Genomic DNA, 72,089 nt, shown 5'->3' with positions numbered 1-72,089 from the left:
TCCCTTGAGGGACTCTCCGTCGGTAATGTTTCATCCATCCATCCATCCATCTAAAAATAGTTTTAAAATCGGGATTTTAGATAATCATCGATGAAATAATGGAAAGGGAGTGAGTACGGAATTGTAGTCCAAAAAACGTGATTGCATTCCATATAGGGTTCGGAACTCGCTCCCGGAAATTGAAGTTCCAGGAAGAGCGCAATATAAGACTATCCTTGGTGATATTAAAGGAGAGAGAAGAGGTTTGGCGGCCTACTGCCCGAGATTTTTTAAAAATGAATTTTTAAAATTGTAACTAACTTTGTAAACTAAATTTCGTAATGGGACGAGGTTCAGTGATAATGTTTTGAACAAGTTCTACGAATGTAATTTCGGACGATCTTCGATGTTACTGACTAATAGAGGTTCTCCCCTAGAAATTTTGGAAATTAAAATCTTAATTCTGCAATTGTAGGATCTCTTTGATGGCGTTAGAGGAACGGTTTGGATCCGGAACTGCCTCTCGAAAATTTTTCGAGACTGAAGTTTCAAAAACGCTATTTTAGACAATCGTTGGTGATGCTAAGGCTGCCCTTCATGTCGGTGATGGTAAGGCGATAGGTTCGGCCCTCCCCCCCCCCCCGGATATTTTTTGGAATGAAAGTCAAAAATAAAAGCACAATCGCAGGCTTGCTTCAACTTAATAGAGTAAGGGATGGAACTTCTCTTCTCTCGGGAATTTCTTCGCAACTGAAATTAAAAAAAAAAAAAAAAAAAAAAAATGCAATTTTTGACGACCTTTGATGATGTTATAGGAGAAGCTCAGTTTTTCGATAGCGAAGCGCAAATTTTAAACACGCACATTTTAAAAACGCATTTTTAGATCATTTTCGATACTAGTCGGGGACGGAGGTAGGGTCAGGGTTCTCCTGCTAAAATGTTTCAGAATTGAAGACCGAAGCATTTGCAATCAATAGGCTGAAGCCATTGATTGCCAAATAGGTGTAAACCAGGATATGTATCATTGTAAAAGTAATAAAAGTAAATCCTCCCTTGAAAAATTTTTAGGTCTGCAGGCAGTCATTTCTAATTCAGAGGTACCAACTTCTCTTAACAAAAATATAAAAAAACATTAGTGCATCTTTACATGTATGTTTTCATGATCTTTTTTTCTGGGAATATAATCTGGGCTACACCACATTATTAAGGTTTACCCTTGAATTTAGTTTAACTTTTATTACTAAAATTAACTTTATTATTACTAATATTTTTTTATTGTTTTTGGTAACAATTAAAAAGCGGATTTCGAGTAACGTTTAGTTTTTTCAATGGTTATAATCTATTTTCTTCATTAAAATATACAATCACGTTGTGAATATGCCCAAGTCGGATGCAGGAAGAACAAAAGAGCTTGGCGTGTGAGAAAACGTTCGAGAAACTTCTTTACGAAAACAAAATCAATTGTAAGGATTGTTTTTTCAAGAAGGCTTCTTCCAGGAACTTTTTGACTTTTATTTCTGCCACAGTAATTCCATTATTATTTAGCAAGATAACATACATCAGCCTATTTTTTCCTGGGACTACTTGAAAGAACATGCTTTTTGAATCTTTCTGTAAACTTAGCATGTTGAGAAAAGCGAAGTTGCATTGGTTTACAACTCCATACAAAGTTAGCTTACTAGCTTCTCTGCGTGACCCCCCCCCCCCTCATGAATGTAAGAAGAATCATAGACATTGATATCAAAAAACTTAGGTTTCTTGGCGTTTTTTGTTCAAATAAGTGATACTTAAAGTGAATATACAAAATGTTCATTTTTTAGGGGTGCAGTGTTACATATATATATTTAACTTAATCTTACTTCATATCAACAAGAAGATACATAGATATTGAAATCCAAAAACGCAGGTTTGGTGGTGTTTTTTATCTTAATAAATAGTTCTTGAAGCGAAAATACAAAATGTTCACTTTTTAGGTCAAGTGTTTTATATATGTTATTATTATTATTAATCTTGCTCTATATCAGAAGGAGAGGAAGTCGAATTCAAAACATTATCAGCAATATTTCTTTTATTTTACGAAGTAACAACTCATTGGGATCAAAGATTAATAGTAATTTAGCTATTTGTCAAATAGAAACAATTTTTTAGACCAAAATATTATTTATTATAGTTATTCATTTAAAAAAAAGTCAGGCCTTCTTATTCGCAATATTGAAGTCATTGCATGAATTAAATCAAACCATTAGGCCTAAAGGACAATCTTTTAATCGATTCAAAAATAAAAATTCATTGAAAAACATCCAATTAAACAAAAATATCAAATCAGTCTTTGGGTCAAGTCTTCCTACTTAGCTTGGGTAAAAAGCTCCTTAGTTAGCTTTCTTTTGTTTACCATAAGATTTTAGCAACTTAGATTAAAGTTTTCTAAAACTACTGTACATGAATAGATAGCTAGAAAAGTGACGAAAGCGTGCATACTTTTTAGACTAAAATCTAAAAAAATTCCAAAACCTTCAAACTTTACTTTTAAGGTGCAGTATCATTTAACACTGAATTTCTTGAAAACCACTGACGATTCTGAAATGACTTGTCCCTGCGAAATACTGTTGTTTGACTGGTCAACCAATAGTATGATAAAAATTTTCCCTAAATATCATCATGGGTCAAGTCTCCCTATGGGTCAAACCTCCTTAGTTTCACCCAAGTGAGAAGTTTACTTTCAAAAAAGTTTCAAAAAAGTATCCACTTTTATACTTTTTTTCGGGCAAAACGAAAAAACACGTTTTAAGCACAAACACTATATGTTAGAATTTCGAATTTCTCACCATGTTTTGGTAGAAACACAAGTGACTATTGGCATAAGTCTAGTAATTTTTCCTCAATTTTACCAGACCTAAATTGCCAATTTTATTTTGTATATATTCCTTTTTGTTGTAAAACAGTGGATATACTAATCCCTTTTGCAAAAAAAAAAAAAAAAAACATACATTTTTCTTCAGAAATAAACTTTATTAGGTTGAAAACAAAATATTCAACATTTTTTAATATAATTTTTTTCTCCACTTTTCCTTCCTACTTACTCCATTCTTTTCATTAAACATTTCAAAAAAAGAAAAAAAAAAGACCTTCGATCCAATAAAGTAGGAACAATAAAACCACCCTAGCCGATTCAAATAAAAACGTTGTACGTTTTCATAGATCACACTTTTTATCACAATTAATCACAATTTAATAGCAATATTAATTATTTGATATTAGTTTAGTAATCGCAATTTGAGGTCGCGCTTGCCTAACTGATAACAGACTTGCGCAAGGTGCTGCGATCTCTTAATAAGGATGAGTATCACGCTTGTTTGGAAATGCTTAGCCAGTGCTTCGCTCCGCTATTTTATTTGTGAACTACTTTTGAGTTAAAAGTGGAAAATTCAAATTTGGACATATGCCCTTTTGACATGAAAATTAATGAGTGGGTACCGGCAAATAAGGGATAAGTTCCACTTCGCTGTAAAAGACCTGGCGAGAAATAAGGGGATGGATAAATACACCGTTTAGGTGGTGAAACCAATGTTTACGCATTTTTTAACAGTATATATAAATCACTTCGAGAAGAAAGAAATTCATGGATCGATAGGGCTTATGTTAGAGATTCTAAAAACGAAAAAAAAAAATAGTTTTTTTTAAAAGTGGATATAATCCGTTTTGAAAGAACTCCTCAAATGTTTCAAAATAATCTAAGTGGTGTGTATAATAATGTTCTTTTCATAAAATGTAGATACTTTACCTCTTGAAAAAGTCACCTAAACTACCTTAAGCTTTTTTTCATTTAATTTTTGTTTTCTATGTTTTTCTCATTTTTCGTTTTTTAACTCGGTCCCTTGAAAAACGAAAAATCGGGGTTAAACTGAATAAGGAACTTACTAAACTATTTAAGTCAATAATATCTGCGACTAACAACCATATTTCTTCTCACTCCTCTCCCCTCCCCCCTTTTTTGAAAATTGAGTAAGCGTCACTACTACCGTGTAAAAGTGTCCCGTTAAAATCTCAGGCCAGCGGTGTATACAAGGGCAGCGTCATGGGGTTCGTGACCCCCCCCCCCCCTCAAACCATCTACAATATTACCATCTACATTGTATTCGAATATTTTATGAAGAAAATGAACGATTGCAGTAATATTTTCAATTTATTAATAATTTTTAAGAGTATAAGTAAATATTTGAAATGCTACTTCTTATCAATGAAATTAATTTGTAACGTTTATGCCCTATCAGGTGCATCATTCCAGGTAGATTAAGTGATTTTTATTGACACTTAGAGATGTAAAATTTCCTGAAAATTTGAAGTGGTGGAAAAAAAAAAACGTTTTTTTACTGGGAAAAAAATGGAAAATTTGATTTTCTTATGAATAAAAATAGGGTTTCTTAATTTTTCTTGGAACATATGAAGGGTTAAGCATTAAAAAACATATGCAATCCAGGCATCTTCTTTTTCTGCTTGACAAAAATAAACATAAAGGTAAGTTTCATTAGAAAAAAAAATGGCCTTTTTGTTTTATAACCGAGAGCTTTCTTGGCCAGACTAAGTTAAATTGTGGTTCAATTAATAATATTGGGTAAGTTGTGTCTACTCATAACCATTAAGTTTTCTATTTCCTTTGAAGCTTGAAATAATAATAGCAATCTTTTGGCATTCAAACATGATTGATATTGTTTGAAAGAAAAATAAGTATGATTTCCCTCCCTTGTAATGTATGCAGAATTTTTTTTATTTTAAAGTGGTGTTTAATTTACTGCTATGCGAATTTATTATAATTGAATTCTGTATATTTTCAAAACTTTTTATTTATAAGTTTAAGTTTTGTTTTTTGTTACGTAAAAGTTAGTTGTGTTTTGTTCAATGGAATGTAAAAGTTAATAACAAAATAGATATTAAGGTGCCCCCCCCCAAAAAAAAAACGAAAGTCGATTTTTCAAGTTGCACACCCTCTTACATTTTTCCTTTTAGGTTAAAAAAAAAAGAGTAAAAAAAACATACAATTTGAACAATGATAACCGTGCCGACATACTCCTGAAAGTGTGAACCAACACTGTGTACGAGATCGAATCGAAAAAATATTTTTTTGGAAGTTTGAAACTTCATGTTTATAAAACGTTGCCTCTAGCCGCACATGTACCACAAAAATATTTATCCAAATCAAAAAATATTTAGCTGTCGAGCAGGACTAAAATTTGTAATTTTCTTCAAAAAATTGATTTTATTTCTCTATATAATTTTTAAAATGTAAGGTACATTTTAAGAAGTTATCAAGACAAAAAATATAAACAATAGAGTCGATAATAGCGTTAAATAGCAATTTTTATTCTATTGCGGCATTTAAGTCTCCCACATGGTACGCAAAATATGGATCTTTTCAATTTTAAGTTACATTTTTCATTTTAAATATATTATTTTTTTATTATTCATTTACAAATGTTAATTTGAAAATGGGTTCACTAATAATTTTTGAACTTGATATTTTATTCTTTAAATGTATGTGTAATTTTTTAAAAGGTAAATCGAAAAAAATCATTTTTTGAAGAAACATAAATTTTAGGCCTCCTGATAGACACCTAAATATTTTTTAATTTGGATGAATATTTTTGTGGTACATGTGGGGCTATAAAGGCAACGTTTTTTATCAACATGAAATTTCGAGCTTCCAAAAAAAAAAAAAATCTTATTCGACCTAGTACACAGGGCTGGTTTACACTTTCAGGCGCAAGTCGGCACAGGTAGCCGTTGTTTAAATTATATGAAACTTTTTTTTTACAGTTGTTTTGATCTAAAAGGAAAAATATACGAGGTTGTGCTACTTGAAAAACAAAATTTCCTTTTTTTAGGACACTCTAATAAATAAATTAATATATAATTGATATTATTCAGATAATTTTGTGGAAGCATTTCATTTTTTGGGTAAAAAGTGGTAAATGTTTTTGACCTATGTATGCAAATTTTATTATCATACAACAATTTGCATTATGAAAGTTAGACAGTATTTTAACATGCAAGGAGGGAGTGGGGGGAGAAGAAAACAGCATCAGAATTTAAGTATGAAATCCACTTTCTGCTGAAATTTTCAGTTAAAACTTCCTGAAAAATTGAAAAATTCAATTTTTCCGAATCGGAAATAAACTCCTTCGGAAAAAACTTTTTTTTCCCGTTTTTTCCCGAAATTTTCCGTTTTTTCGGACTGTTTTCATCTCTATTGACACTCAAGCAGTTTCAGAAATTTTTCACACCCAAAACCACAGATTCGTAGGTTGGAGGGGAGGGAGATGCATTCCTCAGCATGACCCTCCCCCCAACCTAAAATGCTTGTCTGTATCTGCCCCTGTCTCTGGCTTCATAAACTGTTCCATTCCAAGAAAAAGTTGAAATAAATTTCTATAGGTTAGTAGAATAGCACGTAGATTGCATATAAACATAAATTTGAACAGATAATACAAAGAAAACTCTCCACTTATCTCTCATTTTATTTACCTTATCTTTGGCGACATGGATGATGTTCCATTTCGGAATAAAAGTTTGACAAAATCAAGCGAGAGTTTTTTCGTAATGATGAATAACAAGTTAAATTACACTTGACATAGACTCCAAAGATTGCTTTTAAAATGAGCATAAAAAACTTCAAAACCAAGAAAATTTAATCCATGGTTCATTGAATTCTCAACGATGCTCAAAGTGAAAAAATATGCAGATTTTTTTTTTCTTTTTCTAACTTTTCATTGCCAAATACTTTTTATCGTCTGCTTTTGAACTATTTTAGCAACTGTAATTGAGTTGAGTTAAAGAATGCATCTCGTGAAAGTCATAATTTCATGTTAAACTTCATATTTCATGAAACGGTGGTTGTGAAATATGAATCATGTTTTCCCCCATCAAACAGGTTCTTCCAGTGTAATTCCCGCAATTCAGTAGTGATCATTTTAGACTTTTCGTTTTTTCTTTTTCCTCGTTGGTGTGGGATATGTAACTAGGGGCGTCCCGAACTTAAATTTTTGGGAGGACGGAAATTCTCAATTTGCGGAATAGAACTCCAAATCTTTCCGAATGAGACAATTTTTCCGAATTGACAGACAAAATTTGCCAAATAAAATCATTTTGGTAGGTCAGAATGACAACCCGTGACCTCGCGTCAATGCGCTCCTGTTGTGGCACATATATTGAAAGGTTATATTAAAAAACAATTAAAAGTTATATTAAAAAACAATCAAACTAAATGCACCATTAATCTAGAGACAACACGGCACTTGGATGTTAGTAATAAGCTCGCATTATGTAAGCACACTAGCATCATATCCATATATCGCTCGTTTGGAAAAAAAGTGCCTCAATACGAAATTTTTTGTTTTCTCCCCCCCCCCCCCTAAAAGGCCTACAAATTCTTCTTTGGAAAATAATGACAGATTTTTTTGTTCTAATATTAACCGCAGGAGAGCACAACAAACTTACTTTCCTTGATGCAAAATGCCTGAAGAGTTGAACTTCAAGCGCTTCTCCTATAAAATTTCATTTTTTTCGTAATGTGGCACTCTTCTTCCAAATGAGCGATACATAGAAGAAGAAAAAACACAGCAATAACCAAAGAAAATTAAATTTCGGAAAATCCCAAAAAACTCTGATTTTTCATCCTAGGAACTTCCCTCGGGAACGGTTAGAGGCTATTCATTAATTACGTAAGGATGATTTTGGCAATTTATGACCCCCCCCCCTTCCCCGCCACCACTCTCCATGTACGTAAGACTTTTCAAACCCCTTCCTCTTGTTCTTACGTAAGATTCCCTTTCGTTTTTCAAAACTTTAAGATGTTGTTGGGAAAGGATCAGTTACACTAAAAATTCCTAGTTTGACGCAAATCAAACTTTCTTATTTTTCAACAGATAAGTTATATCATTTTATTGCTGTCGTTGACGTCGTAGTTGGTCCGCGTTATCTAAGTACTTAAAGCCTTGGTTTCCTAGGAGCGAACTCGCCGATTGTCAGCGTCGCGCCTCGCCGAGGGGAAAACTTGATTCTTCTGCGCATGCAAGCCCAAGCTAAATCGACGTCGTAAATGGCCAAGCCGGAATCCACTTGACTTTGATTTCAGCGTCACGGCTAGGAGCGACGTCGAAGATCGGCGATTCGCTCCTAGGAAACCAGGGCTTTAAGTACTGTTACACGCAGAATAATTAAATATGCCGCGCGTAACATAAACATCAGGTTTAGTCTCAATACAGTTCTTTGTCGAATGTATACGAATCTTACATCACTGGAATCGCTATTAAATTCACTATTATTAAATAATTCTTGGAAACCTTTTTTATGCAAAAAAATATTTGCTAAAAAGTTAGAATCTATCCTGAATATTTTTTCGACTTTTTTTTTTTTTTTTTTTTTTTTTGTATGTGATGCGATACTGCTTAAAAATAAGCATGCCATACATAGTGGGATTCTTTTATGAAAATTTTACACTATTCATTCTTTGTGAAACAATTAAAAAACAGCTCATTCTAATACGTTTTTTACCTTAAAAACGCAAATGAAATATGATCCCTGCAAAATATTTCACCGCTTGATTTCTAATATCTAAAATATCGACCAGAAAAATGTTAGCAAAGAATGAGTTTGCCACCCCCCCCCCCAATATGGGTATGTAGAGATTTGTCCAACAGCCTCCCCCTCGGTACCCTTACTTAATGAATGGCCCCTTAATCATGATATGTTTTGTGAGTATTGCAAGCTATAAGCCAATAAATGCAATAGTAATACCAGACATCTCACAAACAAATACAAGCCACAGGTGAACTACTGGCCGTCCAAATCGTACAAAATAACACAAAAACGAGCGAAGTACGAAAGAATTACATAAATAATTGAACAAAATACCAAAAAGTCGGACTAAATAAAAGAACGAGGAACTACTCAAAACGTACCTTCTGCCTGTTCAACGCCATACCAATTGACTGTTCGAATTTTGCTGCATATTGGCTCTCGGTTAAAGCTGTAGTTAAAAGCACCCTTTCAGACCTGGTGTCCGATAAACCTGACATGAGTTTTAAACAGCTGCTAACCATTAAAAATTTGATTAAATTTCCTAATCTTTTTTGTAGTTGACTTACATTCTGCTTATTACTATCTGCGCTAGAATTTTTCGTTTTGGGATTGACAACACTAACAAATAGAAACTGTAAGATTGAGAGTGGCTCATTTTTCCAACCATGGGTTCTCGTCGCAAAAGCAAGGGGTTTTTCGTCTGATTTTTTAAAAAGTACATAAACTTTTATTGATCACTTCAAATGCTTATATTATGTTTTAATATTGTTTGGAGAACATTTTACGATGAAGCATGTTTGATGTTTCACCATTTTTTTACCTATAACATGTATTTCAAAAATGTATGTCTGGAATATTGGACACATCATAACTCTTTTAATTTTTCATCTACAAACATGAAATTTTGTATATAAGATACTCTTTGCCGTAGTACACTGTTTAACCAACTGTCACTACCAAATGAAAACATTTTTGGTCAAGTGTTTCATAATTCCGTCTGAAAAGGTTTTGCTCCATCCAGATTTGTTTCGTCATTGAAATTTTCTTTGCGTCACAAAACCTCTGAGATAATAATGCTTTTAAAAACATTTTCGCAAAAACAGCTATGAAAATAATTTACAAAATACACTTTGAAATCAAAATATAATCGTTTATTGCACAATGCGAGATTTAGTCCTTTATTACTGATTTTGATATTTATATCCAGGAAGGCTGTTGATTCGTCACTATTGGTCTGTTTTAACATAAATTCAGTGAGGTAGATTTTTTTTTTGTATATACTGTGAAACTCTGTGTTGTTAAATATAATAACATCATCTATATAACTAAAATATTCGATCTTTTTGTTTACTAAAAATATCGACTCCGAAAAAGGGTGGAAAGACATTAGCAAATGCCCTGGAAAAAGAAGTACCCATTGGGATTCCATTTGTTTGTTTGCAGAAATTAGAGCCATTAAACAGTTAATTCTCGAAAATGCAGAACTTTATCAGGTTTAGCCAGTAGTTTAGATAGCCGGATTGATGGGATCTTTATATTTGTCATAGAGTTTTCCAGAAATATTAATAATTAGATGATGGGGGCTGTTAGTGAAAAGATCTTCAGAAGCAAAAGTATTGATGCTATAAATTTCATCTTCACCACTGTTTAAAAACAAGAACTTTTTTGATTGTTTAGAACTACGAAACTCTTTTCTTGTACTAGTTTTGACAAGATATTTTAAAGTTTCTCAAAGAAAATATACTCAGCCTCATTGCTGTTGGAATATATTCTACTAGTAAAAAACCTGAATGTAACAGGATTTTTGTGAAATTTAACTGTAATGAAAAGTAAAGCAATACGCATACGCTAGAAAAGGAGACAGATTCCAGTTTAAAAAAGATGACTTGCATTTGACAAAATCTTAAGGGGAGTCATTACCCCCTATACCGTCAATGTTAATTTGCACAGGTTCATGTACATTTTTCTGAAAATCTATTAAAGATACAATTATGAACTTTTTTCTGTATCTTAAGTAGACTCTTTTTTCTATACTGAAGTAAAATTTTACAGAAAGAAAACTTAGTTCAAAAAAAAAAAAAAAAACTTCTAATGTGTACGTCACTGTATTTTTAGGATTAGATGTATGGAATAGGTGGCAAAAATTTCAAAGCCTAACACAGTTTAGTTTCTGAGAAAAAGGAACATTTAGTTTCAAAAATAACATTTCGAGATATTGCTATTTAAAGGGGAAAATCATGCCTCATCAAAATAGGTTTACACTTTTTAAAGCTTATTTTAACTTACTACTAATATGAGCACGATCAAGAAATTTTTATCATTAAAAAGGTATTGAAATTGGAGTTTCAAAATGCATAAAAATCAAAAAATCGAATTTCTGAAAGTATTAAGGGTACTGACTCCCATTAAACACTGGGCATCTCAATTTCAGATTTCTTTTCGTAATTTTGCATACCAGATCAATTCCAAAATTGTAACCAAACGTTTAAATTTAAAGAATAAAAGATAAACATTTATTTGTCATGGAATACATTTCATTGCAAATAAAAACATAAATAACAAACATTTTACAGGTAATCGTATGATGTTTTCTTTAAATTACTTTTCCTTTACCAAGGGGTGGAGCCCAACATTGTTCGAATTTCCTCTTCAGCCCCCATAACTCAAATTCAACGAAAAGAAAATACATGTTGGAATTAGAGTATAAAGTATATCAGTAATTATTTCCTAAAAATTATAGTACAGCTAAATCCCTCAAGGGTCTGAAATTTTTTTTTCGTTTTTACAGTTATTTCGTTGTAATGGAATTGAAGCAATTTGATTTCGGACTGAACATTTTTTCGTTCAAATAGATACTTTGTTGTATTGGTATTCGCTGTAATGAGATTTTACTTCAGTTGAATGTTACCAAATGCATTTGCATTTTGTCAGCATCTAATGTTATATTGTTACAGAGATAAATTTGACAAACGTATGCGAAAAAAAAAAAAAAAAAAAAAAGGAAACGCAAACGAAAAAATGCACTCTAAATATAAAACAAATTTAAAGAAACATTATTTACAAAATACTTATTAACGATCGGAGATGCGTTGTTTTTATGATGGGTTAAAAATAAGTTCATATAATAGCGGATCCATTTTGTATTATTATTCCATATAAACTCCCCGTATTTGAAACCTGTTGATTTGGTTGGGACCTGTGTGTAGTGAAGTAAAATATTAGTGTGAAACGACTTGGACGAAAGACGAAAGTACAGGACATCCTGTATTTCGGTTTTCCTTATTCTACTCGGACCTGTGCAGGGAACTAATAATGCAGGTACGTTAGCTTAGAGTGAAATCTTCATGTCAATCCAACATTCGCATTTGATGCTTAAAGACGCTAATCCTTTATTGCAATTACTCGAAACTTTTTAGAGTTAAGCTACTCTTTACTAAGTAAGAGTTCTTTGAGACATACTAATCCGGTATTGAAAAAGGAACCTTCCACATTTTTATGTCCGCACATCTCCAAAAGTAGTCGATGGATTGACCAAACAATTTCCCACAACGTCCCTTTGCTATTTAATCGTGGTTTTTTCTAAAAAAATAATTTACACCCTAAAATTTCATGCGTTTCATGAGGTTTAAATTAAAAAAAAAAAAAATTCTGACAAATGAAGCATGTGTATTCTGTCGTGCTAAGTACAAAAATCGTATATGCACTTTTTACCGAAATTGAGTTACGTTCACCAGGTGTTTCTTTTTCACATATTCCACCGAGATACGATACTTAACGGTTATTTGTCAATGGGATTTTTTTTTTTTTTTTTTTTTTTTTAATCTGAAAAAGTTGCTCCTGAATCATATACATTGGAGGCTCAAAACTTGAAACGGGAGTTTCTCATTTTTAATTTAGGTGCAGATATGACTTTCGCACTTCGCACAGCAGTATTTTCCTCTTTCACCAATTACTTATTGCTCTGGTTTATTTGGTGAAGAATGCAATTTCTCAGTGTTTACCAACTTTATATACAATAAAAAAAATTTCTCATTTCGTACAGAATACTTACATGCAACAGTGTTGTCCACTAGAAGGGGATTCCATGACGCCACCTGCGGTGTTGGAATTTTTAGGGGAGGGGGGAAAACAGTGTTGTCCACCAGAAGGAGATTCCATGGCGCCTCCTGTGCCGTTGAAATTTTTAGGGGAAGGAGGGAAAACAGTGTTGTCCACCAGAAGGAGCTTCCACGGCGCCGCGCCGCCTGCGCCGTTGAAATTTTTAGGGGAAGGGGTGAAATTGAGAGCGTTTTTCACCTCATTGTGAGGGGCTCTCATTCTAGGGGTACTCGTAGTATTTATGGATGAATACTACCGCCCTTGGGGGGGGGAGACACTCTGCAAAAAAATCATTAAAAAATTACAGTACATAAAAAGGAAAGTAGGTGAATGGGGAAAAGTGATGACAACTTACCTTTCTCAAAATGAATGAATTGGAAATTTGTTTTGAAAGTTACAGTACGTAGATAAAGAACAATGTATTTTATGATAATACGTGCATTGAAACATTATTTTTTATTTTTGACCGCAAATTTGAACCTTACAAAAAGGAGGAAAATCTGCACTTTTTTTTATGGGGCAAAGGGAAAAATAAAATCTTTTTTCGATAAAATGTTTTCTATTTGATTATTAAAAATATTTTTGATCAAATGAATGAGTAAATAAAGGAAAGAATGGGTAAATGAAAAGATAATGAAACACTTCGCGAATAAATTAATAAATGAGTAAATTACTACATGACAGAAGTAAATGATTGAATAAAAATGGTGAAAGAATACAAAAATGAGTGATTTGGCTGTTTAGCGCTCTCAACACTTGCCAACGCGTGCGTCAAACTCAAATTAAGTTTCGATTTCTTTGCAATTTTTTCCTTCTTTCTTTCTTTTTTTTTTCTTTTTTTTTTTTTTTTTTTTTTTTTGAGCAATCACGATTGCTTATTGTTCTCACTTGACTGTTTTGAATTCCTATCATTTTATTTTCCCACCAGCACCCTCTGCCAGCACCACCGCCGCGTCGACCGGCCTCACGATGCTGCTCCTCTTGCGAAAACCGTCTCCAGGTTGCGTCCATATCCTACACACACACGCATACGTACACACGCCTACACACACATACACATACTCATGCCTGTGCACAGACACAAACACACACTCCTACATACACACACTCATGCCTCCACACAGACACAAACACATATGCCTACATACACATAACACACACACGAACGCCTACACACACACACAGCACTGCATACACAACACGCACACACATGCATACATACACACACACGCACCCACACACATGCGCCTATACAAACACGCACGCGCATTCATACACACACACGCTCGTGATTGCGAAAAACTTAATTTGAATTCAAGATGCCAAAAATTCAAATTAATATTTTTTTTTTCACTAATGCTAAGCAGACTTCACTCGTGGATTTAGAAAATCTCCTTTTTATTGTTAAATTAGTTCTGCAAATATGAAGGCATTTTATTAATCTTACAATGTAATGAAGAATAAAACAGAAATAAAAATCTTTGAACTTGAACAACCTATACTGGATATAATTTACAACATAAGTACAGGTAAGAATTTTGTTTTCTTTTTCAAGCCATCAATGGCTCGTTCTTTCTCGCAAATTAAATTTTTGCAAAAAAAAAAAGACAGATAAGAACATTTTAAATATTTTTTAAAATTTTGCATATACGAAATTTTAAACACAAAATTTTTTGTCTTCATTTCAATAATTTTAATAGAATGCAGCTACTAAATTCACGAAAATTTGTAAGAATAAAGCTAATCGATTGGGAAAGATGTCACCAATTAAAGTAAACGAGAAAATATTTCATTAACAACTGACATTTTTTTAATATATTGCTTCCTTTTTCGCTTTTCGCATCATAATAATTTGATTACTTTGTGTTGTGGATAGTGACGCATAATTTACATTATTTCCCATGTATCTTTTCATATTTATGCAGAACACATTATTCAATTATACATTTTTTTAGAATACTTTATTGTGATAGCCACTGCGTTACTAAGAATCTTCTACGATAGCAGATGGGAAAATTTAAATTATTCGTAAATTCAGAGCTCAAATACGCTACCTTGTGGTGATTAATAATACTAAAGAAAAAGGTGAAATATCCCATTCCACGTGTTTTTTTTTTTTTTTTTTTTTTTTTTTTTTGAGCTAAATTACAGACTTCAGACACTTTATGGTGTAATGTAGTTTCAGAAGAATAGAAAAGAAAGCTTTCCACAAACACGATGAAAAATTACTGTTATTCACTAAGTGTCAAAGCAAGTTATAAGTTACGGCATTCGTTTGTTTTACCTTTTTCATCTGCCATTAAACAGTGGCTGCAGCGCCCGCTATAGTTTATTGGAGTTGCGAATGTTTTCTGTTTAAGATGGTTGATATGATTGATTGATGCGGATGTGATACAATGTATTGAAAATTTTGGTTACTGTACTCTTGAAATTCTCTACGTTCTTTCTTATGTATTTTCTCAATTTAAAGAACGAAAGAGCGTTAACTTAGAAAATAAACGTTTGATTTCTCCTTTGATCTATGTTAATATTTTTGGTGAACTAATGTTCTAAAAATAGAGTAGCTTTAGTATTTTACGGGACGTCAAAATAAAGTGATTTACATCGAGAAATCTCCTCTCTCTCAGTCTTTTTCGGTACCGTGACGAAACCAGTGATTAGACTTTCTATATAGGAGGTGGTGGCACTTCCCATAAATGTTGCGGATTATCCCCCCCCCCAGAACGACAGCCCCCCTCCAAAATGAGATCAGAAACCCACTCAAATTAACCCTCTAAAAATTCCGATGCTGCCAGTCTACGCCATATTTCCCCACTCCACCCCACCCCCTGGGGTAGTGGGCATCACTGGATTAGATATCGTACAACATCATTTATTTTGCAATGACGAATAAATAACACTTTTCCGCTTTTTATTGGGGGTTAAAACATTGGAATATGTATTAAAAATCAAGGCATAGTTTTTCAGAAAACACATAATTTTGAAACTTGTTTTTCCGCTTATATTTACATTTTATGAAAGGTTAACTGGCATGCCATGAATTCAGCTAACGCGAACCATATTTTAAAAATATTAGTTGCGGAAGAAGCCAAAACTGACGATTAAAAGCCAAACATGGAACTCAAATGTCAAACACGATTTAGCCAATCGGCGCGTTGTTTCGAACTACGCAAAGGCATGCGCTCCTTCGGGCGAAAAGCAAATAAATAACTTCAGAAAGAAAAGTAATGAATTATTGGAGTAGTTTCTCTCCTGCTCGCGTACAGTTCGAACAGTTTTCAAAAGAAATATGTTGCGTAAAATTTTCGAACATCTGACACTTCATTTTTTGTCTCCAAATGTTTGTAAACTCTTTGCTTCACTAAATTCATATACCTGAACTCCTAGAAACGTAACTGAAAAATATTTTGGTTTACTTCTGAGTTTATAAACGGCAATTTATTCCTCAAACAAAACATTGAATGCTGTTGATATTAAAATCTGATCGAAGCAAATATTATTCAAATTGTTGCGCGGTCAAGAAACTTAGATTGAAAAAAATCACAGGTGAAACTTTTTTTAAATGAGGCTGCATAGAAAAGAATTGTACAATCTTATTTCGCGGCTACGTGTGAATGATGCAATTACCTAACATATTTATTGAGGGTTCTAGATAACGTTTTGCAGATATAAAACTGTTCAAAAGTTAAAGTTGTTTTTGGCAGGGCAGCTAAAATGTATGGCTGCTTATGACGAAAAGAAAAGATACATTTAGAGGTGGATACAGATTACTTTGTTTGGGGGGGGGGATGCTGGAAAATATAGAGTTTTGGGCATAAAAAAATTCTGGAACTGTTTGAGTGTCAATAAAAAAAAAATGCACCAAATTGGTCAGGGATAAGACTTTAGCTAGGTCTTATACTTTTAGTCTAGGTCTTAGACTATTAGTAGGGGCTAAACTTTAATAAATGGGGTTGTTTCCGAAATTGTAAAAGTATTTTTTTCTGTAAGAGCACGCTTAAAAGATAGAATTTAACCATTTCTTAAATAATTTGCCAAAGTTTAATATTTTTTAACAATTATTTTAATTGTTGCGCAGATTGAAATTCATTTCTTATGCTTCTGCACATGACATCACAAGTGATGAAATGACATTAACTGATGCCATCAGCGCACAGTGCAAAATATCATAACCTGGCAAATTATCATAACCTGGTTGACACCAAAGCGTTAAATTTTTAGCGCGAAATGCAATTGCGCGCTAAAGTACATCACTTGTGACGTCATAAAGACCACGCCGAATGACAAAAATCGGACATTTAAAAAAAAAATTAAATGAAAAATAACTGTTGGAAAAATAATTTTTTTTTTCTAGGTTCATATTTTTTTTTTTTTTTTTTTGCATAATCTATCAATTTCAGTGACTAAAAGTAGTACTTTTGATTGAATAAACAAGCCAATTCAGAAGCAAAGGAAGGAAGATATTTCATATGTTCGCAAAAACAAATAATAAATAAATTATATAGATTACGGCATATACTTGCATTTTATTAATAAAGGATTTGAACCCAATTTGTAATACAGTGGGCACCGGTTAATTGAATCAACCTCTTTAATGAATCAAATCCGTCAAAAGCAGAACAAAAACCAGCTTTATTGAATTAGAGGCTTTATGAAATCAGCCGCTTTGTGGAATCAAAACTGTTTAGAGCGAACATGATTCATATAAGCGGCGGCTACTTATTCTACATCCATTCACTTTGTATACAATTATTAAATTACTAGAAAATCGCCCGTAAAGCTACAACGGGTGAAAATTGCTTCTACATTTGAACGAAGCAATTGCCTGTTTAATGACACTGATACTTGAAATTTTAACCCAAACTCCAGTGAATTCCCCTAAACTCCAGTAGATAGCGACTTCTTCGTATCTTAATTCTCCTAAAATTAGTCTTAGCAGTAAAGCAGTTAAGTTACCGGATCAGGTTTAGCCTTGTCAAAACGAAGAATTTCCTTGCATGTCAAACATTACCAAAAAATGTTATCAAATTATCATGCTATGGCGCAAGTTTCATAACGTCAGAGCGTTACTCGATCAGTGAATTCGCTATTATATGTATGAGGATGCTGACATATAAAAAATGTCAAGGAGTTTTTTACTTAAAAGAAACCTAGATATTCACAATTTCAATAAACTTTTGGAGGGGCTGCAACCTCCGGAAAATGACAGCTGAAAGAGTCGTTCAACTAACAGTTGTAACAAACAAATGTCGTAACTTAAAACAAACTTTTAAGCTTAGGGAATTACAGCATTTTTCATCTTGATTATGGGGGGTTTTCTTTTTGATTCCTTTGAAATTTCATTCCATCACAAACTGTCTTATGCCTATATTTTACCACTGGGCCATTCCACGAAAAAGTCAACCCTTTGTCCCGCACGTGACAATTCATATATTTCATTAAAAAGTAATAATTTTGAAGGGTTTTGAGGAAATTTTTTGCGAAAGAAATTACACATAAGTTTATAATTTGTAACAAGAAAAAAAAATTTTTGTTCATTAATATTTTAAATGAAATATATGAGGCGTCACGTGCGGGACAGAATAACGGTTTTCTGTGGAACGGCTCCACAAAAGAAAAACGCGAAACGGAATGTTTTACCTCTTTCGGTAGTTTCTGGAATCACCGCAAAGGTAGCAAATGGGGTCGTTCCCGAAATTTTAAAAGTATTTTTTTCTTAAAGAGCATGCTTAAAAACATAGGATTTGACCATTTTTAAATAATTTGACGAAGTGTAATACTTTTTAGCAATTATTTTAATCGGTGCGCGGATTCAAATTCATTTTTTACGCTTCTGCACATGACATCACAAGTGACGAAATACCATTCACTGACGTCATTAGCGCAGAGCTCAGTATTTAATTCGTTTCTTTACTCACATGTACTGGCAACTGTATGGTTAATAGCAAATGGATAGAGCACAATGTTTAACTCGCTTCTGAATTATCACAAGCTGGAAACGCGGAAGACAGCAAGCGTAAGCATCCAGCGCGCCAGTGGAGTACGCGCCAAAGTTCTCATTTGTGACGTCATAAAGACCACGCCTTGTTTGAAAAATCGGACATTTAAAAAAATAATTAAAAACTAGCGCTTTGAGAATAAAAGATTTCCCTCGCTCCACGTTATTATTATTATTATTATTATTATTATTATTATTATTATTATTATTATTTGATTATTCTATCAATTTCAGTAACTAAAAGTATGTACTTTTGATTGATGGAAATAACCCCATTCAATCTCTGGAATTGTGATTTTGAAGCATTCCATACTTGGCATACTCATCCTTTATTTTTCACCTCTTCATTGCCATAGAAACAAATCAATATTTGTGTCTGCTCATGAAATTTAAAATCTTCTGCATATTCAAATTCCTTCTGCCGTCATCCCGCTTTGCATTCTATTCCAAAAAAGCGCAGGCGACGGAAAAATAAAGTGGTTTAGTGGACCATGTGAGACTGTAACACTCAGTCAAAAGTAAGCAAAATACGGTGAAGTCCCGTCACAACGAACACCAATACAACGAAATATCCGTTTCAGGGAAACAAATTTTCAGTCCCGATTTAAATTTCACTATGCTGCTAAAATTCTGTTACAACAAAATTTCCGTTACAAAGAACAAAATTTGCGGTCCCTTGAAGATCGTTGCGACGGGATTTCATTGTGTTTGATGCTGTTATTAGCAATTCTCAAAAAATATAATAGCGAATTCACTGATCGAGTAACGCTCTGACGTCATCAACAATGAAGCTCATTCCATTGCTTGATACTAATTTGATAATATTTTTTGATAATGTTTGACATGCAGGAAAACGCTTTACTTTGACAAGGCTGTACTGGATCCGGTAATTTAACTGTTTTACTGGCAAGACTGTGTCATTTCAGGGGAACGAAGAAACGAAAAAGTAGTCAACAATGAACGCTATCAACTTGAGTTTAATGTTCATCCACTGGAGTTGGGGTTAAAATTTCAACTCTCAAACAAAATGTCACCAAACAGGCAATTGCTTCGCTCAAATGCAGGAGCAATTTTCACCCGTCATACCTTGACGGTCATTTTCCTGTTGTAATCAGTAGCGGATACAAGGGGAGGTTCATGGAGGTCACGATCTCCCCCCCCCCTAAACCGTTGACAATATTGTCAGTCCACATTGTTTTCAAGCACTTGATGAATAAAATTTTAACAATTTCAGTAATTTTTTCAAATTTATTAAATTTATTAAAAGTAAATGTTTCAAATATTGCTTCTTTTTATTTCAAATGAATTGAATTAATAACGTTGATGCTCAACTAAGTATCTTATTCCTGACCGATTCGGTGTTTTTTATTCACCACCCCCAAGCAGTTTCAGAAATTTTTAGGACCAAAACCATAATTTCGTTCAGGGGGGGGGGGTATTCTTCAGCGCGACACCCCTCCCCCCTAAAATGGTAGTCTGTATCCTCCCCTGGATGTAATAATTATTGAAAATAATTTAAAGAAGTTTTAATGTCAATTTAAGCAATTATTACTTCAGTAGAAATTTCAACACAATAATTAGTTATGCTCAACGTTATGTGTCAAGAAATAAAATAATCAGAGAGAGAAACAGAAAAGATTTTTTTTTTTTTTCAACTTTCGAGCGGAATTTATGACAAAAAAGAAAGAAAACAAATGAAGCAAGAATAAACAAGTTAGGTTCGTGAAAGAGCTGCAACGATTTATTACCTCCGAATTTAATTCCAGAAACGAGACACATAATGAATGAGAATTGGATTCTTCATCCACAATAAGAGATTAATATATAAGTTCAGTTGCTTGAATATACAGAAAGAAAACTATCCAACTCTGAGGGACCGCGACAAATTTTGCCTCCCTCAAGGTTACAGCTTCAAGTTTACAGCTGGCACCCGCACGGCTTTGCCCGTAGTAGAAAATTAAAAGGTCATTTAATTCGCCTGTAATAACAAATAATGTATGATGAATTTCTCGCCAATTTGCTGTATTCATTTTCTTGCCCATGTTACGATTCCACATTATGATAATTTCGTAATTTATTCTTTCACGTTGTGATAATTTGCTCGGTAAAATTTTCTTAAAATAGAAATATAAAAGAACAAAATCGAATTTTCGAAAAATCGCTTCGAGGTGCACACCCCCATGCTGCAAACTAATTTTGTACCAAATTTCATGAAAATCGGCCGAACGGTCTAGGCGCTATGCCCGTCACAGAGGTCTAGACACAGATCCAGACAGAGAGACTTCCAGCTTTATTATTCGTAAAGAAATGGCAGAAATATTAAGAGTTAGCTTACGAAATGAAAGCATCGATTGTTAATTTAATCTCAAAGAAGGGGGGGGGGGGGGTATTTGTGATGAAGTCCATGTTTCAACCACTCTAGAAAATTTCCGAAACATCACTGATTACTTCCAGGTAACGGGATTTCAAGGGTTTGCACCAGTTTCCTGTGAAAAACGAGATTTATTGAAAAAAATTTCCTGTATCACAACAAGTTCCATGAATGCCAATTTTATACTGTGGGGAAAACATTTTTAGCTACCAGTGGGAAAATATATTACTTATTTTTATTAGATGTATCTATTTCGGCGTAGTTATGGTCTTTCCAGATTGACTGAGTCACAATTAAGAACATAATGCCGAATGCAGTCTCCGGAGGCATTTGGAGCCTCCCCCCTCCCCCGGGCATTTCGCAAAATTTAAGTCTTAAGACACGATTGTATGCAGCTCAAGTAGTGTTAGGGGAAAGAATGGGTTCAGCGATTTTTTACCGGTTATTTTTCGAAGCTGAAGTTTCAAAAAGCGCAACTTCAGACTACCTTCGATTATGTTAAGAGGAGGGAGTTTCGAAACATTCACCCGGAATTATTACAAAATTGAAGCTTTTAATCGCTATGTTAGAATACCTCTTTGAGCGGAAAAGGAGATGAATAGGTTTGGTGACCTCCTTGGCTGAATCTCTATATTTTAGTAGTTTTAGATTAAAATGCTGTAGCAGCCCCCTCCCCACGTCCCAAGCAACGTAGTAAATCAATCGACCCCTCCTTGAAACGTTTCTTTATCCGCCCTTGTAAGAGAGACAACACCGCCTGTTGTAATAATTGAACACACGCATTAAGTGCACCAGAATTTCAATAACAACTTTAATTTAAATTTCTGCTGAAAGAAGGAACCAGATGTCGTTGCAATAAATGTTTTGTATTTTTGTACTGACTTAGTCAGATATCGTACATTGACAATAAATGGGTTTTAATCCCCTAATTCATTTTGATATTTTCTCTGCTGGTTTAGAAAAATTAATTAACAGATTCACTCATTTTTGTTTCTATCGATTTTTACAAGTTTCGCGGAACCCTTAAGTCATCTTCGTGAAACCCTGTGGTTCCGCGGAACGCAATTAAAAAAAAAAAACGCTGACTTGAAGAAACCATTGAATAATCAGAAATCTGCCGCACTCAAATGTCTACAACTTGTTCCTGCAAAATCAGCTTGATTGATGAGTTTTAAATGTGCAACGGCCTCATTCGTGTAGCATGTCTTATTTTTCGTGGCCTCATGTGGCAAAACTCAACATACAGCAACGCGAGTGACACTCAACATATAATTTGCAGTCGTATTTTTTTGTCGTTCAGTCCTCAAATCGGAATCCTCGGGCGGAAAATCTGAAAACCTTTTTTAAGAATAATTAGGTTATCTCAGTAAGTGCCACATCCAGTTTTATCCAGCCCATGATGGGATAATGTGACAGAACGAAGATTTTATTAACCTCAACTAACTCTAAATTACTAAATAAATTCCTATGAAACCTACCTTATGTGTATACCTGCATCAGTACTGTCTGATTTTCTTCATTCACCTTCTGTGAATCTCCACATGCTTCAGGTCTGCTACAATTATATCACAAAATGGGTAAAAGACGATTCCTTTTATTTTATTTTCATAAATCAGGATTGATTCTAGTAATATATGTTTGAAAACACGAGTAAAATCAACAAAAAATTAATTTTAACTCTTTAAGGACTTTAGGACAAAAGTATCCTCAAAGTTAAAAACTTATTTGATAAGTTACCGAATACAAATGATTTTTACTACTGTCTTTTACCCGCGACTTCGATCTTATTGATGTAGATTTTGTCAATTAATTCAGATTAATAACCAGCACACGAAGAAGGTAAATAGTTGAAAGAAAAAGAATACACAAGGTAAGTTATGAACACGTACAGGAATAAAAAGAAATTAGCGCAGGAAATTCTTTAAAATTCCCAATCGAATAAGGTCAACAGTTCCGTTCAAATATAAAATAATCCTCTAAGTTCATTGTTAATCATCAATGGACCATTGTTAATCACCAATCAAGGGCGCCCATACACAAAATTTTAAGGAGGGGGAGCTCAGATACTTTCCCCATGGTTTAGCATGATATTTTCCAAATAGAAACCGATTTCAGTACCGATTCGAGTTATTAAAATTTGACATTTTTAATAACTTATCCATTAATTGCTGGAGTAGAAATGTTTTTACATTTTTGGAAAGGAAAGAGTACTAAAAGCAAGGAAGTTTTAATTTCAAAGGGGGGGGGGGGGGGCTTGAGCCCCCACTTGCCCCCACCCCATATGGGCGTCCTTGTCACTAATGGACAATTGTTAATCACCACCATTGTTAATCATCAAATACGCCGGAAACTCGCCAAGTTTCTGATACTATGTAAGATATTTGCTTATTCTACCACTAGAAAATTGCCCGTCAAGGCATGACGGGTGAAAATTGCTCCTACATTTGAACGAAGCTATTGTCTTTTAGGTGATATTTTGATAGTAGAAATTTTAACTTACTCCAGTGGATTAACAATAAACTCCAGTAACCGGATCCGGTTCAGCTTTGTCAAAATAAAGCTTTTCCCTTAATGTCAAACATTGCCAAAAATATTACCAAACTATAAAAAACTTAATGAATCTTTAGTGCTTCAACAATGAAATAATTTTGTCACGCATTGCTATAGCACAAGTTTCATTGCTGATGACGTCAGCGTTACTCGAACAGTGAATTGGCTATTATATATATATATATATATTTATATATATACGATAATAAGGTAGAACCAGTGGTGCTCTAGCATGTATGACACCGGGGCGGTAACTTATGGTGTGTCCCCTTGCCCTCCCCACACCCACACACACACACATGCGAAAAAAAGAAAGGGACTTTAATGTTCTATGTAAGCATGAAATTTATACAATTTTCAGAAACAACTACATTTATGCTATAACGAAATTTTAAGTTGGCTAACGTACAAAAGACAAATAAAAACTACGAAAGAATTTTATATAACGTACCTTAGACACATATGTGCACGGCCGTTGCGAGGTCTAAAAAGTGTAGCGGTGTATGAAATTGATGTCCCCTTAATTATTTCAAACGTATCTCAAACACAGAGACAGATATTGGTTCAGTAATTGGTTTAAGATGAATGATTCAGTTCTAGATCTAAGTCTAAGTATTGACAATATGAACCTAATCGTGAACCAAATATAAGGGAGAGAAGGGGGAGAGTCCGAGAGCTTTCCCCGGAAAATTTTCTAATTTGTAGTCATAAAAATACATTTTAGAGGATTTTTTGCAATGTTTAGGGGAAAGGAAGTTCAGGAGGGCTCCGACGTTCATTTTTCGAAATTGAGGCGTTAAAAACTCAAATGTTAACTCCAAGTATGTCATGGAGAGGGAGGTTCGAAATATTAACATGACGCTCTAATCAACTAAGCCAACGTGCCTCTAATTCAAGGATCTATGCATTGAAAAAATGCGAAAAAAAGACAGAATAAATCGGTTTTTTTTTCGACAAAACAGCCAAAATAGAAATTGTCCTTTTATTTTTCGCCAAAAGCGGCGAAAAAAATGCCTTTAAAATGAGGCCTTATTTATAAAATTTGATAAAGTATTGAGGGAGTTATGACGTTTTTGGCGTTTGGCGTTTTTGACGCTAAAAGCGGCGAAAAAAATGCCTTTAAAATGAGGCCTTATTTATAAAATTTGATAAAGTATTGAGGGAGTTATGACGTTCCCATAAAAAACACCTTTGACAAATAATATATTAGGGGTGTTCAAATGAAAAGGTACCAAACGTCACAACAACATAACTGCTAACATATTTGCGTATGTCGCTATGGGAGAACGTAGAAGCGAGACATCTAGGGATGGGATCGGCGTATATAGCGCGGATCGGAGCATGCGCGCGAGAGATCAGAGACTCTTATAAAGAGCGTCGTCTAATTCTCTAATTGACGCGACAGTGAGTGAGAGGATACTTGTTTAATATCCTTGTTGACGTCGCTACTTGTTGAATTCCTTGAGCACAGGAGAACCATTAACTCCGATGTGCAGTAGCAGTGTGAGACACTTCAAAACCTAAGCAAGTTCATCAAGAACAAAAAACCAAGGCTGCTCAGGTGGACGCGCTTCCATGGCGTTCACACGTCTCGAGTCCAAATTCAAGTGGACCTTGACCATCCGCTCTACACCCCAGATATGTCGCTCTGCGACTTCCATATGTGTTTGATCCTTTGAAAAAGCATTTAAAAGGGAAGTGCTTCAACTCGGACGACGAACTCGAAGACACTGTAAATAACTAGGCACTCGTCATAGCCACAGAAATTCCGGGAACGAGGAATCCTTTGGTTCGTTAATCAGTGGGATCGTGTTGCTGAGGTCTACGGTGCATACTTTGAATCAAGTCTTTATTTAGACCCACAGTATCGTTTGGTACCTTTTCATTTGAACACCCCTCATACTATATTAGTATGCATAAGCATAGTACTGCTAAAGTGCAACTCTATCCAGTGAGTTGCTTATCTTTTTTTTTACGTACTTATAATAATCCACTTGTACGCAAGCCCAATTGCTAGCATTCTGCAAATGCTCCTCACTGATACTCTGAAACCCGTTCACATTGGCTAAAAACCCTATTCATTGCAGGTATCTAAAAACCCCGCGGAAAGAAAACTCCCTAATAAAGGGAAAACAAGCGGATCATCGCTGGAGGCATAATTTTGGAATTAACTCTGCACTCGGTTCAAAACTGGTAAGTTCAGAGCAGGCATTGGTCAGCAGCAGGTTTTAATGTAAACGGGACTTTTAAATATCTCTACCCCCATAAACCCCCTTATTCAGAAAATAACTCAAATTTTCGTCTTACTAAAGAATCAGTCTGAAGCAAATAGCAAGGTTTAATGAGTGCCTCATGCATCGGGCAAATCCTTTTCCTGCACTTATTTATTTAAAGGATGTGAACAACCTCCTTCTTTTCCTATCTTCTCTTTTTTTTAAGACTACAAGTTTTTCTCCAAAAGTAACGGGCATTCATAAAGTAAAGAGATGTGAATAACCGTCTGCTATGAATCTTCTATTATAACGATATGAACTTCTTTCTGAAAGTTCAGTTATTCATAGAGCATAGAGCTGTAAATAATCGTCTCCTTTTCTCTCTCTTTTGTTATAAAGAGTCGGCTCCCCGAAAATTTGAGTAATTATAGATATGTGGATAATTGGCTTTTTTTCCTACCTCTCCTCGAGATACAAAAAATCCTTGTATTCAAAGAGATGTGAATAACCAACAACATTTGTATCTCTCCCCTTGTTTCAAAGACTTCAAACCTCCTTCTTAAAGTTCGTGTATTTGTAGAAGTACGAAGTGTGAACAACACGCTTCTTAACTACCTCTCCGCTTGCTATACTGACTCCGAATATTTTTTCAAAAATGCGGGTATTCAAAGCGATGTGAATACCCGACTTGTTCTTCTATCCGTCCTCTTGTTAAAAATGCTTCGATCCCCCCCCCCCCCAATCTGGGTTTTCATAGAGATGAGTAACCGACTTCTCTTATACCTCCTCTTTGTTATGAAGGTGTTGGAGTGTCCCTCGCAAATCGAAGTATTCATAGAACTGTGAATAACACACTTCTTTTGCTATCTCTCCTCCTACAGTGAAACCTGTGTATAACAATACCGTTTATAACAATAAACCTGCCTATAACGATATTTTCCTTGGTCCCAGCAAAATTTTAGCACAAATAATCAAACTTCCAAAACGATAACTTGTCTATAACAATATTCTTTTAGGTCCCAACAGTATCGTTGTAGACAGGTTTTACTGTATAAAGGCAGGACCTATTTCCCCGAAAATCTTGATGTTCATAAAACTGTGCATAACCGACATCTTTTCCTATCTCTCTTCCTGTTATAGAGGCTTCGAACCCCCCACGAAAATCTAAGTTTTTATAGAGTTGTGAATAACTGACATCTTTTGTTAAAAAAAAAGAGAGAGAGAGCAGGGTGGTCATTCCAAGCTCGCCAGCTTGCGAGATCGAGATTTTCGCTCCCGTGATCGGTTGTGATGTAGAAATGTCGCAAAGTAGTATTCTATTCTACTCGAACTTAGGTGGCGGCTAGGTTCGAGTAGATTAGAATACTACTTTGCGACATTTCTATGTCACAACCGATCACGGGAGCAAAAATCTCGATCTCGCAAGCTGACGAGCTTGGAATGACCGCCCAGGTAGGAGAAGACGTCAAAATTTCCCTCGAAAATCCGGGTACACAAAGACGTGTGAAAAACCGACTTATTTTCCTTTTGTCATAAAAGCATCGAAATTTTCAGGGAAAATATATGCATTCATGCAGCTGTGAATAACTGACTTCCTTTATAACATTAGTTCAGTGGATAAAAGACGTCGAATTTTACCCCAAATAATCCGGTATACATAGACCTGCAATTGACAACTTGTTTTCCTATAATGCAGCTCATGTTAGTTGAGCTGTGACCTTGACTTTGTTTACCTGTTTTAGGGGAGCTTAGTGAAAAATAAACGTGTTATTGGCTCGGATTTTAGTTGGAATATTTTTGAAAAACTAATAAGGAAGTTTCTCAACTCAATTTAGCTCCAATTACCCCTCCCTATTTTTCGAAACAGAGGTAAACATTGTCAGGGTTGGAGCTCAATTTCTCAGAGCCTCACAATATATCTTCTCTTTGGTTGTAAAGACGTCGAAATTTCCCCCCAAAAATCCGGGTTATATACAGACCTGTGAAAAACTGACTTGTTTTCTTTTCGCTTCTCTTTTATTACGAAGGCGTCGAAATTTCCGAAAATCTTGGTACTTATTGGGAAAAACTGCCTTTCCCCCTATCTCTCCTCTTGGGATAAAGACTGAATTCTTTCACACAAGCACGGATATTCTTAGAGATGTGAAAAAAAAAAACTCTTTTTTAGCTCCTCCTGACATAAAGACTGTGAGATTTCCTCTCCAACCAAAGCTATGTAGTTTGTCGCTGAGTTTCAACCCTTGCCTGTCGTTACAGAATCCAAGAAGTGGTGCAAGCAAGTCTCCCGCGTCTTAAGTTATGAATATGTACGTGCAATAGGCGGTGCATAATTAATGAATCAGGCATCCTGGTATCTGCCGAAGGGTGACTCGAGCGAGATGGTAACCTATCCACACACCCCAGGTACAAACTATGCACGGCCGAGATTAATGAAAACGACCTTCAGTTGGCTTGTTTTCTACCGCGCCCTAAACAACTCGGAATAGCGCATCTCCACGGCCTTGGAATATTCAGATGGATGGAATGGAAAAAAAAAAAAAACACTTCAACTGCAATTTGTTTCTGAACCTTTTAATGAAGACTTTGGATTTATTCATAGGTGTCAAGTGCAACAGGGTTTTGGTGATAGTTTCTACTGAAAAGGGTGAGAAAGAACAACATGACGGAAGAAGAGTTTAGAAGTTTGAGACAATTCCTGATTTTGCATTCATTCCTAAAAATAGTTAACAAATTTAATCGTGTGCGATTTACCTCATAGTTATTATTCTGCTATGGTAGAACACGAAAATCTACTAGCACGAAAAAACATTCAATGTATGGGAAGCAGTTAGAAAGTTAGAATTTAATGTCTAGGCTGATGCAATAAAAAAGTTTTGAATTGGTTTTCTTAATGTAGTAATTGTCTCCAGGCATTTATTTCTAACGCAGCGTTCTGTGAGCAAATTCCGAAAGTACTTACGAAAGGGCCCGACCAGGCCCGGATCAATAAATTTTGGGCCCCCTGTAACAAAATCTGTAGGGCCCCTCCAGAGGCCAGCAGTGTATATTTGCAAAGTTAATAAGTCTTAGTGCTAGTTTTTTTTTAACTTCTTAGGCCGTTGGGCCCCTTAAGGACGTGCGCCCCTCCCTCAATGCGGGTCCGCAAATCTAGACCCGGGCCCGACTATAGCAATCTTCTATGCCAGGAGCCAAGGACGGACACTGATGGGCGTGAGGGACTGAAGGGGAGTTTCCCACTTCTTCTTGTTCACACTTGTCATCAATCAAATTTTAGGAGATCAATGGATCATATTTGCAACAAACTGTTTTATTGTTCTACACAGTGACACATTTTTACAAGATGGGCAGATAATTTTCCCTTTCTTCCGAATATCAGTCAAGAAATATTCCATAAAATGTTATTCCGCTTTTCGGTCAGGATTTCTCTCACGACTGCCAACAATCTTATGACCTCAGGCGCTCTCTAACATCCGCGCAGTAAGCAATCGCGGAAAGCCCCACCATTATGCAATTATGGAAATTCCAATTATAAATCATGGAATCCCTTGCAAGCGTTACGCAATTTAACCTCTTGGAGAATATTTTTTACAGCAGCGGTTCCCATAACCTTTTCCCCCATGCGAACCATTTCCAAACTCCGAAAGAAGTTGGCAAACCCCTTGCGTACTAGGCAATAAGTAACAAGCAGAAAAGAAAAAAAACCGCACAAACACACACATATACACAATATAATTTGGGAGATTTTTTTTAGTTTGTTTCTGCTCCATAGTTTATAACAAGAGCGAAAACATAATTGCTATATATAGAATTACAAATATTGCTACGAAAATGATCGTTAAAAAATGAATGCAAAAAAAAAAAAAATCACCAAAAAATAAACACAGTGCTTGTTCTGCGTTGAGCTTCAACTTTTAAAAAAAATTGAAAAATGTGATATTTGTGGAACAAAGAGGCCAAAGTTTGGCAGAAATTTTTCTGACACAAGGGTACATTTATCTCTTTTTTCACTAAATCAGAAGTCAAATAAATAATGATCTTTAAACTCTCAGATTAAGTTAATAAACTTTTTTTTCACAGTAAAATGAGAAAGATCTGAAGGTTTAAGTCTTCTTGAAAAGGACTACGAGCCTAGCTGTTTGATAAAGATATATTGCGTGCATTAATCGTTTGATTGCTGAAGAATTTTCTTGCAATTATGCTATAAGTGCGGAGTAAAATGCGTATCTTGAAAAATAATAGAAGCGTTTATGTTCAAAATACGCATTTAATCTTAATTTTTACACAAAAGGTAATTTTAAGCAAAACAAATATTTTTTGCTCACTTACCACAAAAGACATTTTCTTCACTTCCTGTGGTATTTTTGGGTTGTTAGTTAATCTTTCTTTCTTTCGACTATAAAGCCATTTTTCGACTTACACAATATCTAATTTTTAATAAAACATATTTTTAAGTTCACTCACTACAAGAAACCTAAACATTTTCTACACAAATCTCATAAATTCCTTATTTACCTATAGCGCAAATTAAGTTGCATGGTTAAATTCCGTTGATTTTTCTTTTCTTTTTTTTTTTTTACTGTGTAAACTTTCACCCACGAAAATTTTCTATAGAATCATTTTTTCATACTTTCTGTGGTATCCTTGGATTGCTAGCCATTCTTTCCCTTTTTCGACAATAGAGCTTGAAGTAAATAATTTGTAGTTAATGTAGTGTGAAAATCGTAGCAACAAACAACAGCGTGATCTCACTTCTATGCATTTTTGACTCAACACAAGATCAGAGCGATAGATCCTCCTCAGACTCAAATTAATGGTAAAGAAACTAAACCATCAAAATATTTTAGACACTCGCATATGCTCTATGTAATTTTTTCATCAAGTTAATCAATCTTTCCAATCAAAAGCTTCTGAGGAAACGGACGCGTTCAAATTATTTCATCTGAAGACATTGTATTCATAAGCAGAGCTTTTTCAGCATGGCTTCAGGGCGATGACAGACTTAATTATTTAAGTGTAAAATATCTCAGGAAGTACGCAAATATTTTAATGAAAAGAGTATCGGATGTGCGAGAGACAAATAAATAAAAAAGGAGCAAAATTTGTTTGAAATCACTTGAGCATGAGACTTCATCAGAAACAGGCATGTTAAAACTCCGCCATTACAATACTTTTTTCGCGAACCTCGTTGGGAACCTCTATCTTACAGGGACCCTGCACCGGCAATTTTTCTGAATTGAAGTTCTAAGACACATTTTTTATGACGTTAAAGAAGGGAATAGGGTTAAAATTTCCTTCCCGGACACTTTCCGGAATTGATGTTTCAAAAAGGTAATCTTAGACGACCTTCGGCGTTGTTTTTTTTTTCTCTATTTTAAAAAAAAAAATATATAAAGAGATAAAAACCAAGGAGATTCTCAAACCTATTCCTTTCCTTTTCTGTTGAAAGAGGGGTTCTAATATTGCGTTTTAGAACTTCAATTTCAAAATAACTCCGGAGGAATGTTTCGAAATGCCTTCGCCCTAACATCATCGGAGGTCGTCTAAAATTGCCCTTTTTGAAACTTCAGTTTCAAAAAATTTTCAGAGGAAAGTCACTGAACCTATTTTCCCCCTAAAACTAGCTGACATGTTTACAATCGCGTCTTTAAGACTTAAATTTTGCGAAATTCCCGAGGAAAAGCCTCCAAACGCCTCTTCCTAACATAACGGAATTATTATAAAATTGAAGTTCTAAAAAGCAAATTTTAGAATACCTCTTTCAACGGAAAAGGAAAGGAATAGGTTTGACAACCTCCTAGGTTAAATCTCTATATGTTTTAGTTGTTTTGGATAAAAATGCTGACCCCCCCCCCCCCAAAAAAAAAAAGCATGTGTATTCAGATATGTAGTGAAAGGCAAGTTAAAAAACCAAGCGCCCCTCCTTCAAAAATTTCTAGATCCGCCCTTGCCCAGCAGCACTTTCAATTTTTCCTGCCCTCTTTGACTGTTATAAAAAATATCTGAACTATTATATGCCACTATAGAGCAAAATAATTGAAATTGAGTGGTAATTAAAAAAAAAAAAACATATCGAAATCTAAAATATTTCCCTCTTAACTAAAATACATGTAAAGTTTTGAAATACAGTGGACTGTCTCTATTTGAACCCTCCCTACTGTGAACACCTCGATATTCTGAACACATGTTGATGGTCCCGGCGAAACGCCTTCGACTTAGCAAAGGCTGACCTCTCTGTACTCTGAACACCCTATAACAGGGGTTCTCAAACTGGGTGCCGCGAATTGCCCATAATATCAATGTATGTATGTTAGTTTGGATTAACAAATAATGTCAGAAAGACCAATAAGGCCATTCCCTCGTTTTTTGAGGCAGCATACTAAAAATTCACTCGATCGTTATCAGAAAGCCTAATTGATCATAAAACGTTATGAACAAGCAGTTTTTATATATATATATATATATCACCAGGCTATATTACAGGAGACTGATGTAAAAAGTCCTGATCTTATTTTCCTGTAAGTTTTGCTTTAACGTGGTTCAGTGTAGGTTACTAGTATAAAAAAGTTGCATATTATTCTTGTAGCCAAATTCATGTAAACGGCAAATTCAAAAAGATAAATGTTGCTGTGTACCGTTTTTTCTCTTGTGATTTAATAACCTATAAAAGTAGATTATTCATCGTTAAGGCAGTGGTTAGCTTTCTTAGCACTCTGGTGTCTTTATAATCTGACACCGGAGTATTGGGTGTTGGATATGATTATGTGTTTCTCCTTTCCATGGAAGTAAACATGGAATTTTAGAAAATGTTTTTGGGGTCATCATCAAATGGTTTGATACAATTAAAGACTTTCAATACATTTTTGGTTTGATAATGCTGTTTGGTGTTTTTGCCTTCAACTGTGAAGTTATCTTTGCCCAGAGTTTTCCTTATTACGACCCATGTTCTTAAAGAGACCAAATCGCTTTTCGCTGCTAAAATTGCTGAAAATCACAATTGAAACTTAAATTTTCACTTGGTTTTTTTTTCTTAGCTTCTGTGAATCGTCTAATAAGTATGCAAAAACTGGAGAAAATCAATCATAAGGGAACGAGATACTAGGTTTTGAACCTTAGGGTAGACTTGCACCTACTTCAAATAATTTAGATTGACTAGGGTTCCATGAGATATTTCTAGTTTTTCAAAGGGTGCAGCGAGTCAAAAAACTTTGAGAACTATTGCCCTATAATATGAACACCCTGGTATTATGAATGTTATTTTTAATCATGTTCAATTATTACTCGCTATATACTAAACACTAACACATCTACACATAAAGAATGCAATGAAAGGGGTTGTAATCCCTCTCCTTAGTCTTAAAACATATTATCAATCTTGATGCAGTAGTTTATGTACATATAAATACTGTTATACAATCTCAGCCCTAAATGTAAATTCTGCCTGAGATAGTGCTATACAATACTTCAATATGGGCTAGTAAAAAAAAAATCAAAAAGTGATCAACAGCAGAGGTTGCCAAGAAGGAAAACACACACCTGGTGAATAATAAAACAATTTGCAATGAAAATGCTCAAAACTGCTCTCAAAAATGAAATTTTTTAAAGTTGTAGATTTTTTTAAAAAAGTCACACAAAGTCAGGGGCGTGAACACACACACACACCTGTTGGCCTGAGTCCAAGTCTGAAGAAGGCCCAAAGGTTTTTAAAACTTGGGGTGAAATATAAGTAGGGATGTTGGGTAAACAATGGAGGCAGGGCCCGTAAAAGTCATTTGTGACGGGTCCCAAAATTTCTGTGCATGCCCCTGCACAAAGTAATATGAAAAATAAATATAATGAAAATAAAATCCAGTGAAAAATAAAATTAAAATATCAATTGTTAATTCTTTTATTTACAGCATTTGAAAACAAATAATCCATTTTTATATTCGAATATAAACTACAATTCCATACTTAAAACAACAACAATAATAACAATTTGGCTTGAATGTATGAAAAAGATGCAAAACAAATTAAGAATAAATTTTTAAAATCACTGATATCTATAGGTACAAATATTTGTACAATAGCTCAGTGTTAAAATTTTTATGTATTGCACTCTCATCAGTGTTTGAACGATTCATCTTGCAGCCATTTTTTCTTTCTTTTATAGACTGGCTTCTGACTAATTTACTATGCCTACTATTAATTTCAAGGTAAGTCTCAAAAGAAAAAAGTCTAGAGTTTATGTATTTTGTATATATTAAAATGATGATACAATGAAATCTAAAAATTTACAATATTTTCCAAACAAAACTTTTAGTTAAAGTTACTTTTATAAGTTTTCAATCCATAAAATTTTCACTCCACTCTTAAAATGGAAAAATAAATTTAACTGCATACAATTTCAAAACTTTGATAACAAGATTGCAATACACTGAATATTTATTGCAAATAATTAAATATTTTTACAAATATTAACTAAAAAAATGTTCATACCGAATATATTTACTCTTATACCTTTACAAACATTATGGCTGCATATTATGCAATAAACTTTATGCAACATAATTTGAACAAATCTCTAAGAAAAATTTGCAATAGAATTTTACACTGAACTGAATGATTATGAAATAAGCATAATATAGTAACTGTTTCATGTAATGATAGCATGATAGAATTATGCTTTTTGTTATATACACATCAACAGAAGTAGACATTGTAAATGGTATTTTCTAATACTGAGCATTTCTAGATGGTGAAAAATTAGCTCTAACACCCAACATTTCTTAAAATTAAATTCTTAGAAAAAAGGCTATGTTCAAACTGCATGACACAACTATTTATTTAAAAGATAGATCTTTAAGTTAATTTAGATTATTTTCATGAATCAGAGAAGGTTATTTAAATGAGAACAAGTAGGAATGAAGGGAGGGGGGAAAAAACAGAGTTTTGAAAATAAAAAAATAAGTTCTTAAAAATGGTACTTTATGTAGAATCATAACAGAGAAGAGAACTAAATACATCAATTTTCATTTATAAAAACAACTAATTTAAAAATTACCAAAAGCATCAGGTTAGAACACAACTGCATTCTGTATGAAGAATAACTAAGTCACAAAAGCATTTTCTTACAGACTGAAAAAAAATTATTTTCTGTAAAATCTTCCAAGGCCATGAACAAAAATGCTAAAATAAATAACAATTTAATTTTTTTTTTCGTATTTAAAAAATTGGTTAACACAAGTTTTTTACTTCATTTTTTTATTTTTAGCACGATGTACTGAAATTTCCCTATTAATTGAAGTCACAAATTATTAATTTACAACACTTATTTCATTATTTTTAAAGCTTTTCTGCAAGGTTTGAAATATTGTATTTAGAGAAGAATGCATACACTTGATATAGTTTTTTTAATCTTAATTTAAGTCTAGCAACAATCTTTAAAAATCACACCTTCATATTTACACCATTTAAAGTCGACAATTTTCCCCCAAAGTTATTGTTTTTGCAGCACAGCACCGGGTTTGAAATGAAATGCTTTGTTTTAGAAGAACTTGCCAAATTACAATATATGTTCACTAGAGTAGAAATATCTTGATTCTTCTGTTTGAAAATTTGATTTTAATGGGAGAAGTTAAGAGTAAATTAACCAGTAGTGACAATGAAGTGTGGCAAAAAAGTCAGAGTTGCAAAAAAGTTCTTTTGATTGCTGAATTTATGATTCTTGTGAAACGTTTTGGTTTTAATATATTGTTTACTTCTTTTGAATTTCTGGGTATATGACACGATATAGCATGCCAGTGACAATATCAACAAATAGCATTTTTATTTTCATTTAAAAAATTAATTATTACTGAAATACATTTGAAAAAGAACAAGTAAGACAGTAATTCAGTTTACTGGTGAAACACAAAACTATTTAATTTTCAAAAACTCTTTAGACATTAAAATTTTGAAATTATTGCACTTAAGTACTTTGTAGCAAGATATTTTTTAGAAAAAGTTTTAGCTTTTTTAGTTCAACTCACATAATTTTAAATTAAAAAAATAAATATATTTTCATTCTTTATATAACTAACAATACCAAGGCGAAAAGCATTAGATATATGAATTTAATAGAGTTTTAGATAAAGAAGTAACCACACATTGTTCACACAAAATATTACAGCATCATACATCATAATTTCCCAAAATATATTGAACTATAACAAATAAAATATATAATTGAAACCAATGAACAAAAAGCATGTTACTTCATAACAAATTTGGAATTCATAAAATTATTTTAAAATCAGCTAAAGAAACCTTAAGAGAGAGATTAAAAAACCTCACGCAAGATCCAGAAATTGTAATATAACACAAAAGTAATAAAAATATTTCGAATATTATTCATGATGTTATGATATATGAAAAAGAAAATATTTGCAAAAGAAAAATGGGGGAGGGGGGATTAGAGGAACAAACACCTAACCTCGAGGATCATCACTTCATTATAGAACAAATGCAAACAGCAGTCTGAAACAATGTTATTCTTTCAAGCATATTTACATAAAATTGATATCGAGAGATTCTATAGTTCTCAAAGAGGAGGAGAACCAACTAACAATCCAAAGTCTTATTCTATCAGAATAACAAGCAGCTCTATATGAGCTAACAACATATCATAAATTTATGAAATTTTTTTAAACAGTAGTATAGCCAATAAAAACAAGATTAATTCTTGAGTGAAATTTTAAAGTTTGTTTAGAGATCACGGTTCATTTGTAACAGCAAAAAAACTAATGAACTTTTATCTTTTTAAACTTATCACTAAACTTTAAAAAAATGTTTATAAAGCAATCAAAATAACCAATAAAAAGAAATATTTTAATTTGGGATGCTTTGCTAGAGGTTACAACAAATCATTTTAGGAATACAAGTACTAAATTCATATTTCCTAACAAAAGAAGAAGAAAAAGAAAAACAGGAAAATGTCTGGTATTCTTCAACTAGTTCACACTATTTCCCATAGTATAAATAGTATAAATAATGATAACAATTACTAGAATTTATATTTAGTCATGTTTCAGAATATAACATACTGTTGAAACTGAGATCAAAATTTTCTAAAACTTTAATTTCCAGATTGAAAAACTAAAATACATACTTGTAAAAATTTATAATAGTTTTTAAGCACATAATGTTGTCTACCACAAATAAACATTTGATTGCCATAAAATAAAGACTCTTTCTTTTGAAATTTCTTAAATTTTACATTTTCATTTTTAAATTTAAAAATCTTCTTAGAAGATTGAAAATATCTTTGTTAAACAACATTTCACTTTTGTAATGGAGAGCATTTTTACTCAAGAGAAGAGAAGAAAGGGAAAATGTATGTTTTTGACAGACAAAAATCAATTGATACACTTTAGGGAATTTTAAATTTTTATTGTTGGCTATACTACTGTAAAAAACAGCTGGCTCAGCATATAGATCAAAGGCAATAAAATTGACTGTACACACACTATCTACAAATGAGAAAAGATGTACAGCAGTTCTTATGTTTAGCAAAAACCAATCTGTCATAATGTACCTCAGACATCCACAACCATCTTCTTATGAATATCAGTATTCCCAACCATCTAAAAAAAAGGTAGAGTATAAAGTTAAAAGTTCAATCATATAGCAAAACATGATAAATATGTGATTAGTGCAAAAAAGTGGCCCTACACTAAATCATGCCTTTTGATGTCACTCGTTCAGTAAAGGTCAAGACCAGGAAATTTTTCTGATCACCAGTGAAGAGAGCAAATTAATTACTCCCCTCCTCACTTTTTTTTATAAATCAAAAAAGCATATCTGATAACACAGGGGTTCTCAAATTGGGCGGCACCTTGGGGTGCCATGGTAAGAGGCGAAGGATGCCGCAAAGTGTCTATGTTATCAATTATATATTAGTTGAGTTTGCCAAATAAGGTCATACAGACCAATAAGCCCCCCCCCCCCGCCCTCTTTTTTTGATGCAGCATACTAAAGATTCACTAGATACAGACTTGATCGTCATCAGAAAGCCTTACTGCCGATAAATGCGTTTTGAAGGAGCAGCTTTTAGTAACCAGGCAAAAGTTATTATAGAAGACTAATGTGAAAAGAACCTGATCTTATTTTTCTGTCAGTTTTGCTTCAATATGGTTCAGTGTAGGTTACCAGTATAAAAAAAGGACCAGGAAATTTTTCTGATCAGCAGTGAAGAGAAAGAGCAAATTAATTACTTATCCCCCTATTATTTTTTTATAAATCAAAAAAGCATACCTGATAACACAGGGGTTCTCAAACTCGGCCATGGTAAGAGGGGAAAGGATGCAGCAAAGTGTCTATGTTATCAATTATGTGTTAGTTGAGTTAGCCAAATAAGGTCATACAGGCCAATAAGAACCCCCCCCCCCCCCGCCCTCTTCTTGATGCAGCATACTGAAGATTCACTAGATAGTGACTTGATCGTCATCAGAAAGCCTTACTGCCGATAAATGCGTTTTGAAGGAGCAGCTTTTAGTAACCAGGCAAAAGTTATTATAGAAGACTAATGTGAAAAGAACCTGATCTTATTTTTCTGTCAGTTTTGCTTCAATATGGTTCAGTGTAGGTTACCAGTATAAAAAAAGGACCAGGAAATTTTTCTGATCAGCAGTGAAGAGAAAGAGCGAATTAATTACTTATCCCCCTATTTTTTTTTATAAATCAAAAAAGCATACCTGATAACACAGGGGTTCTCAAACTCGGCCATGGTAAGAGGGGAAAGGATGCAGCAAAGTGTCTATGTTATCAATTATGTGTTAGTTGAGTTTGCCAAATAAGGTCATACAAACCAATAAGACCCCCCCCCCCCCTCTTCTTGATGCAGCATACTAAAGATTCACTAGATAGTGACTTGATCGTCATCAGAAAGCCTAACTGCCGATAAATGCGTTTTGAAGGAGCAGCTTTTAGTAACCAGGCAAAAGTTATTATAGAAGACTGATGTGAAAAGAACCTGATCTTATTTTTCTGTTAGTTTTGCTTCAATATGGTTCAGTGTAGGTTACCAGTATTAAAAAAAAAATTGCATATTGACCTTGTAGCCTAATTTATGTGGTCGGCACATTCACAAAGATAAATGTCGCTGTGTACCGTAATTTTTTTTCCTGAGATTTGATAATCTAGAAAAGTAGATTAATAGTCGTTAAGACTGTGGTTAGCTTTCTTAGCACTTTGGTGTCCTTATAATATGACACTAGAGTTTCGGGTGGAGGATATGATCATGTGCTTCATATGCTGCACACACATATATGTAGAAGTTGTACGCATGAGCGACCAAAAAAAAAAAACGCATTATCAGTTCCTTCAATATGATGACTGATATTTCTCCTTTCCATGGAAGTAAACATGGAATTTTCGATAATGTTTTTGAGGTTATCAAATATGATTTAATATAATTGACAACTCTTTCAATTCTTTTTAGAGTTTGATAGTTTGGCATTTTTGTCTTCAACCCTGCATGAAGCAATTTTTGCACATAGTTTTCTTTATGTTCCTAATGAGACCAAATCGCTTTTTGTAGCTAAAACTGCTAAAAAGCATAATTAAAACTTAAATTTTCACTTCATTTTATATTTTTCTCCGTTTCTATGAATTTATCTAATGAATATGGAAAACTGTAAAAATTCAATTATAAAAGAGTGAGATATTAGGTTTGGGATCTTAGGGTAGCCTAGCACTTACGCACGTAACTCAAACAATAGACATGGACTAGGGTTGCATGAGAAAATTCTAATTCTTCAAAGGGTGCCGCAAGTCAAAAAAGTTTGAGAACTCCTGTGATAACAAAATAGCTTTTAAATTGCCACTAAAACATAAAAAATAAATGAATTAAACAAAAAACAAAAAATGTTGTGTAACACTGAATAAACATGGAAGCACAATTTATGCTCATTCTATGGATTGTGCATCGAAAAAATACATAGATCCATAGGGTTTTTTTAAAGGCATTTAGTCAAAAAAAGAAGGGGGGGGGAATACAAAGAATTTTCAGCAGAAGACCACAAACTACTAAATTTAAAACTAAATAAAATACTCACAGCACAAAATTCTTGGAATGATATTTTTCCATCTTCATCCTTATCAGCAAATAGAATTGTTTTGTCAACAATTTGTTGCAATTGAACATCTTTTAAATTACTTCCGACCATCATTTTCAACACTTGAAATAATTCACTATTTGATATGTAGCCATCATTATCCATATCGTAGATTCGAAAGGCAACTGAAAATGTACATGAATAATGAGAAGCCATAGTTAAAAAACAAACAACTAGCCAAGCTAGAGCAGCATGCTCAATAAGAATTCACAAGAAAAAAGGAAGACATGAATAGAGATGAACAATTTTAGAAAGTATTGATTAGTGGAAAAAAAGGTTTTTCTGGTTTTTCCTTTGAAAAATTGAAAAGAAAATGATTTTCTAAATTTTAAAACGTAGTGTGTACTAGTACTGGTCATATTTTCTTAGACCCCTGATGTTAACACTTTAGTTTGTTGTTAGACACCCTAGATGTTAACACTTTAGTTAATTAAAAAAAAAAAGAAACGATAACCTACTATTCAGTAAGTTACCGCCCTATAGCAGGTATATTGAATATACCTGCCTTGCCTTCAAATTTCAAGTTGAACCGAACCATTGCTTCGGTCACTCGTCTGGTCAGTGCTAATTCTGTATTAGCTACCAGTTTGTTTGGCACTCTTGGCTTCCTTAAGAGGTTTTCCATCTCCAGCTCAGTCACTTTCCTATGCCGGGCTGATGAGTGCTAATAAGCACGAAACTGCTGTCCTCGGCTGGAAATGACTGAGCTGGCGGTGTATTTCACGGATAACCTACTGCTTTTTTTTTTTTTTTTTTGAACATTAAAAATCCGTTTTTGTACCATGCAGATTTAAAAGATATTAGATGTAAACAAAAACATCTCATCATGTGACCAGACATCATTTGGACGACTCACTCAATTGAACTGATTATCTTCGAAGTTTTAAGTTTCGTTTTTTTTCTTTAACCGTGCGAGTTTTTTGATAGTGTTTGTGTTTGGCAACAGCAGTAGTTGTTTCCCTAAGAGGATGAGATTTTCTGCTTCTGCCTGTTCCATTCACACGCATAAAATGTAGTGTTTAAACAAGGACAGATACAAGAGAGGGGCGATGGGGGCAATCGTCCCTCCGTTGAGGGACCTTTTAACTGTCACTTTTGTCCAAATTGAGGTCCTGATGTGAAATTGTAGGTCATATTTGATATAATGTTGATGAAAGGAATCGGGTTCGAATCTTGCTCTCGGAAACTTTTAAAATTTGAAGTTTAGAAAATTTAAGACGATCTTTTGTTATTTTACGAGGAGGAGTTGGGAGGCGTTCCCCGGGCATTTCTCAAAATGTTAGCCTAAAAAATGTGACTGTATACATCTTATGTGTAGACAAGAATGGGTTCAGTGACTTATCTCCAGTAATTTTTCAGAACCGAATTCCGAAATAACGAAATTTTAGGCGACCTTCGATGATGTTACAGCGAGTGGGTTTCAAAACATTTAGAATTTTGAAATTCATGTTTTAAAAAAAGCAATTTTTAAAATATTCTATCAATTTCAAAGAAAAGGAATAGGTTCGGGAACCACCTTGGCTAAATCTCTATATTTTAGTTGTTTTAAATAAAAATGATTTAGCAGTTTTTACTGTACTGTATATATTTTCACTATTTGAAGAAAATATTATGCATCGATACAGCTAAGTTTTTGAGGGAGGAAAATTTTACCTTTTTCGTCCCCGCATACTCATTTTATAATCTGCAGCACTTATACTACCCAATTCCGTAGATAATCGGGAGTTTACTATAGTTGAAAACTTTTAGTCACATCAAACTGCAATGCAATTTTCTTCTTCTTTGCTACGCCAGAATCGAATTAACTCAACATTCTTGGTAGCTTAAAATTTTTAGTTTCTCTTAGCCTATTTTAAAGTTCTATCCCACACATTCAAGATTCAATGAAACAGCACCACAAGCATTCCCATACTGTAACAACAAAAGAAAAAGCCATCAGTTTCGTAGAATACTGAAAAATCTCAAAAATAACTCTTCATTCCAGTAACCCTCCCTCCTCTGCCCCCTCCTTTTTCTTCAAAAGTGGAATTTTTCCATTATACTGAATTTACACACCCCTCCCTGTAATTTTTTGCATCCTCTTTTCAGGCGACAATAAATCAGAGCTTTGGTTTCTCCCATCTGCAAGTTTTTCTTTCCTACTGAAAGAAATAAAGTACACAATAATTTAAAAAAAAAGAAAAAAAACTTCCGATATTATGTGTAAATAATCGGTTTCACAGATTTATGAGATCTATTTTGTCTTGTCAAAATGATCTTGATTTTGATGAAATGATTTTGATGCAATGCAGTGGCTCCAATTTCCTACTTTTTGTTCATACCCTTTGGCAAAAACAAAAAAGATTTTGACTTATAGAGTTTAGCAAGAAAACTTTGACAAGAGTCATGAAATAAAATTCAACTTATCGAATATTTTGACTCGATGAAATTCAGCTTATTGAAAATAAATAACATTAGTTCCCTATTCAGAAAGATGGGAGTAAATATTTACTTCGGCTTATCGAAATTATCGGCTCACCTCATTTTGACTTACCGAAGCTTCACTGTATATGTGACACCCATTATGCACACCCATTAAATTATGAACATATTTTTTTTTACTAAATATTTCCACTAATTAATAACATTGACATACTAATCCTATCCTGTGTATACATAACAGTTTTAATGACAATACATGAATAACACTCTGGTGTATAGGGAAATTAAATCCTTCCACAGCTGACATTGTCAAAATTAGTGTTTTCATGTGGGATACTGAACCAAAAAACTTTTTTTTCAAAAAAAGCATTGGAATGTAACTTTTGTAAATTTATAAACAGATTATTTTAAGCCAAAAAAAATAAATAATTTTTTCAAGTTTTACTGAGTGAAAACAAACCATCGGGAAAAAATGGGAGACGTCCCCCAATTTCTAGTTTTTATTCCGACTGTTACCATTTCAATAGAAATTAAAGAGTTACCTTGATGCTTTTGGAATCATAATGATTGACAGCACACCATCCATGTCAAAACACACAAGAATTCTGTGTCATGTTCTCATAGATGTTTTGCGGCAAAATATTTACCATAACATGACACAGAATTCAGTTGTGTTATGACATGAATGGTGCTCTGTCATGTTTATAACTTTTAAAACTTCAAGGTAACAGTGTGTAACAAACATTCAAGTGTAACTAACATAACATTGAAAATAAAGCAGGGATAAGCCTTGTAAGGATGTAGTCTTATCAAAACAGTAGCTGCAAATAAAAATTTTCATTTCTTTTACAGCACACACGTCAGTATTACTGCCACCTGGGCCAGTTTTTTTAAGTGGGAGATTTTTTGCTGATGTTTGAAAACGATACTTGGCCCTCTATTAAGTTCCAAAAACAGGTAAAATGTTTTGATTGTACAAAGACACTACCCCATCTCTTCGCTGCTTTTGAAACCGAGTAGAACGCTAAATTCTGTGGCTTTCAAAAATCAGTAAAGATGGCACACTTGGTAAAGGTTGTCCCCGGTTGATGGTGTTGCTTCAGTTAAAACTAGTGTAAGTACTTTATGGATATTTAAGCATAACATCTTTACATGCATTTACAAATCAGGCCTGCAATAGAAATGTTATAGCTTAAAGTGCTTTTCATAATGTTACGCTTTAGATACATTTCATATGGAAACACAGAGCACATAAATATACAGAAAGTCAAAACCTAAACAACAAGAAAAAATACTCACATCGTAGCTTGGATTCTTTGTCTCCTTTGACACTAAATTGTGATACACCTTGAATAAATTCTAAATAAAAAAGACATGATATATCAGTAAAAATAAAAATACTGAACTATCATGTTTTTAAAAATTAATTTTGACCCAAAAAAAACAAACGAAACTTCAAAAATAAAGCTGATTTTTTTTTCTTTTGTTTTTAATTAAACAAATATAAATGCTAAAAACACAAAAATGAATGGCACACTAAGACCAAAGGTTCTTATATTTATTTACTCTTATGTTTAATATTAAATAGAAACTATTTTTGTACAGGAATAGAATGTCGGCTTTGAAGCCCCAAAGAGAAAAAGCCAAAACATATTCCTTTAATAAAAGTACCATGTTACTTTTTCATGTTATTTACCATTTGATTTTGGTCGTCCAATTTAAGGAAAAAAAGGTGAATGGATGCAGAGTTGTAGCTGGGGGTTGCATCTTTTTGTGGTATAGATGCCACGAATGAAAGATTTTTGTCAGGGCAAAAAAGGTTCAAAGCAGGCATCCCTTCTTTCATGAAGGCAGATAGGCATTACCACAAGAATTCTGATACCCAATTTTCCAACCAGATGGAGGCACATGGGCCCTCTTCACAGCAAAACTGCATGAGGAATTCAATTTTACCCACAGTGTTCAAAACCAAACAAATGCAGTGGTTGGAAAAACTACATTTTTTTTGTAGCAAACTACAACTACTTTGTTACAAATGTAGTTAACTACAACTACCTTTTTTCAATGTAGTCACTTTTTTGTCTTCGCTACTTTTCAAAAAAGAAGTAAATAAAAAGCACACACACTAGGGAGTCCCCCAAAAAATGAAAGTCAGGTTTTAACCGACTTCAAAAAGGAGGCAGTTATCAGTTCATACCGTAGGTATGTTTTTTTTTTCTTTTTTGTCCACTCACAGCGTCTCACCTAGTGAATAGTGATTATTCCTTTTTTAATGGATAGGGGATGGCTCAACTTAGGTCCCATTACTTTGTTTGACCATATTTTATCTATAGAAAAAAAGTTATGGTAACAAAACAGTAAATTTCATGAAATTTTCCTATTAAATGATTAAATATAAAACCCATTGTTACAAAAGTTTGGTGCCATACAACAGTTACATTAATAGTAATTGCAGTGATAATTTTGAATGAAGGGTTCTCTGAAGCAAACATCAAGTTCCTTTAATGTCATTGCTCTATAGAGGGGGAAAACCTAACAGGAAAGTGAGGTAATGCAGTGATAAGGATCTGTGTAGCAAATGCTACCAGGTTAGGTTTGCCTCAACTATAGTAGCATTTTCATCATTATCATCTATGCTAATTACAGATGGTCTGGACAAAGTAAGGAGATACAGAATTGCATCACAAGCAACTTGTATGCTGTGAAATGTAAATTAGTTTGGGAAAACGTAATATTTAAATGGTTATAATTAAATTAAAACACAAAGGAATTCCAGAAAGGGACAAAGATAAATTTTTAGTGCCAATCTCTTAAAGTTTAAGGAGTGTTTATGTTTTTTTTTTTTTTAAATTGTGGAGCATTTTTATGAAAAAAATAACGCGAAGTTTTGTGATGGTATCTTCTTACTATTTCTGAAATACATTTACACTAAAAAGAATAAAATAAAAAAATTTTGAAAAAAAAAATAGAACCAACTTCAAAATTGCTCTAATAAGTGAAAAATAATTTCCTTTTTTTAAACACCATTGATGATACTTTTAAACATAATTTTTGAAGTTAGCGCAAAAACCATAGATAAAACCATTCACAGCCATAACTCAACTACAACTATAAATTTAAGCCAGTTTCTTCACTACCACATACATTATGCATTGATGACAGCATATTTGAGTAACAATAAAAATGTTTTGTTCCTAACTTTGGATGATTTTCTAAAAAATATATAACCAAGCATAGTTGCACTGGTTTTTACATTTTGTTTTTGTGTCAACTTCAAAAATTATGTTTAACAGTTTTATCGATGCTGTTTAAAGAATAAAATTATTTTTCACTTTTAGAGCAATTTTGAATTTGCTCCTATTTATTTTTTTTATTTTTTTATTCAAGTTGCATACTCTCTTATGGGTCATTCCTCAAAAAGTGTATGTGTGTACATCACCGGTCAAGGAAAGTATTTCTGAACCCAGCATTGTTTATTATTTTGAGTTGTCATGATGCTCGCTAACCCTCTTAGAAGTTCTGAAACGTTTAACTCTGAAATACCCTGTATACATGTATATCTTCTATAACTCAATCCCGTAACCTATAATTTTGATTTCCAAACTGTTGGGGGGAGGGGGGGCAGATCAGAGCGCCGTGAAGTCTTTATGAGAGCGCCAGACTAGTGTTACGAAATTTTCAATTACCTCACTAAATGATTAATTCCTCCCTCAATTATGAAACTTGAAATATTCCACGGTGCTCCTGAATAATAATAACACTTAAGGGCTATGCAATGCTGTTATTCCAGTTTTATTCATTTTTTGCTACTAGTTATGATTAGTTATATCAGTGGCAATTCTAGAGAAGAGCTTGTGCATGTGTGTGGCTGAGCCGTACTCCCCACACGCAAATTTAGTGAAACCTAAGTTTTTTTCTTCTTTTGCTTTGTTGGAAGCGACATAAAGACGATATAAAAAAAATTTGACCTCTGTCCCCTCCCCCCCCCTCCCCGAACTAAAACCCTTGCCTTGCCACCGAGTTATAGAGAGAAGGGTGCCATAGAAAGGTTAGATGTCTAAAATAGGCGCCTTGGTTCAAAACTATCTTGGAACCACAGCATTAGTCAGAAATTTTAATGGAATGGTTTATTAGTTTTAATTAGGTCAAGTTTGCACTGAATATGGTTACATATTGTTGCTTTTACGATTCCTGAATTGATACTTCAAAAAAAAAACTATGAAAAAGAACCACGGTCGTCTTATTTGTTTATTTCACACAATAAATCGTGGTACCAGGAGCTGTAATATCCAGTACAAAATCCTAAAAGAAGAAGAAAAAAAAAGACTAAGGCATTGGTGCACTAAGTGCACCGGGAATTTTCCCGGTATCCCGGTGGCCCAGTATGCCACTGTATTCATTAACATTTGACGTTTTAGCATTTCATTAAAACTTTTTTCCCAATTTTAGCTTTTTTCATAAGGGCAGTTCTCAAAAGGTGGGAACAAAAAAGTTAACTTTGAGCAATTTCAAAAATTTTCGAATTTGATATCAATTTTGCTTTTATTCTATAGTATGCATACCTAGAACACAATATATGAACATGAAAAGACAGCAGGTATTTGTAAAAATTGTTAATTAGCAAATTAAATCAGCAATCTGTAGGTAACAGATTTTGGACATTGTTGTCCTGTAGGTAACGAATTTTGGACATCATCATAATGTAAGTTTCACCATTTTTGACAACTGATAATCTGATTTTTAACTTTTCCAATGAAAATTTTATTTACTACCTTTTGAATTTTGCAATTTAATGATAAAGAGGATAGTAATGAAGCACTTGAATGGCTATACATACTGCTCTTTACATATAATAAAGTTTTGGAATGATTTTGAAGAAGTTGATGAAAGGTAGAAAAAAGCTTCATGGAAATAATTATACAAACTTGTAGTTTGATTTTTTGGGACAAATAAGGAATAAAAATAGAGACAAATAAATACGACATATATATTTTTAAAGGAAAAATAAACAAAATATGCTTTAAGAAAGAATGTAAAAAGTGACATCAGTTTTAATAATGAATATATTTTCTAATGTCATAAGAATTAAAACGATGTCTAAAAAAAATTATTGAAAAAAGAAATTCGTATTTCTATTTGGAGATCGTTAAATTATGTTTCCAAAAGAAAGAAGAGAAAAAAAAATTCTAAAATAATAAAAGCGGCGGGAAAAAAAAATTTGCTAGTGCAGGTGATAAAGTCGCCAAAACTGGTGCAGCTGACGATTAACTACATTTGTCAAACTGGAATCCCCCTCTGGTAACCTTTAGCTTATCGTATACTGTGTTGTCGCCAACGGAGGTTTGCTTGGCGATTTTCGCGCAAAATGGCTTTCGTTCGATCATAAACAGCCATGTTTCTACTGTAATTTATGTATTGTTCAATGTGTAACGTATTAATTATGCAAAATACCTATGGATTAAAGAAGATAACATCATAATAATCTATTTTATTGATGTTAGAAGACAGTGGATTATAAAAAAATTATAAATAAACGGACAGAATTATCGGCGTCAAGATCGTAACGCCATTTGGACATCTCACATGTATGTTTAAGAAAAATCATTTTTCTTCTAAGATACTGCATAAAAGCTTATGAAAACACTTTTAAACAATTAAAAATTGATTCTGAGGATCGATAAATACCTTTAAAACGAAAACATCATATACTTGTTCTCAAATAATAGCATTTTAAAGATCGCAACTTTTGGACATACATCAAATTTCAAAGTTACGTTTTTTTTAAATCGTTTAAAAAAGTAAATAATCTATCTTTACTTTTGTTATCTGTGTAAAATATTAACAAAAAGTTATTCAGTGTAAGATTCATAACTTTAATTTTTATTTGAAACGTATGGAAATAATTAAAAAAAAATTTTTTTTAATGGTACATTTGCTCAGTTAACGTTTTGGTATGTCCAAAATTGTGCCTTTTAGCAAAGAAAATATTTTTTTAAGGGCATTTGAAGAGCATTTTTTCCATAATTTATGTCAATTCTTGTCTCTATACAGTATTATAGTTTAACTCAAAAATTTTTGAGTTAATTAAAATGAAAGTTATTTGGTGTTGAAGCTTCAAAGTTGAGGTCTGTGTTTGTTCCCACCTTTTGAGAACTGCCCATAAAGAACTTTTGAGCTCAGCTTAAACCCTGACTCAAATATTATTATGGGAAAAAATATTTTCATTTTTAATTAACTATGCATGAAAAGAACTAATTTACACAGAAAAAACACACCTTTAAAGTCAACCTCTCCATTCCCATCAGTGTCAAATATATCTATAACACGCTGTACTAGAGGATTCTGTTGCAATTCAGGCAAAGACATAAACTCATCAACACTTAAAGAACCAGAGTTATCCAAATCTAGTTTTCTGAATCTTTTCCCTAGCCTTTTTATTTCATCTGGATCAACTGTTAAAAAATGAAAAACGTCATTTTACACATGGAAAAGTAAGGAAAAAAAAAAGCTAAGTTATTAACATAATAAAAACATTAAAATCGTACAATATTTTCTAATGGTAATTATATTAAATTTCAAAATGTTCTACTTACAGGTTGAGCACATTTCCATTGGAAGTGATGTTTCATTCCCCTATAAAATTTTTGGAAAAAAATTAGTTTTTCGTAAGATATTTTTTAATGTATCATAATATTAATCAATACAATAATTAAACAATAATATGACATCTGAAACAATGTATTAATGAGACGGTTAATAAAAGAATATGATCAAAAAGTAATTCAACTTTTTTTGAATTGACATAGTCATATGCCTGAATTTTGCACATGTATAAAGATGGGGAATGTTCTAATTTTTTCCGTCACTAACAAAACTCAACAAATATTAACTTCACTTACACTACATTTCATTTTAATACTATACTACACTTCATTTGGATTTTTCGCATTTGAAATTTGCCTTTTATTATTTTCTCAACATCAACTTAGACAAACTGTTTTAACCAATTTTTGATGCCTGTCACATCAAAAATCAGTTTCTGCCAAGACTCAAAGCCAGTGACCAGCCGTAGAAGGAGTTTTGGGGTTGAACCCCTCCCAGAACATGAACACATTCATTTCTTTCGAAAAATTCTTGCTGTAATTTGAGCTGCAAAGGAAAAAAAACTAAGGAACAAATTTGAGTTTTTCATTATTTTTTGTCTTTTTTTTTTTTAGCTTCTTTACATTTTGCAATCATGAATTGTCGCCCCTGAAATTTGCCACTTTAGGTGGTGGCACAGGGGGTCACTGAGCTCTTCCAGCACTTCACAAATCCTTGTTAAGAAGGCACCTTTTCAATTCTCATCAAAAAATCGAAATCATTATTAGCTAGCATTTGACATTCATAAAGACATTGATGCATTGGAAAAAAGTTTTAAATGATCTCGCAAAAAAAGCTCACAAAAAATAAACACAAACTTAAAGTAAAACTAAGGTTACTGACGTTTTTCTCACTTTCTTTGTTTTAACATCAGGGGTGTCCCCCTCCCCTAAGAGCAAGGGTGCACCCCCCCCTAAATATCACAAAGACCCTCTTTCTAAAAAAATATACCCCTCAAAATAACCTACCCACCTTAAAATTTCGATGGTGCAGTCTGCCAAATTCCTAGTTATATCAATATAAATTAGTAGTTATTTTCAAGCAATTGTTATAAATGAATAATTACTAATTGATAGAAACCCTTTGATTAAAAATATTCAATATTTTTTTATTATAAATGAATGCAAAAGAAAGAAATTTTTGATTCTGAAAATCTCTCCCATCCTAGAAAACGTTTCTGGCTGCGCGACACTGAATATAATATCAAATCAGTGCTAAAATTGAAAGCTAGAAAGACCCACACACATCAAAATTGTACTTTTTCGAAAAGAGAGTTTTTGACCAGAGCTGCATACTGTTGTAACCATTGAAATGAGGCTTGGAGAGCGACCAAGGTAAATCAAGAATTATTTTTTTATTTTTTTGCTGAAACTGAATGTGTGCAAACAACAGAATGCACGAATTCTAAAAATAAATTGCATCCAAGTTACAAGGAACTCATTCACCAATGTAAAGAAGTAAAGCACTATTGAGATGTTCAAATTTTTCAATCACTGTTTTCCCCAACATTTAAGCTAAAACAATTTCCTTTATCCATAAAGACGAACAGTATTTGAGAAGGATACTTAGGATCAAAGCCTATACGGTTAAGTCCAATTTCCCTTTTCCCCCAAAATATCTTTACGGAAAATAAATCACTAAAAAGTAAAATGACGTTAAGATAACACAAATGCGACCTTCAAAATCAATAAATTGTATTGAAGAAATGTTCTTACGTATTAAAGATGATTTTATGATACAATTAGAGTAATCTTGCAATATAGATCATGAATGCATTTACAAAAAAAAGAAAGAAATTGCTCGTTTTAAAACAACAATAAATTTTTTTAAAAAAATACGCATACAGATTTGAGAAAACTCGAATTTGAACATCACGAAAATTTAGCATGGACATGAACATAAATATAAAGAGGAGACGCCAAATCATTCAAAGTTCAATCAATAGAGTAGTATACAAATACAAGAGGTATGATTAATACATTTTCTCACCATTTTCTAACTTTTGAGATTCAAATAATATTTTTTATATTAATTATTATTTCTCGATTTTGTAATTTCACCACGAACACTGAACAAATTGTAAACACGCAGCTTGCTTAAAGTGACAGATGTCACTTTTTTTTAAGGAAGTAAGAAGGCCTTGCAAATACAGAATATCAATTAATATCTGCAACTCAGTGTTTAAGAAAACACTATATTTTGAACTTAATTTTTATAATATTTTGTTTTCGTAAGTATTTATTATTTCTATAAACTGATACTTTTGACGGACGATCTGTGCTTCTAGCGGCAGAAAGTAAAACTAAATACGGGCGCTTTAAAGACGCATTGTGAATGCTCTTCCTGTGCAAGAAACCGGCATAGAATTCGCTAAATTTAAATGGCCGATTTGTTTGGATACCTAAATGCAATCTTAGAACATCCCCTAAAACTTAAAGTTGCATGAAAATTGCTACTTTCATTATTGATCATCGAAGAATATTTTTTTAACTTAAATTGTTTGCTTCATGATCTATTGAAACAATGGCTGCAGTGTGCTCAATAAATTTTGATGAATTTGGAAGACCGTTCTTGATTTTGAAAGATCAAGAGAGTAAAAATAGATTGACTGGTGTTGAAGCTATAAAGGTAATATTTTCTGGAATGTTTTTAATATTTTAGATGTGTTCAAACTTATTACGGATCACATGATCGCAATCATATTTGTTTATTGTTAGTAATGCCAAAATGAAGTTGCAGATGTTAAAATGTGACAGGCGTAAACTTACTATTAAGTACTTAAAAGCATTTAATGTGGAATAAAATAATTCATTATGGTTACGTTTAGTTGCAAACTGAATTGATCCAGCATTATTCATAAGTTCTACGCTGCTAATTTTTTTCTTTTCTTTTTTTGCCATACATGAGGTTATAAGTGTGGAACTCCTATTGAACTAGGGAGTTAACATGGAACATGCCAGTTTGATCGCAAACGTTCATAAGACCACACCTATTCATCGTTTTATTTTCACAATTTTGATTCCTTATTCTGATTTTTCGTTTCCTACATGAAGATTTCAAAAATGAATTTGCATTGCCGATATTCAGATGCGCTAAGTGCAAAAGTCGTTTCTACAGCTGTGTTCACAATGAGAAATTGCAGTTTAAAATTTTGCGCCTCCATGTATTGATTCAGATGCAAGTTTTCAGGATTTTTTTAAAAAAATGTTTCCCATTGAAAAGTGATTATAAAACATTGTATTTAGTTGAAATGTGTGTAAAGAACCACCTGGTGACCATAACTCAATTTTGATAAAATGATAGGACTTTTGTACTAAGCACAACATTATTCTTCTCTTTACAAAAGAAAAAAAAAAACATTCTTACTGGAGCCCAAAGATATTGGGAGCTCTAGGACAAGCACTTTTTCAGGCCCCTTGTAATTGAACATAATTTTTGACATTTGCTAAAATCGTTTTAGCCATTTGGGGGTCTTCAAACAGCAGAGCCCTAGACCAAGACCTAAGCTTATTCAGTAGGTAATCAGGCACTGTTTCTAATGATAACAGAAGTTTAGCTCACTAAAAGAAATTCCTATGTTTGTAATAATCTTTTCCTGAACATAATGTGTGGGTGGGCCATAAAAATTAATTTTTAAACCCATAAAAGCCCCTTATCTCCTGGCAAAGACAATAGTACTTTCAATTGTAGGAACTTGGTACATAATGGCACCAATTCAAATCTTGAAGATTATTTTTTCATTTTATTTATTGTTTGTTACCATGTTTTTTCAATTGTCATCTATTGAGGCTAAGATGGACACCTCCCCAATTTAGTACCCCAGACTCTGAGAAGCTGTTCCCTTCTGCATTAATTCCTACTATGTCAAGCTGAAAGAACTAGAGGGTCTCTCAAGTGACTAAAGAACTTTTTTTAAACAAAACAAGACTAAAACTTAGGTTAGAATGAAAAATAATCCTCTAAATAATTACAAGCTATTAAAAATAAAATAAACTGTGAAGTAAAAGGAACAAGCTCTTGAATTGCATGAAAAATCACATAAAACTAATCTGTCATATCAACTTTAAATGTTACTCCTTTAACAAGTAAAATAATCAGCCAAAGATAGTGTCAAAATAAACGTTACATAAAATTCAAAAAAGAACATGGCTGTGATGTAAATGCAATTTTTTAATTTTTGTCGAGGAAGAAAAAAAACTCGCCAGCCAAGCCAAGTGACTTATACCTTTTAATTTTTTACACACATAATATTCAATTTTCTTTTCATTGTACCTATTGATTTTGTTTTAAACCATACTTTCATTGTCTCAGGGGTTATTTATGTTGTGCTTGTATGTCATGTTATGTAAAGAGAAATAAAATTTGTATATAAAAGTAGACAATTTACTTGAAAGTTGAAACTGTTTGCAATCCAAAAACTTTCCTATTCATGTTTGAGAACATCAAAAAGCTGTTATTTTATTGTGGTTCATATATTCCATCTTTTAAAATGTGTTGTAAAATTGCTGATAGTGCACATAGTAAATGAAAATTTCTCATGTAACTTTATTTTTTAAATTTGTTTTAGACACATATATATGCCGGGAAAAGTGTAGCAAATACCTTACGAACTTCTTTAGGACCTAAAGGTGAGGAATGACTTTTGTATATTATCTCTCTAAAAATTGCATAATATCATTATAAGGAATATTTTTCAGCTACTGAGTTTTTTGTGTGTGTGTGTGTGTTTTCATTTTAACAGTTATGCTATACAAGGGTAGAGTATTTTTGAAAATTTTTGTACAGCAAAACCTGTCTACAACGATACTGTTGGGACCTAAAAAAAATATCGTAATAGACAGGTTATCATTATAGACAGTTTGACTATTCATGCCGATATTTTACTGGGGCCAAAAAAAAATATTGTTATAGACAGGTTATCGTTATAGAAAGTATCTTTATGCACAGGTTTCATTGTAGTTGCTGGTTTTTTCCAGGCTTGTCATTTGGAGGATTAACCCTGATTGTTTATATTTTATCTTGTATATTTTTTGTTCATATATTATCTTATTTTCTAGGGCTTGATAAAATGCTTGTTTCTCCTGATGGTGATGTGACTGTAACTAACGATGGAGCTACGATTTTAAAAATGATGGATGTTGACCATCAAATTGCAAAGCTCTTCGTCCAGTTGTCTCAATCACAAGATGATGAAATTGGAGACGGTACCACTGGTGTTGTTGTTCTAGCAGGTAAATTCTACAACTTTTCACAAAAGAAAAAGGAGTTGATAGCATCACTTAATTTGATTGTGTTGCCAGTGAAAAATTGTAATATTGATGTTAAAATAGCATTTTATGTAAAATTTTTCAGATTTATTATCTTTTAATATCACTACTGTATTATTCAAAGTTTTAGAACATGTTATTTTTACTGAACTAGGGGGCTCTGGCCCCTGCTCACTAATGCTTACCAACCTCCGAAGAGTGCTTCGCAATCTTATTTGATTCGCAAAAATTTAAATCGTGAGTTAGAAAGAAATAGATTAAAAATGCATTATGAACTCCCTTTGGATCAAGAAGCATCCCTTCCTGGGGTTTCAAAATTACTTGTACCAACTTGCAGAGTTGTAAGGGCTAAGAGATCCTGAGCATTGCAAAACTGCAGTTTGTATATTCATGGTCCCAGTAATATATTACGCTCCTTAGCTCGAGGCTTGAATTGAGTTGAGCCTAAGATTTTCCATTAAAATCAAAACCCTTTAAGTTTTTGAATAAGGGAAAGAAGAAACATGGGAATAGAAAAGGCGTAACTATGACAACGCCAAATAAAACATCAATAATTTTAATGGAGATGAGGATTATTCGAACTTGACTTTTAACGGATTGTAACTTTTTTCCCTTTGGAGATAGAAGCTCAGTTTTTCGACCATAGGTCGAATTAGATTTCGAGTAAAAAAAAAGACTCTCTTTTCAGTGGTGTCAAAGAGAAAACTTTAGGACAATTCCTTCGCTTTTTGCTGATAAATTCAATGAAGAAAGTACTTAAATTTTAGCTAAGCCTAAAAAAGTTTGAGCTAAAAACGCAAATAACTCCTGCCGTATTTAAGTTAGAGCATTGAAACTAATTGCGTAAAACGTGGAAAAATCTTCCCTTTCCAACGATATATAACATTAATATGTGCAAGTAATTTTTCACCCCTTTAATAGGCAATTAATGCGAAATTGGAGCTTAAAAAATTAATTACAAAAAAACTAATTCAAATTTAAAAAAAAAGAAAACTCCAGGTGCACAGATTCCCGGGGCTCGAAGTAATTTTGTACACCCCCCCCCGAGACCCCCAAAGGGGGGTCTCCCCCCCCCCCTTGGAAAAGAATCTCTTCTATTTCTCATAACTATGCAGAACAAGCAAACAAAGTTGTGCTTTTTTTACAAATTTTTGCTTATTATGTGTCTTGGCATATAACATTCCTATAGTACCTTGTTTTTTTTTTAAGTTTAATACAGAAGTCCATGCTTGCTGAAACAATTTTTCCATGCACACGTACCAATATATTTAATGATCATTTAGGTTTCCTACTTATATTTTTACTGATGATGAATGTTTGCCTCAGCATTACTTAATCTTCAGTGTAAATATTTCTTTGCCCACAGGTGCCTTACTTGAACATGCAGAGCAGTTAATCGATAAGGGCATCCATCCCATTAGGATTGCTGATGGTTTTGAAATGGCTGCCAGATGTGCAATGGACCACCTAGATAAAATTAGTGAAAGTTTTCCTTTTGATAAAGATAATTTAGAGCCACTGGTGCAAACAGCTATGACAACATTAGGATCAAAAATGTAATTTTTTATGTGTTCCTTTATTGCTAAATTTTACTTGAATGCGTGCATGTATAATAGAAGTGTAAAATCGATCACAAAATATTGACGTTAGAAATTAAACCATTTATTTTGATGCACCAATCTTAAGATTTCAAAAATGAAATCAGAGCCAATAACTTTCAAAGTAAATAATTAGACATACTGCAAGTAGTTGCCATGGTTTCAGAAATATATACAAGTAGACAACAAAGTATTCAAAGCAATATTACTAAAGTATTAAATACAGTGGTCGTCGCTGAAATGAATCACGTTTGTCCCAAATAGGTTTGATTCCACATAGCGGCTGATTCAATAAAGCGACTAATTTAATAAAGCTGGCTTTTGTTCTGCTTTTGACGATTTGATTCATTAAAGCACCTTTCAATAAATTAACAGTTTATGTGTGCATAATATTCAGATTAAAAGAGTTTTTATGACCACTAGATTTTTGTTTTATGATATAGTTAGCACTCAGTAACTCTTGATTATTTATAGCACTTTTTTATTTGAGCATTATGTATGTGTATATAGAACTTGTTTTTAATTTTCAGAGTTAACCGATGTCAGCGACAGTTTGCTGAAATTGCAGTTCAAGCTATTGTATCCGTTGCTGATTTGGAACGTAAAGATGTAGATTTTGAGCTTATTAAAGTTGAAGGGAAGGAAGGTGCTCGTTTAGAGGACTCTCTTTTAGTTAAAGGTGTTATAATTGACAAATATTTTAGCCATCCACAAATGCCTAAGGATGTTAAAGATGCTAAGTTAGCTATCTTAACTTGCCCATTTGAACCTCCCAAGCCAAAGACCAAACATAAGTTGGATGTCACATCAGTGGGCAGTTACCAAGAACTAGTGAAATATGAACAAGACAAATTTGTTGAAATGGTTCAACGGGTAAGATACGTATTGATTTATATTGCTTCTGTTTTTTTTTTTTTTTTTGTCTGTTTGTTCCACTTAGTATTTTTAAAGTTACATTACAATGCCTTATAAGTGGAACCAGAAAAATCAGTAGGTAGTTAGAAAGGTGGATGCTCAGAATTGCTAACTTTGGATTGCTTAAAGCATGGTGATGCAAATTTTGCAGTTTATAACAAGTAAAAACTATGCTGCTTGGTAATGCTTTTTTTTTTTATTCATATTTTTTTGGCAAAAACATCTGTAGACAGGCCTTAGTTCTGAAATATAGTCCCCGAAAAGCATAAAATATTCAAAGTCTTTTACAAAAGAAAAACAAGGATCAATGATTCATGTTTAAAGGGGGAATAAATCAAAGAATCCAGAGTACAAAATCTTTGAATATTTTGGGACGTTTCGTCTCCCCCCTCCCCCTCCCCCTTCCCAACTTTTGATGTATTTTCTGCTTTAATAATGCAGACCATAAATATTTTCTATCATGAACAAACTACACTCAAACACTGAAATTAAATTCTTTTTTTTTTTTTTTTTTTTTTTTTTTAATTTTCAGTTACAGACATATGTATAAGTAAATGGCAGTCAACAATGTTTTGACGCACAAAATTAGCAGATTACTGCAGACACGTGTTTCAGGGTTGCAGGGAAAACCCTCTTTCAATGCAAAATAGTGAGCTTTTGGATGCAAAGACATCCGGTCACGTGTCTGCAGTAATCTGCAAAATTTGTGTGTCAAAACAATGTTGATTGCCACTCACTACTCTGCCAATGGTATTTATTTCTTTTCTATATTAGGGAGAGACAGAAATAGAAGATTTTTTTAATACCGTGGAATCCGCTTAATTAGACCACCGGTTCATTGGACCAGCTGCTTATTCGGACCAAATCTTAAAGACCCAAAACTAATCCCATTGCACAAGCCTAATATTATTCGCTTATAGGAACCAAAAATTCGCTTAATGAGACAAAGGAACATGAGAACAAATTGGGGGAAAAAATCTAGCAGTTGCCCTTTTGAAGCGAGTTTCAAGTGGGTCAACAAATTTAGTGCAGTAAAAATTAATATTGGTTCCTTGTAACTTTCAATTAATCCCAGCAATATCAACAGAAAAAAATGGTGAATGAAACTCTCATTGCATGGGGGCTCTGTTCCATCCGAGACTAAAAAAATCTTGAAATTTCAAATTTCTTCAGTTCGGTTAGCATGTGCAATTAATTATGCTTTTTTTTTTTTCCAAAAAAAGAAAAATTTGTTGTAAAATACATAATTTTAATTTCAGTGGTATTTTCAATGGCTGATTAGCATTTTTAGCACTTATTTTTTCACTCTCACCTTATTTAGTTACTTCTGGTTGTTGAGTTAAATCGTACTGACTAGTAGGAATGTAACAAACCGTATCGGTTTAAACATGTTGTTGAATGAATGTAAAGAGATTCTTCCCTTTATTTTAATATATTTTTAACTGAAAAAATTTTGTAAACAGCATTTTTTTTTTGTATGCGCACCATAGATATGTGCTTAATAATCATAATAGCTTTTAAATGTTTTGTGTATATCATGTTCTATCAAGCTGCACAGGTCCAGTTCGCTTAATCAGACCAGCCGGTTATTAGGACCAAAATGGTCCCATCCCAATGTGGTCTTATTAACTGGAATCGACTGTCTGAAGTGTGGCTGAATGATTTTTTAATATTTTACATCAGCTTTAATAGTTTTTAGTACTTTGTTGCATGGTTAGATGCAAAATGCTCAACTTATGTCTTGATTTCAAAATATATTGTTTATACTTGTATTTCAATTGTTTCACTAATTAATGTAAATTTATTTGATATTGTTTTAATTTATCAACCTGATATAAACAAAACACCTTAGTACTGTTTGACCACAGATTTTATGGAATTGGCAAACATCCAATTAAGGCGACTACATCTGAATGAGGGGAAAAATAAAAATTTGACATGCGTATTCCGCTTATTTGAATGAGACTCTGTTTCATTTAGAGGCTAACATACATCTGCAAAATCTGACATCCCTGAAGACTAATATATGCTTCCATTTCCGCATGTAAACCAGATGTTTGCCTTTCCACACAATCCGTGGTTAGACAGTGAGATTCTGATTTAATCCTCAGTATTGTTAAATACAAAATTGAATTTTATTCATGTTTCAATATAGCATTTGAAATTTTGTATAAGGTTAAAAACTATCCATTGTTCATAAGTTTTAAGCATTGAAACAATTTTTAAAAAATATCTTAAAATTTATTCATTAGCAAAAGTAAAAACTTATAATTCCAACACTCATTTTATTTAGGTAAAAGATACAGGTGCAAACCTTGTAATATGTCAGTGGGGTTTTGATGATGAAGCAAATCATCTCCTTCTTAAACATGAATTACCTGCTGTTCGCTGGGTTGGTGGCCCGGAAATTGAAGTAAGACTTTTTGAAATCTATCCCAAAAAATTTAAGTATCATTTATTGCATTTACGCTGTTTTATTACTGTGAAAAGTACTAAATTATATTAATTTTTTTCTGTAGCTTATAGCCATTGCTACCGGAGGTAGAATTGTACCACGTTTTGAAGAGCTGACTGCTGAAAAGCTGGGAAAGGCAGGCATAGTTAAAGGGTTATCTTTTGGAACTACTGATGAAAAAATGCTTGTCATTGAAGAATGTCAAAATTCAAGAGCTGTCACTATCTTTCTTAGAGGGACAAATAAGATGGTAAGTAATTTTTTTCCTTCAAAGAAAAAAAATTGGAAATCATCTCTTTTTCTCACAAGCCACATGCTCAAAACTATCTTACAAGAGCTGTGACATAAACATTGATCTTGATATACATTTCTTTTTATTTAATGATTCATTTCATCTAAGCAAATAGACCTTTTTGGGGTCAAACCAAACTGTACTCGCTTATATGAAGAGGAAAATCCTTTTTTAGAATGTTTGTAGTCAGAAGCAACAGTTTATTTTATTTTATTTTTTTTTTCTTTTCTGTTAATTTTTGAAAAATTCTTATTCAACTGCTTTTACTAGGCCATTCATAAAAAAAAAGGCTTGGCAAGCCACAGGTTAAATATTACTCTTAAATCTTCAAAGTTATGTTAGTAAGTGATTTGAATGCCCTAATGATGTTTCATTCCCTCCTGTTAGTGTGGAGTATTAAATAACTTGTACAGTGTAACATCCATTTTTTGTTGTCAATTTCATATGTTCTCACTTGAATTCCTGAAAAATGAAAAGTGAACACTTTGTCACTACTGTCTTTGTATCAGTCTGTTTCCAGAAGATAATATTTTTCTTATAATTTTTCTTTCTCTTTATCTCGAAAAGTTAGCACATTTAGTTTTCTAACTAACTTTTCAAACAAAGAATAAGAAGCTGTTTTTAATTAATAACAGCTGTAAAATCACTATAGACTGTTCATTGCATTCATTGTTCGTTTTTCATTGCGGAACAGGATTTTCTCATAAACGATAGACAGTATTAATTTTTTCATACTTATCTCAAAGAACACAGTCGGGGGGAAAAAAGAACCTGTCTGTATAGGAAAAAATATGTTCTTTCTAATAGTACCAAGAAAAGAAAGCTGAAATAGACACACTTGAGCTGCAGCACATTGAAAACAGGCACATGTGAAGGATTTTGAGGGCCTCTTTAAAGGAAAATATCTCTTACAAAAATATTTATGCTCTGCAACTGTAACCCATTCAAAAAAAATAGTATTTTAACAATAGAATTAACAAAGTTCCCCCACCTCACTTTTTCACGAGTTTACATGCGTGCTACACAAAATCTAATGAGCTCAAACTCGCAAAAGTACAGAACATATTAACTGCAAAACATAGTTTCCCAAAATTTCAGGCTTCCAATTCGTTAAAATTTTCTGCGACCTTAGCCTAAAGATGGCGATTCGTTTCAAGAAGCTGATCTGCTATTTTTTAGCACTTTTTTTTGGGAGATCCTAAATTCCTTGATGTGTTGAAATTTTCACACAATAGCAACTTTTAACTGCTGTCTTTGTCTCAGTAATTTTTGTTGTTGAACCAGTTTCAGAGGCATTGGCTTGTAGTTTTTCTTATCACCTCTTGGATTCTTGGAGGCATAAGAATTTAAAAAATGGGGTGAAATAATAGGTGCAGTGGTAGAATTGCCACATCTGTGTGATAATCGCACTCCGAAAATAAGTGTTCCAAAAAATTTTAGCTGTGGTAGAAATTCTGCATTGGTGTAATTTGCACTTAACCGAGGAAAGTGTGTCAAAAAAATTTGATGCTCAGAAACACTGCACTTAAAAGCAATGAACAACTCAAATATGGTGTATCAGGCTGGTGAATAACCCATTAAAAAGCCTATTTTTAAAAAAGATGAGAGAAAATTTACTGCATATTCTTGCTTTAAAGAAAAATTTAAGGAAAAGACGGAATCCCGCTTCAAAATTCAACTTTGACTTTCAGAAAAAAATCTGGAACCTTTTGCCACTTTTTTTTTTGCGAATAAACTCTTAATGAGAAAAAAAAACTCAATTTTATAATCATGTTTGTGCAAATACCAACATTCCTTTTAAGGTTTTACATTATACTTTTTTGATAAACAAGCTCTAACTTATTTGCAATCAACTGTACAAAAATTTCAGAGTATGACATTTGGCTTTTCCAGCACTTTACGAACAGTCGGCTGTTTTCTGTGATTAAAGCTTTCAACTAACAGGTAGATAATACTGTATCAAACTGTTTCGGTGTCTATTTTTTTAATTATTTAGTTTAAAAAGTTGGACTAAAATCGGGATGGTGAAAAAAAGTAAGAAAATTACCTAAGCATGACTTGGGCCAAAGGGTTGCGCTTCTGAATGTCACTTTTAAACATGTAAACGCTGCAACCTATATTTCTGAAATTTTACTGTGGATTTTATTTCTCTCTTCACTTTGTTGCTTTAAAAAGTATTACTATCCTCTCTCATTGCCTTTTAATGATCTACAAAAGCTTTGCTATATTTTAGGTGGTGGAAGAATCCAAAAGAAGTATTCATGATGCCTTATGTGTTGTGAGAAATTTGATTAAAGATAACAGAGTTGTATATGGAGGAGGAGCAGTTGAAATTGCATGCTCTCTTGTAGTCAGTGAACAGGCAGACAAGGTAAATTCTTAAGTACATTTCTAATTAATATACTAGTCTCAAGTTTCTTCACATTTTGTTAAACACTTGTTTCTGTCCATATTGAAAATCTTTGTTAAAACTTTTTTTTACATTTTATTACTTAGTTTAAAAGTCAGTACCGGAGTAAAAATTCTGAACTGCCTGATAATTAAATTCTGGTTTCCATAAATCCTTACTAATTCTATAGATATGGCAAATCTTACCTGGCAGCTTTATAATACTGTGATTAGGATCGCCGCCTTTATTCAACTGCTATTTCAATTCCTAATAAAAACTATTAATTCAGTCAGTTTGACTTTGAGAGGATTTCTAATGAATGAGTTTCATTGATCAAAAGTCTTGAAATCTCTCTTAAAAATTTATAACTGAAAAAAATAGCACTAATTATTTTTTTGAAAAAATTACCTATTAGTATAAACTTTAAAATTAAGGCTCTCATTCTGTCATTAACCAAAAGGACCACGTATCTTTAAGGAGAAACAACTTGTTCAAGAAGAAGTGAGATGCTGTGAGTGACAAAAAAAAAAAAAAAACCATACATACAGTATGAACTGAGTGTCTGAAGTCGGTTGAAATTCAATAACTTCAATTAGAAAATAAATAGAATATTTTGAAACCAGCCATTTTTAATAGTGTTATGGGGTTGATAATACTGCTTTGGACAGGTAAACGGCAGTATCTGCAGATATGAGTATTTGAGATATTTGAAGAAACCAAGGCTCGAAAACTATATTGCCCGACATGCCCTGGTCATGTAAAAATTCCGATCAGACATGTAAATCGGCCTGTAATTTTTTAATCAAATATTTCACTCTGAAACTTTATTTCATACTTTATTAAACATTTACTGCATCCAAACTTCAAACTCAAAATTTATTTCAAGCCCTACCGCTAAAATCATATTTAAACAGAAAATCATTAGGAATCATTGGCAAAGTTGGTGAGTGATCTGCCTTTAGTTGAGTGTCAAGAGAATTCTCATTTACCGCAACAGGCAGGGGCATGCAAAGAAAATTTGGGGCCTGTCTAGAGATGAAAATTTTGAAGCGGTGGAAAAAAAACGGCTTTTTCGGGAAAAATTGGAAAAAATGAAAAAATTGATTTTGTTATGAATAAAAATAGGGTTCCTTAATAGCACTGTGTTTGTTGGAACATATAAAGGGTTAAGCATTAAAAAATATATGCAATCCACACATCTTCTTTTTCTGCTGGGCATAATTACACATAAAGGTAAGTTTAATTTAAAAAAAACTTTTTGTTTTATAATTGAGAACGTTCTTGATCAAACACCAGAAATAAGTCAAGTCGTCATTCAACCAATAATATTGGGTAAGGTGTGTCTAATCATAACAATTACATTTTCTATTTTAGATTGCCTTTGAAATTTGAAATAATATTAGTAATTATTGAATTTCAAACATGATTGATATTGTTTGAAAGAAAAATAAGTATGATTTTCCTTCCTTGCAATGTAACTTTAATGTCTGAAAACGAATGCTACTGAGTTTTGATTTTTTCTCATCCAGTCTAAGTCCAAATCGAAAATAAATTGTTTTTTCTTTTTCTTTCCAAAAGAAACCCCAAACCAAAACTGCGTAATGGTTTCTAAAGCTGAACCGAAACTTAAACTGGAGTTTCATCAGTTAACTATACAACCGTACTAAGCACGGTAGTAAAAGTAGTCATACCTGCACTTTTGAACAAGATTGAGTTATTGGAACCAAGTTGTTCTCTGTTTGTATTTTCCTTAAAAAATAAAATATTTTAGGGTATTCGATCGGGAACTATTTTGTAAAAAATTCTGAAAAAAGAAATTATAAAAAGACATCTGAATCAAATATATGGTTGAGCTAAACTTTAAAAAACAATATCTTAGTTTGAGCTCAACTGCAAATTCTTAGCACGGCAGTGCACAGGTTGCGGCAAAAAAGCTCGGACAAGGTTAGCATCATCGAATGGAAGCAAACTAATTTCTTTTTAACAAGTGTCTTTATTTTTGTCCCTCACTTCATTAGAAAATAATTTACAATATATATCCCAATTCATGTATTGTTTTTCGGTTTTCTTGCAATATTAAGCAAAAGACCTGCTATTTTTAAGTTGTTTAACCAAGTAGAATGATAGTCCGTATGCTTGTTGTGCCTCGGCAAACAGTATCTGACTCAGTATGCCGCTCCAAGTGGCTTGGAAATAATATCGATGTTCAGGAAGCATACAAGAATGAAAAGTGAACATTTCCGTTAATCGTCAGGCAGGGTTGGCAAAAACCCGGGTTTTTTTTAAAAAGCCCATGGACCCAGGGTTTTTTTTTTTTTTTTTTGGGTTTTTTAAAATAAAACCCAAAAAAACCCAACTAAAGCTGGGTTTTTTAAAAGAAATGCGGGTTTTTTGTCTTTTTTTAGGGAAAATGTGGGGTACTTGTAGAATATTGTAATGTAAGTATATGGACAAAGCATAAAAATTGTCTTGGGGTAAAAAAAAGCTGGAAAATTCAGAGTTTTCTGAAGAAAAGTATAAAAGACGACGAAACCCAAGAATGGTGAAGTTTCAGATTTTTTAGTTTCTATGATTACCAACAATTAAGGCAAAGTTACTTCTCCAGTGATTAAATCTATTGTTTGTATGCTCGTTTTTAATTACTACATTTTTTTTTTTTTTTTGCATTTTACTTTATTGTATTTCATTTTGTTATGCAAAACTACTGTAGAACCTCAAATAGTTTAATTCCCTTTTTACTGAATTCCAGCTTAATCAAGACATTTCTTTGAATTTTATGTTGCCTGTTTTTCTATTTCTGTGTACAGAGTAAGGAATATTAAACTTTTTGGTAAGAAAAGGAAAATACTCTACATCCTATTCTGTTTTCCGTCCGACCATTTGTAAAACCTGTTAATTTCTAAAAAATATACCTTGTGTGTGTTTATTTGAGATTTGTGACGTGTTGGTTTGCAGAAAATAATTCACACGAAAGCCTTTTGGCTAGAATAGTTTCCTCTGTACAATCTACAAATATTGAGAAAATCAGACGTGACAGGACTTAGTCAAGATAATTTGAGTTATTTATTGACCAGTTAAAGAAAAAAGTTAAATATATTTATTTAAAATCTTTGAAGTACTTTTTTAATGCCGTTAAGAGTTAAGAAATACTATTAAAGTTCAAAATTCATTTTTTATGTCCATTGTCTGGGTTGATGAACAAATAAAAAAGAAATTTAAATTGTGAAAGTATTTGAATTAATTAATTTTTTAAAAAACTTCTCAGAAAATTTAAAAAAACCCAAAAGTGGGTTAAATAATGGGTTTTTTTAGATGGGTTTTTTCAAAAAAACCCACTGGGTCCAACCCAATTGGGTCCAATCCGGCCAACCCTGTCGTCAGGTCATCTAAGTTAGTTCAATGAAAACCTTGTGTTTTCAAGAGAGAAGTCGTTCGTGAAACAGGAGGAATTTTTGACCGATCAGTGCGACTAAGGGCAAAAACAAATCTCGAGCACAAGCTTTAGTTCCAAAAAGTTCAGGCTTTTGCTGAAGAAAACAAATTTGTATGACTCCAAAGATGCCAGAAACGTTTGAGACGGGCCGCAAGTCCGCACAGGAAGATACCTTTCACTGATTGACGGTTCAACCAACGCATAACCCCCAGAACAATATAATTTGGTCTGTAAACAATCCAAGCACTTTAGAAACTGTTAAACATCGCCAAAATCCGAAGTTATGCTTGAACTGTGATGGAATCAGCACAAGCGACGAAAAATCTTTTTTTTTTTTGTAGATGAGGGCTGTAAAATAAATCAAAAAGTGTACCAGAAGGACATTTTGGAAGCTGTTGTACTTCTGTGGAACTAAGAACTCTTCAGCAATGTAGACTGGACATTTCAACTTGACTCCACACCAGTTCATATGGCCAAAAAGACAAGAGAGGTGCAAGGCGCATTGTTTTTCACAGGATTAAGCGCCATCCTTCAGGGCCTGAATGATTGCAATATCTTCTCGGTTTGTTTTACCCTGAACGACGTACAAGTTTATTTAATTAGAAAACAAAACATAAGTACGTGACAAAAACATATAGTGACACATGATCCTGGTTACAAATAAAATTCTTGACTACATATAAACTGAATTCAATGGCCAAACAGTTCCAGTTCTATGATAAGGCGGGAAAAAGAAGTTGCTTATTTTGGAAAAGAAACTTAATAAGCGAAAGAGCTTTCCTGTAGGCCTCTTTATCGATGAAGATGAAACGCTTCCATTGGGCTCTTAAATTACTTGAAATCACAATATGTAAATTTGAGGTAAATCTGCAGTAGAAGAAGTGCTCAAAGTCTCCAAATTCCCCACAAATGCAGTAGGGAGTTTCAAGGAGGCTTCTTTTGTGGAGATAAGAATGGGTAAGCCCATGGTTAGTGGTGAATTGGTTTAAGGGAGAACTTTGGAGTCGAGACAATACGTCCAGCGACCGTTTGATGAATGGTCCCAGTATGATTGCCAGTCTTTGAGGAGAAATTGATTGATATCATCTTAAGAGTGAGCGCTCTGCTAGCTAGTCCTCAATCCCATTTATTTCACTGTATGGCCTATTTTAGAGTCAAAGCTATACCCTAAACTACACAAAAATTTTGACTCTCTAAACCAATTACTTTAGAGGAAATAGGATTAAGGTAAAAGACTTGCGGTCCTTGGACAAAAATTTCAACAAGCAGTTGCACCTCTGTATTACTGCAAAAGGCTGCCAGATTGAAAACAATCAAATTTATTGATTGCTTAAGTTCTTCTCATATTATTATTTTTATGTTTTGTTAATTTATTTATTTTTAATAAAGTTGTATGAAAAATTGCCTGTTGTACGGGTTTGTTTGCCGCACCCTGTACATTTGGTTCACACAGTCAGTAGAAACATAGTTTTGTGATTAAAGTTATGCTTGTTTGTTTTATGAAGAAGGAAAATAAATTCTTCACTAAGGATATTGGTTTAAGCTTTTTTGTAAAAAGTATTAGTAAATGTTTTTTGATCTATATGTAAATTATATTATACAACAACTTGCATTATCAAAGTTAAACAGTATTTTAACATACAAGGAGGCAATGGGAGAACGATATAGCATCAGATTTTAAGTATGAGAAATTTCTAATTTTATTACTTTTTGCTGGAAATTTCTATTGAAACTCCCTGAAAAGTTGAAGAAATCCAATTTTTCCGAAGTGGAAATAAACCCCTTCGGAAAAAACTTTTTTTTTTTTCCGTTTTTTTTTTCCGACTGTTTTCATCTCTAGGCCTGTCACAAATGACTTTTCCGGGCCCCCTTCATATTGTTTACCCCTATATTTCATGCTTAGTTTTCAAAATATTGGGCCCCCTTCAGGCTCGGGCCCTGGCTAACAGGTGTGTCCCCCCCCCCCCTCCTGTGCACATCCCTGGCTACAGGGATTGCCTTAGGTCGAGTAGAAAAAGAGTTTGCTATTTCCGGTTTGCGTGGAAGTGATCCTTTTGGTTATATAATTTAAATTTTGATTTTAATATTGGAAAATTAAAGTAATTCTTTATTCTTCTATAAAGTTGTTAATTTTTTGTCCTATTAATGCTGTATGACAAACTCAAATGTTACAATAAAGAAAACTGAACATGTTAAAATTTTATTCAAGCATGTATATTTTAGACAAACATGCCCGGCAGGGCATGTAGCATTTTAAAGATTTTTCTACCCCTGGAAGAAACATGTTTTTGATTCAATACTGACAATAGGGAAAGATTGGAATGAGACTTTTTTTGAGCCAAAACCAAATAAGCAATCTTGTACAATAAAGCTATAAATAACAAAAATGAAAAACTTGCAGTTACTGCCCTTTACCTGCCCACGGCAGAACATAGCAGAAGATATAAATTAGAAGAGATATACTTTGCAATTTTGATAATCTGAAGTATTCTAATATTTTTTTTAATTAAATGTAATGATGCTCTTCTTACTGTAATTACTTTAAAAGAACATTTGTTGCATTGATTTCTACCTTTTTCCCCCATTTGTGTTATTACTTCCTTTCTTAACTGAAGTGAATTTTTAAAAATTTTGTATAGATTGCATCAATGGAACAGTATGCCTTCCGTGCTTTTGCTGATGCCCTGGAGAGTGTTCCTCTAGCTTTGGCTGAGAATTCAGGACTTAATCCAATGCTGGAAGTAACTTCCCTCAAAACCAGACAAATCAAAGAGAAGAATCCATGGCTTGGTGTGGATTGCATGGGAAAAGGAACCAATGGTAAAGTTATTTTTCAATGCCATGATTTTTTTTCTGCAAAAACATTTATCTTACTCATTATAACAATGATGAATTGTTCATGGTTTGAATCTTTTTGAAAAATGTTATAAATGTTCAGTTTATAGGTGTATATAGAGCATCCAACAACCCAAAAAAAATCATTTCATAGAAATGAAGAGCGTGGAGTTAAAATGAAATTTAGCTTTTTATTAAGTGATGTTTCATTTTGTACTCTTAGAATAAACTGATGATGATATAGTGCAAATGAAATGATTGGATTGCTGTTTCAGCTTATTCACATATTAACTTCACATCTGGTGTAAGTCTTCATTATGTCATCTCAGAAAATACTAACTACATGAATAAATTAACAATAACGTATAGAGACCATAAAACAAGACTTGAATTGAATTTAAAAAGAGCAAAACTTAAAATTAAAGCTTCAGTGATTTATATTTTCATATTCTTAGTGTTGGTTTTAGTGAAATCCACTATTTTGATTTGATTGTTAAAAAATAGGTATAAACTGTTGGTTTTCAGTGCTTTGTACTGCACAATAAGATTTTGATAGGGTCCTTTAAATGTAGCATGTAATATTATTTATTGCAATATCACTAAAGGATCTTAAACTTACTCCTGAAAATTTTCTTTCTCTTTTCAAGAGATTTCTTTTAAAAAATAAATGCTGGTTAGGATTTATAAATGGAATTTAGATAAGAAATAAAAACAATTACCTTTGACAGAAAAGTTAATGATAAAAAAAATAATTTAGCCAGAAATGTGCAATACTATTGCGTACACATGTTTGAGTTTAACTAGGAATCTCTTTTTAACATAGAAAAGTTTTAAAACTTCCAACTCCAAGAAGTTTCTTTGCTGAGCTGTGTAGCTCAAAAGCTTTTGTGTTGTAAAAAGCAGTGTATTTGTTAACTTGCACCAAAATATATGTTGGGAGGGTCAGGCCACTTTGGTCTGCTTTTCTACTTCTCATTTTTTATCTCAAAATTGAATGAGCTGTTTGATATTTTATCGTAAATTTTATAAAATATTTCTCATCATCCCAGTATTTTGAAAATGTTCAGTTCGTCTTTTTTTGTGTTAATGTTTTAACAATAATTTGAAGTGGGCCAACTTGCCCTGGGCCCAGGTAGTTGGTCTGCATTACGAGAATAACTGTTACAATTTTATTGATAAATATTATCCAATATTTTAACTGACTCATGTTGTTTTGTGTTCAGAATGAAAAAACATACAGTTAGAAGATCAATATAACTTATTAAATTACACTAAATACTAAATTGACCAACTGTTTTTTTTTTTTTTTTTTTTGAGCAATCACGATTGCTTATTGCTTTTATTTGACTGTCCTTGACGTTACGGTTCCTTTTTCAGCTTGGACCAGGGCTGCAGCACCACCGTCCACCGGCGGCGGCGCGGCTGGCCCTGAGCACTGTCCCCCGGAATCCACTTTTGCTGGGCGGTGGCGTCCATGTCCTACACACGCATGGTCATACACACTCCCCTACGTGCGCACGCCTTTACACACATACACACGCCTACGTGCACACACGTAAGCCTACACACACAACTATACACACGTAACCACCCAGGAGGAGGGACATGCTTGGGGGGGGGAGCCGTTTCTAGAAACAATAACTCTAATCAGTAGGGTCTTGTCGCAACTCGTGATTGCGAAAAACATAATTTGAATTCAAAGTTTCGGAACTCAAATTAGAATCAATTGGGGGAAGTAGGTCACAGATTTTACTTTTTTTTTTTTTTTTTTTGCATTTTTTATGACAAAACCATGTACATTTTCCCAAGAATCATCACAATTTAAGTCTTCATCCACTTCACTTTTGCTAATACTAGAATATCGCGTTGTAAATTCTTCTATAAGCTTTTGATTTTTGTGGGTTTTCTAAAAGTGGACTAACGTTCTCCGGGTTCTTGGTTTGCAAAAATGCTTTCTTTTTTTTCTTTGTAACTAAAGTAAAGAAACAGCAAATAAATATAGACCCATAAAATTTACTTTAGCAAAAGAATTCAATTTATTTCTCCATTTTTCATGAAAATGGTTTTTCATTAAATAAAGTTACTTTCAGAAGTTACTCAACACGGCCAAAATAACAACCTTTGTTTCCAAAACGAAATTTGTTCAATATATCTGTACTATGTAATTTCATTATGAGATTGGTAGGACTATATTTGCTATTTGTTGGTAACAAATTGAAATACAAAATATTTATAGTGTTAAAATTGAGACCAGTGCAAAGAATTTTGCCTTAATTTCTGATTTACGTATTTAGAAACTTATATAGCTGCAGCTAAAAGTTATAACAGATTTAATGGGGGGGGGGAAGAAGTCTGTATCTAGAACCAAGGTTTTATTATTATTGTTAGTTGTATTATTATTTTTTCATTCTAGTTATATCATGAGGATTTTTCAGACACTTTTTTTAAGAAAGATCAATGAAATAAATTTAGTGCAACAGGACAAATGATGTCAGATCAAAAAAAAAAACTTGCTCTGATAAAAGTAAACATTTCAAACAAGTTATAAAATATTAAATCTTTTTACTCTCGTTTACTCATTTCATATTGTATTTTGATTTACCAAAATTGTTTGCTTACAAGAATTTTTTATGATATGTTTCTGTTTTTCAGATATGAAATCTCAGAATGTTATTGAAACATTAACTAGCAAGAAACAACAAATAAGTCTTGCAACCCAGCTTGTTAGAATGATTCTGAAAATTGACGACATAAGATCATCAGCAGATGGTTCAGAGTATTAAACTGTTGTAAAAGGAACAAAACACATCGCTTCTCTGTATTAACACCTTCAGTTTATGTATATTTCATCTTTTTTAATGTTCAAATGATTGCATTTTTACATTTGTTTTGCCGTGGCAAATGGGCCTAATAAATTAACTGCAAACCTCCTTTTTTCTTTGTGTCTTTTACATTTGAATTGCCTCTTCTTTTTTCCATGTAATTACTTGAATCCATTATTTTAGAAAGGGCATGGGTTCCACTAATGAAACTTTTCAGGATGCAATAAAAAGTGTTTATTTGGTGATAAATTACATTCTACAAGTAATTTTAACCTCACCCCTAAATTATGTTTCATTTCGTCACTGATATTAATTTTTAAAATTTGAACTTATGCACTTTCTGTAATCAATAGCCTGAAAGTCGAGTTTGGAGTGATGAAAATGTAAATCAAGTAAAACAGATTTATTTTAAACTAATTTATGATTAATTAAAAATAATATAACTAAATGACAAAATAATTTATTGAAATCCGTATGCATAAAATCATTTTCTTAAGAAAAATTTTCTCATATTTTTCTCTTTTTTTGTCTTGTTTTTGCGAAATAACGAAGTCTGGTGTAAAAAAAATCAATAAAAACTAACAAACCGAGAAAAAAGCAAAAGTTTTACATTTGTATAATTTTTTTTTTTTACTTATCTCGAAATTGTCTAGCAGAACTAGCCCAATCCCCATAAATCCAAATATTTCTAAGAAGTACAGGAAAACTTGTGGGTTGCAAAGGACCTCATCCTTTGCAAATCCCTAGCAAGTCAAGATGTGTGTATAAAACTATTCATCAAATGCATCCTCTTTGGAAATATTCTTTTTCTATCCTTCTCTTGTCTAGCTTTGTTAACCAAGGTTGATTAGGAGAATGCAAGCCAAAGTGGTGAAATATTTACTCTGCTTTTAACGCCACCTATCTGATAATATTTTAAGTATATAATAGTAGCACATGTAGTCTAATTCAGTCGGGGGGGGGGGGGCACCGAAGATTAAAGCAAATGATACTACCGGCAATTTAAAAAAAATTAAAACTTGTATTGTAATATTTTGTTGTAAGTCAAAAAATATTTTCGTTGTTATAAAAGGATAGTTTTTGTTAACATTTTAAACATTGACTG

General features: G+C 33.0%; 2 protein-coding genes across 2 annotated transcripts; one reads left to right on the top strand and one right to left on the bottom strand.

Moving 5' to 3' along the window:
• Positions 1 to 33,654: 33,654 nt before the first annotated feature.
• On the bottom strand, positions 33,655 to 51,063 carry LOC129230646 (calcineurin subunit B type 2-like). The gene is made up of 6 exons (XM_054865062.1): positions 50,968 to 51,063; positions 48,930 to 48,969; positions 48,612 to 48,788; positions 43,636 to 43,695; positions 39,856 to 40,040; positions 33,655 to 37,383 (listed from the first exon to the last, which is right to left on the bottom strand). Exons 1-6 carry the CDS (start codon positions 50,968 to 50,970, stop codon positions 37,336 to 37,338), a joined length of 513 nt encoding a protein of 170 aa, XP_054721037.1. The 5' UTR covers positions 50,971 to 51,063; the 3' UTR covers positions 33,655 to 37,335.
• A 250-nt stretch (positions 51,064 to 51,313) lies between these two features.
• LOC129230732 (T-complex protein 1 subunit epsilon-like) lies at positions 51,314 to 71,092 on the top strand. Its single transcript, XM_054865153.1, has 10 exons — positions 51,314 to 51,606; positions 53,546 to 53,606; positions 54,036 to 54,209; positions 55,612 to 55,801; positions 56,374 to 56,716; positions 59,052 to 59,171; positions 59,278 to 59,463; positions 61,739 to 61,876; positions 67,967 to 68,147; positions 70,815 to 71,092. The coding sequence occupies exons 1-10, from the start codon at positions 51,502 to 51,504 to the stop codon at positions 70,943 to 70,945; spliced, it is 1,629 nt and encodes a 542-aa protein (XP_054721128.1). The 5' UTR covers positions 51,314 to 51,501; the 3' UTR covers positions 70,946 to 71,092.
• Positions 71,093 to 72,089: the final 997 nt, after the last annotated feature.

Source organism: Uloborus diversus, chromosome 9 (assembly GCF_026930045.1).
Source record: "Uloborus diversus isolate 005 chromosome 9, Udiv.v.3.1, whole genome shotgun sequence".
NCBI classification, from domain to species: Eukaryota; Metazoa; Arthropoda; class Arachnida; order Araneae; family Uloboridae; genus Uloborus; species Uloborus diversus.
Note: the sequence above shows the minus strand (reverse complement) of the source record. Positions and strands in the feature narration are given on the sequence as shown.

Excerpts from the sequence above, each read along its gene's own strand:
- LOC129230646 (XM_054865062.1), bottom strand. Across the intron at positions 48,789-48,929 it reads AATGGAAATGTGCTCAACCT|TTGATCCAGATGAAATAAAA; the intron begins GTAAGTAGAACA and ends ATTTTTTAACAG. Across the intron at positions 40,041-43,635 it reads CAAAGAATCCAAGCTACGAT|TTGCCTTTCGAATCTACGAT; the intron begins GTGAGTATTTTT and ends GTACATTTTCAG.
- LOC129230732 (XM_054865153.1), top strand. The coding sequence starts at position 51,502 with ATGGCTGCAGTGTGCTCAATAAATTTTGATGAATTTGGAAGACCGTTC. Across the intron at positions 55,802-56,373 it reads ACAACATTAGGATCAAAAAT|AGTTAACCGATGTCAGCGAC; the intron begins GTAATTTTTTAT and ends TTTAATTTTCAG. Across the intron at positions 59,464-61,738 it reads TTAGAGGGACAAATAAGATG|GTGGTGGAAGAATCCAAAAG; the intron begins GTAAGTAATTTT and ends GCTATATTTTAG.